General features: G+C 38.3%; 1 protein-coding gene across 1 annotated transcript; it reads left to right on the top strand.

The window, feature by feature from the left end:
- Window positions 1-13,829: 13,829 nt before the first annotated feature.
- On the top strand, window positions 13,830-61,582 carry LOC124143388 (transcription factor LBX1-like). The gene is made up of 2 exons (XM_046512351.2): window positions 13,830-14,539; window positions 60,363-61,582. The coding sequence occupies exons 1-2, from the start codon at window positions 14,161-14,163 to the stop codon at window positions 60,857-60,859; spliced, it is 876 nt and encodes a 291-aa protein (XP_046368307.1). The 5' UTR covers window positions 13,830-14,160; the 3' UTR covers window positions 60,860-61,582.
- The last annotated feature ends 10,507 nt before the right edge of the window (window positions 61,583-72,089 follow it).

Raw genomic sequence — 72,089 nt, 5'->3', positions numbered from 1 at the left:
ACGCCACACTCAGCAATATTCAAGCTATATGACGGCGGTCTGTAAATAATCGAGTCTGGACCAGACAATCCAGTGATTGACATCATGAGCATCGATCCACGCAATTGGGATCGATGACATGCATCAACCAAGTCAGCGAGCCTGACCACCCGATCCCGTTAGTCGCCTTTTACGACAATCATAGTCGCCTTTCATGGCAAGCATGGGTTGCTGAAGACCTTTCCTTCACCGGATCTTCACGGGTCCAAAGATTAGGGAGGGGTGTGGGGAGATAATGCTTGAAAAAAGCTTCAAAACTGACTGCTACCAAAAATCATTTTTTCAGGTTTAGGCTCATAGTTTTGATTTAAAAAACATGTAGTTTTTCAGCTGCATCTGAAAACATCTCTAGTCTCCTTACAAACACACACATATACATCCCCCCCCCCCCCCCCACACACACACACACACACCCACACACATACACAGTCATCACCATATTATATATCCATATCATTTAGACCATATGGTCTGTCAACATATAATATGTAACAGAATATAATTTGCAGTATGTCAATAAAAATATTGTCAGTTCAGTTCTTTGACTTGAGAGATCGGATGAAGCAACATGTGTTACCGGTACATTTATTAAGTCCATATTGGTGATCAAGATTACATATTGCCTCGAATAACTACAAAGTAACTCACAGGTGATAGGAACGTGTCATTGCAAGTTCACCAAGGTAAGATTTTGTGTATTGTATTTCCTGATGTGCTGCTAGTTTTAGAAACAATCCTGATCAAAAGGTGGATGAAGCAAAATAAAAAATGACTTTTGAAATACTTATTTTGTTCGTCACAACGTAATCTTAATCTATTGCCACGTGATCATTGAAAGTTGAGCAGGTCTTGTCTTGCATTGAACCTATTGTATTGTATGTGTATGTATTGTTGTGAATATATGAGTTTGTAGAGCGAGACACACAGAGACGGAGACAGAGAGTGAGTGTGTATGGTTTTACGCCGCTTTTGAGAGAGATAGAGGGAGAGAGAGAGAGAGAGAGAGAGAGAGAGAGAGAGAGAGAGAGTGAGAGTGAGAGACAGACAGACAGACAGACAGAAAAAAGGCTCAGAAAAACATCGGCCACCAAATTCATCAGTAATATCGAAGTATCGACTACATTTGTCACTCTCTCAAATAAACAAAGACATCACACGAATTCTGCTTTCGTAATCTGTTTTCATGAAAAAACGTTCTTAAAGTTTGATGTGCAAGCTATATTCACAGTTAAATATAATTTAAAACGACCGAGGCAACATCGAGATCCACCAGGTCTCTCGGGCACTCACAACCGACGTGGAATTAATGATTCAAATTACTTGATGAGAAACTAGTAACGATTCCAGCCCACAATTTCCGTACAATATAATAATCGTATCTTTTGATCACTTATCCTTTTTATTACAATTTATAAGCACCGCATTGCAATGTACTAAATGTTGTAAACTGTTAATTTCATGCACATTGCGTTAATTTAAAAACTGACAGTTATGCACATCCGTCAATCGTGGCTTGAAATTTACATCAAAGTAAACACTTCATTTTCTAATTAAGCGTTGGAGGTATGTATTCCAGCAATGCGAATTATGCACGACGTTAATTACGTCTATAATTAAGTAGGCCTAACATATCATCCGTCTGTTGGTGGGGGCCTTGAAAGGGACAAGTGGCTGCCATTTTGTGCGCATGCGCGCTTGTACAGCTTCCTGATCAATCAAGATGATTGACAGGTCACAAATGATAACCATGTCTATTTCACATGTGAGTTGTGAGGAAGATTAGTGTTGTGTGCGGTAGACAGATACCCGGACACGGACCAATCCGGATTCCTCTCGATACCAGACAGACCAAATTAGCTGTGACAGTCCCGTTTATCATGAAGTTTCCTTTGCCTGATCCGGACTTCCTTCTTGGGACGAAGTCGGCACCAAGCAAGCCCGTTTTAGACATATTCCACTGAAGATGAATTTCAGGATATTCTTGCATTTCATATTTCGATTCCAACCATTTTAATCCGGAAGGATGGGTTTTCGGATATACAGGGCCTGAGTAACAAGGGTTTGAGCACGAACTCTCCAGGCCCCGTTCCACAAAGTAATCTCCGCTACGACTGTCGTTAGTCTATGTTAAAGTATGGGAATTACGAATGTAATAATATACTACTACCATCTTTTATATATAAATTCTCCACACGGTAAGATTAAGAGGCCCATTTTCTGATGTCTCCCACCCAACATTATCCCAAACCCCAACTAAAAACATTAGGGTTTGTAAGTGAGTGAGGTGGGTTTCACGCCGTTTTTAACAGTATTCCAGTTATATCACGGCGTGTCAGCTTGATGTGGGAGGAAAACCCGAAGTGATGCAGGTCTCAGACGTTTACCACTTTGGTGAAACCCACGAGCACGGGTATGGTGCTGACAAACCTAGAAACATAATCGTGGCGAACCGGGATTCGAACCCACAATCATAGGTTTCTGGCGTGCCCAAGGGACGCAACTCTGCACAGCGAATCGCGGCGCCTTAGACGACTTGACCACCCGTGCCCCCTATAAACATTATAACTATTGAGCTCGACACCAACACTCATTTCTCACCACCCCATGCATTGATACTATACCTCATCCCCCATCCTTACCTACGCTCTATACTCCTATCTGCACTGTATGGGGCGGTGGGGTAGCCTACTGGTTAAAGCGTTCGCTCTTCTCGCCGAAGACCCGGGTTCGATTCCCAAAATGGGTGTGTCCCCCTCCGTGATATTGCTAAAGCCGGCGTAAAACCATACTCACTCACTCTCCGCTCTGCACAGTTTTCATCGTCAAGCCATCCATCCTTCCTCTATAACACACGCCCTCTCCAATTACACAGGCATTTCACTGCATAATTTCAACATACGCTAAACTACACGGGATAATTTCATTCTATTCTCCTTATCTAGAGTGACAATATTATGATGTACAAGGGGAGAATGTATCTCCTTTGTGAAATAGGGTGATATGGCTATCTCATTTCTCTGTAATTTGTTCTGGCTAACGATATATTAACGACACTGACATTCCCGAATAATGGCCCTTCGTGAGGTATAGATCACTGTTTCGATCAAAAATAGCGTAATTGTGACTTCACCTTACTTGAAAAGAGATTTTAATACATTCATCATCAACAAACATGTCGTATTTATTGAGTGGTGGTTTCCAAAGCGAGATGTTTCTGACTTCAAGTACATACATATACTGGTATTGTGATCATCATTCCGATACCACCTGTCGTAGATCGTTATTCACGATGTTGATAATGTTGAATATTTGGTGGAATAAACTACTGTTTTCTGATGTCTTTCCAATCCCCTTTGTACTTTGTCCCTTCATTCTGTAAACGCTAGATGTATATTTTCAACCTGGCCATCTACCCACCCACCCCGTTACATCTGTGTAGCCATCTTCCCAAGGCCCAGCTTCACAAAGCGGTCTTAGTAGCGACACGTTATCACTCTAACAACGATAATCCACTCTCTCCGTCTGCTTCGGATCCTCATCCGTTCTCTATCAAACACAAACGTTCCGTCTACTCCTCGCTCTCTGTACCATACACGCATATTCCGTCTATTCCTCACTGGATCCCTCTATACCAAACACACACGTTCCGTCTACTAGCTGGATCCCTCTCTCTACCAAACACACAGTTTTCGTCTACCCCACCCTGGTTGCCCTCTCTCTACCAAACACGCACATTCCGTCTATTCCTTACTGGACCCCTCTCTACCAAACACACACATTCCGACTACTCCCCACTGGATTCCTCTCTACCAAACACACACACACACACACACACACACACACACACACACACACACACACACACACACACACACACACACACATTCCGTCTACCTCTCGCTGTTCCCTCTCTCAACCAAACACACGGCTCGTCTACTCCTCGCCCTCTCTACCAAACATAGACGTTCCGTCTACTCCTCGATCTCTCTACCAACTACACACACCTCGACTATTCCTCGTTCGGTTTATCTCGCTGTCCGCCCCCTCTTTCCCCTTCGTCCACCCACATACCCACGTCTATCACTCTACCGTTCCACTGAATAAGCAAATTTTTTGTCTATACTCTACATTCTTGTTTTATCCCCAGCTATTCCTCCTGTTGCTAACACACGCCGTCTCGATCTTTCTCTCGATCTCTCCCTCGTAATATTAGTGTTACTCACACACTGACCCTATTCCTAAGTATATTCCTCTTCTACCCCCTCCCTCCCAACCACCCACCCCAAACACACACCTCAATCTATTAACCTGTACCCAGTGACCACCCCCTCTCTCCCCTCCTCTCTCCAAATCACAAATTGAATAGCTTCATTAACAAACTTAGACGCTCACTCGTACATTACAGTCAGTTATGGCTACAAATTACCCAGAAAGTGTTACAATTGGAGAAAATATTTTTCACGTTTACATCTCATTCCATGCCCATTTACTAAAAAGCACGCAGAACAATAGTCGTAAAATAATGTGGGGAAAATACATCTAACCAGGTTAGGAATAAATAAATCACATCACTGTAAATGATGTCTGGGTTCTAAATAAGATTATTTTACTATGGTTGGGTAAATGGTTGGCGGGTTCCCATGGTATTGACTCTTATGAGCTGCGTTGGGGGACGGGCTTTCAAAGAAAAATAATGTGTTGATTGAATAAAACTTTACGTGGAGACAGCCGTGAGACGGATTGATCAACTCAGCTTTGAAATGCGTTCACAAAAACTGCGAGAGAATTTGATTTTAGTCCCCAGTGAAAAAAAACCGCCGACGTGTGAGAATGGCGCTTCCAGGTCTGCCTGTATACGTAGCAGGCAACAATGTCCAACAAAACATGTCTGTCGTCAAAATTGAGAGGAAATATCGTCATTTTTAAAAAAATAGTATCGTACGTACGGCATAAATCAGAAATATGAAATCTACATTTGGGAAGTTTGATCAAATCTCGTTTTCAGAGGGTCATGTTTGGCCCAGTCGTCTAGGGAGCCGCAATTCGCTGTGCAGAGTTGCGTCCCTTGGGCACGCCAGAAACCTTTTATTGTGGGTTCAAATCCCGGTTTGCCCCGATAATGTTTCTAGGTTTGTCAACCCCATACCCGTGCTCGTGGGTTTCACCGAAGTGGTAAACGTCTGAGTCGGTTTGAGTCGGGCTTTCCGCCCACATTAAGATGACACGCCGTGATGTAACAGGAATACTGTTTTAAGCGGCGCTAACCCCTACTCACTCACTCGTTTTCAGAGCCTCGCTAATCCAGACATCACAATCTGGATAAACGAATGAGTGAGATTGTGTTTAACGCTGGGTTTAATCGTATTTCTGTCGCATCACGGCTGGTCAATGTCGCAGGTTTCAATGGCACGCGTCCAGATAATCCAAATATTTTAGTTCAGGCGAATCTAATAAATTCATTAAACATGCACAAGGAAAAATTTCAACTCGTTCACAGCGTCCTCCAAACATGGACAAGCGAAACCAGTGACTAAACACATTAGTGATGATGCAGCATCACTGGTAATCGCTCAGCAATATTCCAGCTATATGACAGCGGTCTGTAAATAATTGGGTCTGGGCAAGACAATCCAGTGATTGACATCATGAGCATCGATCTACGCAGTTGGGATACGATGACATGCATCAACCAAGTCAGCAAGACTGACCATCCGATCCCGTTAGTCGCCTCTTACAGCAAGCATGGGTTAGACCAATTCTAACCCGGATTTTCACGGGTTCCTTACGATAATCTGGATACTAAACTTTTTCTTATGTGCAATAAATAATTATTGTCAATATTAATATTTATAAGAAAACACATTTTGTAATGTTTATAAACTGCCATGCAAAAATATACACATATGTTTGATGATGGCTAAAAAAGAAATGGTTATTCGATGGTGGTGTATTATATACAGTGGTGTATTTGATCATTTCGGACCTTAAGTTTACAGTGTTTCGGGGGACTGTTTTCAGCCTAGTAACTTTTTGATAACTTTCATAATATATTGGTCGAATACGATTTACAAGTGTATACTTTTTTGGGCAGTGAATGAACATATAACGAAAATGATTAAATATATATTCACTTGCTTCAAAGATAAGATTAGCCAATACAATTTATGGCTTTTTTTTCAAAAGAAGCCATCTGCCCGTTTTAACTGGTAAGTGATTAGGTGTTCAAGGGGGTTCAATTTAGAAACACTCAGAAAGGAATTCCTTTGAGATACATATTGAATATGTCCCTTGAAATTAGGTGCCAACACGACTAAACTGGGCCTTTAAATCAAATTGTTATGCAACTGACGGTATGTGGAGGATTTTAAATCAAAGCCACGAACCTTCATAAGCCTACCTAACATAAACATCCAGCTGCACCTGGTGTTTCAAGGGCTGCAAAGTTACAAAAACAGATTCATTTTTCTTTGGTGCTCTTAAAAGGTTTCAGGGCGCTCCAAGTCGCCTCGTGCCTGATCAGAGTTGACAGTTTGAAGCAATCGATCGTATTACAAATGATACAAACGGGATTGTCAAATAGTTTCACTTTAAGAAGACGGATTAAGTAGCACGTGGAAAACATGGGGATAGATGACAGTCATGTCTGGGATGTTATCCTTTCTCCGCTAGGGGTCGCTTTGCATCGTGGCGCATTCCCCTGTCCAGTTCTTGATCCTCAAGCCCGGCAGTCGGGCGGGGTGACAGATCTGATTATGCTAAATACCTCTTGAACTTCTGCGAAATAGACCCAGGGATATTTACTCGCCGAAAGTGTGAAAGCTTGCCATTGTGAGAAAGCAATACCATGAACACCGTCATGGCTGCCCCATGGTTCCCGATGCTCTCAAGTCACTTACAATCTGCGCGCGCAATCAATCAGAGTCGAGCAGACGATCCCGTGGACTGCTGTTTACACTTCAAATTCTCTCCCAAGGGTACATGCAGAAACCCAACCTCCACTGGCGAGGGTTGTTGGGTATTCTCAGATGATACTCTTCGTGATGGGCAATCCAATTTCTCCTCAGTCTCGCTTCACAAAAAGCAGACGACCACTGCCATGCCTTCCTGTCCTGACAAGCTCGTCCGTACTTTAAACGTATAATCGGGACTTAATCGAGTTACGATCGTCTCAATCGACGGCTCGGGCTTTTTACAGCTTTCAAAACTGTATCGCTGAATAGAAATGACTCCGAGTGATAGCTCTTTCTTTTCGCCAGGGACCGGACCGGCGTAGTGTTTCCCGCGTGTTTGGTGGCATTAACCGCCACGACATGGTAAAACCGAAAAAAGAGATACTTACGTTCGTTGTTGTATTTGTTATTTTTAAAGTTTCTCTCATACTTGTCGCATAAAACTAGGAAGAAAATGCTATCACGACAATTGACGGATTGGTTGCCAATGTGATTGCTACGTGAGGGCTTGTCGTAAGAACGTGTAAAATTGAAATCGAGTCTTGATTGTGTGTGAACGTACCCCGAGTCTTGTTCGGATCATTCTATCAGCTGAGCCAGACAAAATAACTTACATTGGGCACGGGTGGCCCAGTCGTCCAAGGACTCGCAATTTGCTGTTCAGAGTTGCGTCCCTTGGGCATACCAGAAACCTGTGTTCGTGGGTTCGAATCCTGGTTCGCCCTGATTATGTTTCTAGGTTAGTCAGCACCACACCCGTGCTCGTGGGTTTCACCAAAGTGATATACGTTTGAGACCTGCATCTTTTCTGGCTTTCCTCCTACGTTAAGCTGACTCTCCGTGATATAACTGGAATTAAGTTAAGTGGCGTTAAACCCAACCCTTCACTTACACAATAAGTATACAAGTTATATCGCCGTTATGATAAAGCCAGACTATTTCTGACTGATGCGTTGAACAACAAACAAACAACCTTCGCGGTGACCACAAGTCTGTCTCAGTCCCTGAACCATATTATTTTTCCTTCCGCCCTTCCCGTACTGTAATGCTGAAGTCCTAAATAAAGCAAGTCTAGATTTTCCACATGTTCTGAATCTCCCATCTCACTGGGGCTCCTTTTCAGTTTATCTGTAGTTGTTCGTTTCTATAAAAATTTATCTGTAGTTGTTCGTTTCTATAAAAATTATAAATTTTCAGAGACTTAACGTTAGTCTAGGTGACCACTTGCGCTTTCTCGAAACCAAGCGCCCCTTTACGCAAAGAGGTCGTAGAGTTACGACTGTTGTAAGAGTATGTCAACTTAATTTAGTTTAAGTGTTTGATGAGATATGGCAATAATGATAATAGTATCGCTTTGGGAAACGAGGCCCAAGCTCAGTTTCGCAAAGCAATTGTAGCGCCACTACCGCCGTAATCACCAGAGTTGAACAAACGACTTACGACAGTACTAAGATCGCTTTGTGAAAGATGGCCTCTGTCAATGCCTTTATGCGATGTACGTATATAACGCCAACACTAGAGAATAATCACTCTCGGTTATCTGTCGAAACAGATTTCATTGGACATAAAAGGCAAAATAGTGATGCCATTTATACAAATGGATCACTGAAAGTCACTGATGACACTAGGTTACCAAATGGAAAGCAAGCTCTGGCGGTAGCACCCGCCACTCAAACAATTGGTATAAAAAATAATTGTTTGTTGCCGCACCCAACAATACTTCCGCCAATTAACGGCGGTCATTCTGTTTAATGCGACGTTCACCTCAATGATATGTCGCCATATGTCTGAAATAGTATTGAGGCGACGTTAAATACTCACTCACTCACTGTATATTCCGCGATGAGCCATAAAACGCCCAATGACACTGCTATAGCCCCATGTGCTAAATACTGAATGAGCTGTGTTAACAAATCAGCTGGTCAGCTGTGGGTACACACTTCGACCATTTCCATCCTTGGTAATACACGGGAAGCGTAGTATTAACTGAAATATGGGAACAGACACTACTAGTCTAGCGTGGATCCGTGTTTGGCCACAATTCTACTTCTAAACAACATATTACTTTTTATGACGCCACATTTGAGTAAAAAGTTCTCTGCATCGTAAAATCTCTTGATTATAGAAATATATTATATTTTCCTGTTGACTTGTCTGCACTACATGTATTTTATTGCGTCTTTGTTTTCCAACACCTGTTTAATCATATCATCAATTGTTTTTGCCAATGGACTTACTAATCTCATTAGCCCGTCAACATCCGTTCAATAATACATGATTAAATCGTTAAACTATCTTAGAGTAGAAACACTTTGTACAAATATTTCAAAACGCAGTAAAAACTAAATTTGAAAAATAAACTGTTGATAATTCATTTAACTTTTCACGCTGTTGACAGCCACTCCTTTTTAGCAAGTAACGACGGAAATTACCGAATGTTTTACTTCACAGATGTCATCGGGTACCTTCGGCATTTTCCTCTATCTATATTTTTAATGTCATCCACATGCTCCCCTCACAACAAATGTCATTGGGTACCATTCCGTATTTTTTTTATCCAGTCCATATTTTAATTGTCACCCACGTGCTCAAGATGCTTGCTGTCAGGGCCAATAATACAAACAGTTTATAAGAAAAGTTGTAATCTTTTTACGGAATGAGGAATGATGGGCCTGCTACCGATTACCTGCCTGTTTTCTGTGATAGGACAAACTCTCGCGGCTTTTGACAAAATACTCACAGAGCGTAAAATCGCCTGCCGAGTTCGTTTCAGCTGCTATTGGTCGGGAAACGGAAAAAGCACCACATTTACCATCGCTTACGAAAGTTTGTTTTTATTTGTGTTTTAAACTGATAGAGCTAGACACATGTCACGACATTTGACATATGGCGTATCCGGTTATTATCTTTTCTGTTACAACCCACAGCTTTACATTGACTCTTGTTAGATGGGTATTTCTCCCCCTTTATATACACCACATCAGGTCCATGGCTGGTCACTGTTCTGGCTTATTCTGCCCGTTTCATTTGGTTTCATAGAAATGTAATCAGATTTAGATAAGTCAATCCAAACCCATCTTCCCGAGGCAAGATAGTTAGCTGACTTTTAAAGTCCAGTTTCCACTGGACTTTTATAGTCAGTTAACTCTCTTGCCTCGGGAAGATGATTCAAACCATATTTCTAAAGAAACTGAATCCGTTTAAATGTTTAGACGTATGGACACTTTTAATTTTTGTCGAACCAGGTGTGATTAAAACGTGGATTATGCAGAAATTGCATGTCAACAGTGAGGTATGCAATGATCCATTGATACTCTACTAAATTGCAGTCTTTGAAATTAGATATATTAATTATTTTTGTTAAATTGTCAAATATACAATAGAAAGGAACTGAAAAAATCTATACTTGTCACAGTATTGTAGACTTGCTTGGGATATCCGATATTTATTTTCTTGGGTCTGCATGAGGGACTCCACTGGTCGCAGCGTTTTGCTATTTTCAAAACACGGAGAAAACACTTCTGTCGTATGTTGGTTGGTTTGTTGTTTAACGCCGCACTCAGCAATATTCCAGCTATATGACGGCGGTCTGTAAATAGATGTAATTGAGTCTGGACCAGACAATCCAGTGATTGATATCATGAGCATCGACCCACGCGATTGGGATCGATGACGTGCATCAACCAAGACAGCAAGCCTGATCAGTGGATCCCGTTCTGTCGTATGTAACTCCATTACCTGTGATTGGGAGTAGCGGTAGATGGGACCGACCGAGTGAGTGAGTTGGGTTTAATGCCGGATTTCCTAACAGGGAGTGAATAAGTAGCCGTATCCTGCGTCAACAGGAAGTGGAAATAGGTTATTAGTTATAACGGAAATGGGGCATGTTGTTTTACATCGCAATCAGCAACCTCCGAGGTACATCCCTGCCGCCTGTAAATAATCGAGTCTGGTCAATGAAAGGCTGGAAACGACACCCTCTCGGTACAATGACATACATGTATCCAGGTCGCACACTGTAACCTCTCGTTCCACATTGTAGTCGGTTCTGTCAACAAATTAGCTACCGCCTCCTTGGTCTAGTGGATAGAGCGCCGGCCAGGAGAGCGGAAGGTCGGTGGTTCGATTCCCGGCTGCGTCATACCAACGGACGTTAAAAGATGGTACTTTTTGTTACCCTACCTGGCAAGGGCTGGTCTGCTCGGTGTTTGAGTTAGATATTCATGTTAACCTGTGGCATGGTATCTCAGTGGGCTAGCACTCTAAAACTGGCATTAGTCCGGACAAACACACGCACGCACGCACGCACGCACGCACGCACGCACGCACCCCATTTCGCCTCACCTTACCTGAACTCACCTTTTTCCGATAAGCAGAGGGAAAATTGGGAACTCGGCGGGTTGGACGAAGGGACGAATGGGCTCACAGGCAAACCAAATTTTGATATGCTTTCGGAGTACATGCTGAACGAGCGATGGGAATCAAACAATTTTCTAACAGGACAAGCGATTACACATGTCACTGTGCTAGAGCGTTCTTGTTAGGAGGAGGGGCTGTTTATGCTGGGTAGCCTAGTGGTTAAAGCGTTCATCCGTCACCCCAAAGCACGGGCTCGATTCCCCACATGGGTACAATATGTGAAGCCCATTTCTGACATCCCCCGCCGATACGTTATTGGAATATTGCTGTGTAAAACCGAACTCAATCACTCACTGTTATGAAGAACTATAATATTGCGTCCTTAAAATGTTTGTCCCCATATAAGAATTGCGATAATAATTAAATAATTATTTTCACTGCACCATATATTCTTAACACACTCCTCATTATGCAAATGAGAGGGATTACGCAACAACACGTGTTGCGGGATTATGCGAGAGCGAGAATACGCAGAGAGGTAATTGCTACATGTTGAATGAATTACTATAGAATAAATTTGGAAAATAATTCTGTCTTCCTCATATCTCCGACAAATAAATCATTCACACTAGCGGAGGGATCCAGCGGCTATTAGGGGATGTTAAGAAGTCCCTGAGATGCGGACTGAAATGTTACACCCGATACAGCAGGCGAAGAAATATTTTCATATCATCTACAATATTTATGGCATGATAATTCTGTTAGCTAGGAAACATTGAGCGGGGGGATCCTGTTTTCCTCTTTGATGTTCAAGTGTCGGGGATGTTTAGAGTGCTTTGCCAAAAAATATATGATGTCTTTCTAGAAAGTCGCTGATTAAAGTAGCTAGCCTCTCTAGCCGCGGAGATAGGAAGAGACGAGCTACCCAAGGGCGGTAATTCATCATAATCCTAGTCGACGAACTTTGCCCCAAAGCGGAATCTTGATGATAATCGGTGTCGTGAGTGAAACCACATGCATACGTAAACGCGTGGACTCGGTCCACTCTGCTGAACATCATCTTGTTGTTTATGTTGAAGAGCAGCCAATTTTCGCTCAGAAGAATCATCCATTTGGTTTTAAGTATCAACGCTGCATGCAGATAATATATATGCATATATCTGTCAAAGCGGCAAAAAATTAGCAGAGTTATTATTCATCTTTTGTTAATAGAACGTAACTTGATTGATGCGTTATGTAAACTTGAAAGAAATCCTTTTATTAGATGGGCAATATATTTGCCAGAATGAGAATCATATCAGCACTGGTGTTCAACTAGAGCGTTTAAAGGTACTCGGAAACAGAATTTGATGTTTACCCTTTTATCATATTTAAAACATTGACCGTTGATTGTAAGAGATTTATTTCCGAGGAAACAAACTCGCAAGCATAAAGAATTTGGTATTGAAGTCTTTTTCGGCTTATTAATTTATTGATTTTATACTAAAAATAATTTGAAATTGACGCAATAATTTTTTATTCGTTGTCTTTTTTAGACTTCCTGTCAACCACTGTTCTGGGTGGTTGTAAAACTGCTAATGAGGCCATCTGTCAATGTTTTCATTTCGTTATATGAGTACGCCCTTAGATAGAAATGAAATGGTACTGATTCCGTAAGGGTTAATTGACCGTTCTTGGTTTTTCTGAAAAAAATATTACAGGCCGAATATTTTGATTAAAAATGTAAAAACACTACAAAGTACCAGGGTAATATACTCATGACGTGTATTTCAATATTGTAATATATCCAAATGAATATTTGAGAAAATATTTACATGTAAACGTAAGGATAAAGTTCAAAATTAAATATCCTAAATATGTAAACAATTTTTAAAATATATGTTTTGGAATGTGATAACGCAAGGTTGACGTCATACCTGCATGTACGTTTTCGACGCCAAAGGTATGTCACGTTAATAAAAACGTTATTTATATTATGTTAATGGTAAGACACGTGTGCACCTCATCTGATGCGAGTAATGTATTTAGTCTGACCATATGCTATCAATATCATTTTCATCATACAAATAATGTTCTAATGAGAGGTCAATTTAGTCAATTAACTGTTTATACACCTGACCTCACGTCTAAGAAAATTACTGCCCCCAAGTCGCGATCAAATCCGCGTTGGTCAATTGTTGAAGGTAAGCGAGCCAGTGACGTTGGCTAATTAAACTTGGGTGTTTCGCGTGGCGGGTCAGTGGTTACCTCTGCAATAAATTTATTCTCGCGGTTCCGTTAATTAATCATCCCCCCAAAACTGATGTCAGTGATTGGTATAGATATCCCAGAACAGCTTCCATGCGCGTATACCAAACGTGGAGACTCGCGAGGCAATTATTCGTCGCGCAAAGCATGCCGGGACGCGTTGATTGACAGTTAACGACAGCAAGCTCCTCCCCCCGGGGGCAATGAGGGATAATGTGGCCAACACTCCGCCTCTAGATCGGGCGAATCCCATTCACATACGATAAGAGAATCGTGTCCTCATTCGAAGCAAGGCTTAAAGACAGATATTGTGTTTTCTGTTTACAACGGAAAGACGTTGAGCGATACGGGCCGAGTTGACTGCTTTTCATACTTTGACGAAGCGAGATTACAAAAATTAGGATCCAACGCATGTTGCGGAAAGTACGGATTTTATGTGAAGTTTTTGAAAAGAATACTCCAACATTTGAGCATGACCTCTTTGCTTGAGTGCATGTTGTGAAACAGCGGAGGTTTGTTCCATCACCCAAAAACATCCGTCCGTCTGTCTGTGTGTCTGAAGACTATGTCGACGTCGAGTGGTGTGTCTGATTCGGAGGACAGTGGTCGAGAACAATACGAACCTATACATAGACTTGCTATGATTCGAGTTCAGCCCCCAAGGAACCCAAACAAACCATTTACGTCATTTAGCATCAAAGACATTCTCGGGTCCTCCACACCCCACTCTGTCCGCACGTGTACCGTAAATGGGGCAAAAATCGTGCGGCCATGGGACAGTGGTGTCAGTCACGACAGTGACAACTCCAGCGACGGTGAGGAAGAAATTAATGTTGATGATGACGACCCCCCAGCCTCCGTCAAATCCATCGTCTCCCCTTTAGACGCCCTCATGGAAATGGCCAATAAGACGTTTCAGGGCTTAGAAACACCCGAATCTGCAGGTGAGATTTGACTGTGAAATTTGTTTCTTCAGATCCATTCTATTTTCACTTATGGGACTGGTAGAATATTTACCGGAAATTCCCGAAATTCATAAGCACAATATGCCGATTTATGATTCTAGTATTTTCCCCTGGATTCGCGTGATCTTTTGTGCTATATCTAAAAAGAGAGAACAAACAAATGTGTTAATAATTTCCTGTTAGATTTATCAAAGAGAAAAATATTGATTCAATTGTCGCTGTAAAAACATAAGAAATATTTACCATTACGTTTAAACAAAAACATCATTCAAAAATCGGTATCATTTGTCGTAAATCTGTAATACACTGTACAAATAATACAATATTATTTTTAGGATAAAATCACATGCTTGTTATAAAAACTAATACATTCTTCTATGAGAACAGAATCCAGATGTTCCTATCAGTACATGAACATTTCCAATAAAATTGTTGCTATAATCCAAACACATCACTTGTCGTTATAAGTGTTCAAATCGTATTGTAAACCGACATGGAAACAATTACAAATGAGACTGAGATCTACAAAAAAACAAAGTTAAAAATGACAACTAGCCACCGTGGTATAAAACTGACAAGATTGGTGAACTGAATATGAAATAGGCATCACACTTCAACAATATGCAAGCAGTGGTTCCCAGTGTGTCCATTGCTCCGTAAATCATGCTGTCATTTTAATGCTATTTGCCACGATGTCAATTTCCATGATGAATCTCACTGAAATTTCATCAAGTTTCTCATCACTTATCTTGTCAATCAAAGCTGAAATAAATCAAATTCTAAAATGGCTTGAAATGTATTTGCTGCAATTAATATGTAACCGTTCATGTTTTGACAATGCTGTCAAACCTTGAAAGAGCACTTTCCTCAAATTGACATGCCTTCGATTGGAGATAAACGAAATGCGTCAATTTCCATAAATGTACATTACACATAGGATAAACAAACACTGAAATGTACAAATAGATAAATACATATAGCTACGATAATTATGGATTGATGTTAATGTTTCCAATCCAGTGATCGTCAATTATCATATACATGCATAGGCTGTAGAGTGAATAGAAACTCTAAAAAAATATTTTTTCCTGATACACCTTTACTGGTGTCAATATATTGACATTGGTTTATACATAATTAGTTTTGTGAACGTAATGACAAAAAGAATGAGTAAAAATCGATGGGTTCGATAAATTAAATGACAATACTGACAGTGCATTGTACACCACACTGTCAAAAGATTACCCAAGGGCTTATTATAAATAATTATTGAATCTAGAAAAATATAACATATGCATAACGTGCATTTAGATATTTTGAAGTCAATAGAACCCATTGGCTGTAAAAACAAACAAATCAACAAAAACAGTAATATAAAATAAACGCCGCTTTGACTGACACTTGAAATCGAAACCGTACTTCTCAGGAGGTGCATGCAAACATTTGTCACATTTTCGCAATATATTTTCATAGTACCACACACAAGTGCATAACATTTTACGATGATAGGTTTTGTAATTTAAACTTATGGTTTTATTGCTATTTTAAACACGTGTACGCCAATAATTCTGACAAGTGACAGTGCGTGAATAAACATGGTTGGTATTATTGCAATGTTAAACATTCCTGTCGACGAATGAATATGAAATTTACACAGTTTTGACAGAACAAAGGTGGCAAGAGATATTGTCACAGCAAAACGCCATGATATAAGTTACAGAGTGACCATGTACGTTTTAACATGCTTTAATTGACACATGTTAGCATGACCAGCACGGAATGTTCGTACATACTATGAAATTGACAACCAGAAACGAGTCATATTGTGAATGCGTTTTGGCACTGTCGTTTATTTGTCTAGATTGGGATGTGTAGTGAGTTATGTTTTGTGGAAAATCACTAACTGAAAAATAACATGCTCTGTGGTCCCCCAAAGATGAATTATTTTGGTGATTTCTTCTTGGTGGAATATACTAAACCTTCAACATACTCAAAGTCTGTAGCATCTTGAACAGTTTTCTATTAAAATACTTTTTTATATTAAACTCCTGCTGTGCAGTGTAATCAGTTTATAAAAGATATTAACTTTAGATGAGCTTCTATGTAATGCAGTGTTATTGTATAAAAAAAATAAAACATATTTAGTTTTCATTTAAAAAACAATATTAATAAAGTAATGAATGAAAACTTTGGCGTATTTATGAGCACAGGTGCACCCCCTCGTGTTTTGAATAAAGTCATTTCGTAATTGCTTTTGGCATGTGTTGTTACTAAGGAGACCGAGACATGTAAATAATAATCATACCACTACATGTTGTTTGTTAATCATATTCACGGACATTTTGTTCTATGGTCATAATTTACAAAAATGTAACCAATATTTTTTCCCACTTCGCCAAAATATGGCATTAATTCTTTCGTTAGGAGTGTTAGATTAATAAAATAGTCACATTTCCAACGACCACAGTGTCGGTGTGAACGTATGTCGCTCGCTAAGACAATGCATGAAACTGTAGAAGCTCCCTGTCAGTGTTGTTACATATGCGACATGTCGTTCCTGTTCCACCTCTCTGTCACCGTGAGTGACGATGCGCTGTACGGAGCTCTCCGTGTTTTAAAAGCCAACCGGTTCACACTCGAGTCTTTGATGTCCGCTTGTTGGGATGACAGCCCTTGTCTCGAGGATAAAGACTATGTCACATTTGATTGTCCGAGGTTGGTATCATCAGCCGGACTCCTCCGTCCGTGGCCGAACTGGACAGTTATGACCATAGGGATTGATGTATTGAGTACAGTCTGGGAAGAAGTCCAGAGAGAAGCATACGCTGAACTCATAACTCACAATATTCAGGTTTCCATATTGTCGGAGCAGATGGTATTGTTCGAATTGTTGAGGATACGCATAAAACAAACACAAGAAGAAAAATATGACATGAAGAGAAACGTTGATTTCAGGAAAGTACGAAAGTAACAAAACACATTTTCATACAGTTGAAGAACAGTATTTTTAGATAAAATTGGTGTATCTATGTTTTCGTATCATGAATGTGGACTCGGGTCTTTTTGTTTGGTGGTTTAAGTTCTTTATAAAATACAAATATACAATTGACCCAAAACACCATCCTAACACTATAGGATAATTGATTGAGTTTTATGTTTATTCAGACGATACTGCTTGTCTTAGTAATGCTTCCTTATCACGAGGGTTATACCAGTCAACTCAATTTTTCCAGATAAGGTTCACCAAACAATGATATTAAAAACAAATTATTAATAACCGGGAAACTGGTTATTTCTTTATAAGTTTCATGGCTAAGAAAGTGTATAAAGTATATTTTTTTTCATAATAGCCATCCTGTGAAATAGAACATGTGTCACCACGCCTTTAATCTATAATTACAATAGAAATGATGAATAAGTTCTAAGTCCGTATTCCAATTGTTCCTTGTATCATGTCGCCAGTACCTTCCATTATACCATTTATTCTTTCTGTGGTATATCCACCCCACAATTACTAAGGCAATAAAGTCGTAATGAGTGACTGTGGTATATTTCAAGAGTTTATAATGACATCCTTAGAGCTTCCTTACATTATGGGGCTTACCTTTACATCTCAGCCCACTGAAATGCCTCTCAAGAACAACACCCGGTTATAATGCGGACAATGACACGATTCCTTTAAGAAGGATTGAAATAGATAAGTCGGCTTCTTGTAAATATCACTGGCTATGAAATATGCTTTGAAGTGTGATAATTTATGGATATTTCATTTCAGGCCAATAACTGACTTTTTATGTTGAATTGGGTTATGAAAATGATAGAGATTGACTTGGGAAGTTGACTTTGTGAAATAATCTTACGTGGAGATTTACACATAATCAGGTGGGTGTGGGAATCGTTCCCTTCTAACATACAATATGATTCTCTATTTTGAATGAATTATAGTTAGTTTTTGACAGGTGTTTATGATGATTTTACACAGTCTTTACATCGTACTAGAAAAACAAATCGTACAGCTACTAAAACGTGTTATCAAATATTAAGGTATATTTTAGGTATGCATTTTTACATTCAGACAATTTCCTGATTGTACATCTCTTTGTACAGATATACTTACATAACATATTCACTATGTTGTCTAACTAGCTATGTTGTCACCAAATCTAATTATAATAATTTATGAACGAATACTGTTTGAATATGTATATTTATATTATTTTATCACATGTACACATCAACCAGTTATACTCAAATTTAAACTCCAAATTTTAAAATATATCCATCACATGATAACATAATTATTATTCATATCATATTCGAAATACACATCTCTTTATTGTGCCTGAAGTTTCCAACACAAAAGATGCATTCAATGATGCTTTGTAACTGGACTGAAATAGCTCTCCAATAATGATTCGTCCTAAACTAAAGGTTATCAATAACTTTGTAACTTGTACTTTAAAAAAAAAGAAAATAAGGGTACATACTATCATATAGCTTTGTCGTTCAGCTATCGTGAACTCGTCTTCAAGATTTCGCTTGATGTGTTATTCTCATGTAGTTGATAGTGATTCATGAACACATGTGTGGGTATGATAGGGAAGATGCTACTGAGATTTATTATGATTATGGAAAGTGTTTTGATTCTTTTTTTTATTACAATTAGCCTTTGATCTTATTGAGGTGCTTCTTCCATATTTGTATCAGTAGAAATGTATCCAAGAGACTTCGAATGTCATTTCTTACTTAATTTGAATCATATTCCATTTTCTGTGTCGATTTCTTAGAAATATGTGCCACGTGTATCAATGAGCTGTCCAGTTCTCGTCCGCTAGACACCACTCGAGTTTATTGCTGCCATCTTCTTCACATCAGTGGTCATAATGGTCAGTTATGACCACTCGAGTAGCCAGACAACAGTGGTCACTGTGTTGCCAAGTGGGCAGTTGGCTAATTGGAGTGATATAATCTGATATCCCCCTCTCTTGTGGTCCGGCCAAGATGGCCGTTTACTCCACGGGGCCATCTTTGACACTTGAAGCTGATTTACAATTTCACGGCTATTTGCAGTAATTTGTGGCTTCCGAGCATCTAGACTGCCCGCTGAGTACCAAATCGCTTTTACAATCGACATTTGTTGATGGCACTGTGTAAACGACTGTAGGAAACGGATTAGACTGTTTGTCTATCATCTTCATGATATGTACATATGTCAATTTCAACATGTGAAATGTACACGCTGTCGTTATCATAGATGAAAGAGAACATCTACAGCTATGTATAATTAATAGCGTTATAAATGTACAGCTGATATTTCAAATATACAACGAATGAATACATTCAAATAAAAATAACACGATCATACAAACTTCGTTTATTAAGTCAATTTAAACACGGAAATATTTGAAGTGAATATACGGCATCAATATTTACATTAATACGTTTGTTTTTACATCCAATGTTACAATGTGGAACCTGTTCACGTTCATGTTAAATCAAAGCTGTTAATCATATGTGCTTCTCAGAATATGCAGCAAATGTATTCCAAGCTATGTTAGTTAATTCTACTGTTGAAAGAAACATCGTGAATACGTCAATCAGCTGCTGTACAATCAACAATGAAGGAGAAGTGTTTCAATAGTTACAGATACTTTATTTACAAGTTAAGTCGTTAATTGCATCTTTTTTGTCATTTTTTAAAGGCTTCTCTGATCTTTTCTCTGATGTTGTTCTTATCCTGTCCCATCACCGTTATTCGTTTCTTTAGATTTCGCTTACTGGTTGTGTTAAAAACCCGGAATGCCACAATTAGAGCGAATGGCGCATTTTTCGCGGAGGTTTTCTGAATAACAATGTTAAAATGATGAGCCCTTATCTCCGAAGCTTGGCAAAAGAGGCGAAAAAAATGAGTATAACCGTGAAAAGAAGTTCTTTATTTATAACAAGGCGGTCAAAACCAGTGATGGGGAACCTTATTATTGTTAGCATTATCTGAATTAACATATTTTTGTCATAACTAGACGTCATTTTGTGAGCTAACGCGTTGGTTTATGATCATGATGTCCATATTTCAAAGCCTGATAATTGGCACTTTTGAGTCGAAAAAAGAGTGAGAACCTTTTACTGGGAATTCCAGTACCAAGCATGTTAAATAGAGACAGAGCTCTTTCACAGTTCAAAATTAGGAATCGTATTTTGTAATGAACTAAGGTCTTGGAGGAACTGAAAAAAATCGGCTCCAGAAAACCATTGCAAAAGCCCACAAGGCTGAGATGGCACTTCTTCGAAGATATAACCCATGGTATTTGATATGTTATAAATGATACTGTCAATTTGTCAATTTACCTCATCATCTAAATTTCAAATCAAATTAATTTGTGTCAAAAGCATTATTGTTCAGTCAGGACCTTCCCGATAACACGGTTGTGTCTTGAAGGTCCTTATACTGACAATGTAAATTATGTTTTAAGTGTTAAAGTTTTCCCATACCTCTTCTTATGGATATTGGTGTAATCTTCGATCTCATTTGAAACAATAATATGTCTGGTTTAGAAAATAAAATTTGCCTTATGATATCATAAAGTCGCGATTCTATGACCAATCCTAATATCAATTTAAATTGAGATAACAACCCACGTTTGAGTTTAATCATTATAACTCTGCAGTGATTTACTAATGTCTTTCTAAATTGCCCGGGGGTATTTTACATGTAAATCTAAAAATCATGTCTGGAAGCTACTAAGCATTTGCTTGGACGTATCAGTCTTCTTGATATAAGTGAATGATATGTGTCCACGTATATTTCATGTACATTTCTCAGTTAATGAAATTGATATATTACTTTTAATTACATACATTCACACAGTGCTTATAGATTACTCTTGATTGATGACACGTGGCTTGGGTATTGGATTGCATAATAAATCAGAGATATGCAATCGTTATTAATAAGTCACGTGTGTAGAATGAAATCAACATTCTTCCTGTCATGATGCATTTCAGTGGAATGTGCAACGCGTATCCGTTGTTAATACCAATCAATATCTACTTAGCGTCTCTTGTCATGTGAGCTAACGACAATCCCTCTTTGGAATTTAGATCGAGTTGCATATCGAACTGACGTGTAGGAGTGGGCCATGAAATAACTGTGATTGTGTCGAAACCGATGACCATATCCTCTTAGAGTGTAAATTTTACAATGACAAGATTTCCATTTTCATCCAATGTTGATATTCAATCTAAGGAGATCTTTGTGATGTTTACTAAATTTATATCAACGTCAGAGTCTTACATTGTTAATATACTTTCTTGCACTCTATATGAAATGTTTAGCAGGCGCCAGTACTTTTCGCGAACACCTGGTGTCATCACTGATTTTCAGTGATCCATTCATATATTTTTCACCACCACTTTGCCTTTTAAGCCCAATGGAATCTGTTTCGTCGGATAATCAAGACTGGTTATTAGCTGTCGTTGTATAAGTCGTATTATTGTATCCTTATTTTAATACATGTTGATATTTTATTCTATGTTTGCTTCTAGCATCTCTATACAAGCCTAGGTACAAAATTTTAGGTATTTTATCGTCAGTGTAAATGAACGTGGTATCATTACTATGTGATAGTGATTCATAAACACATGCTCATGATATGGTCGGAATTGTACAATCGACTCTGCTTTATGCAGACATTTCTATTGGATATGGAAAGGGTTTTTTCGCTTTATTTCATAACCTTATTAAGGCTGGATCATAGGACAATTTGTATCTAAATGTTATATTATTGTTGCCTATTATTTGACACTGAAGTAAACAAATTATGTTTGTCTGTCAATAATTGTTTCTTGTATGGGTGCCTAAAAAACGAGAGCCAGTTGTTGTTTTGTCACATTTGGATGGGGATATACTTACGTAACCCACAATGAATACCTGTACATGTACGATATTTTCTCGTGAAGGTTTCATATGTAGAAAACAGGAGATTTATTAATTATAAAAGTATTCATTTCTGATTGTCACCTTTTTCATAAATCAACAAACTATTGAATATATTGAGAGCTGAAAACATATTTAGCTTCCTCAGAATAAGACACTGGTCCCAGTTCGTCATTTACTTTAAACGATATTAACAGAAAATATACATCACATTGTCGGAACAAAGACATATGCACGCTTTCAAATTACATTTCATCCCGTGGTTTTCGGATTTCCTTTGTTATGTATTTATGTAATTTTAATTTTATTGACAACCAAGTGAACATAAAAATGTATTTCTTCTTAAAGTAAAAATATTCGAAAACATAATTCATGGAGACTATATTTGAAGCAAACTGTCTACTTGGAGTTCAGACGGTGACATTTTACAACAGTGATTGTTTTTGAAACCATAATGTCACTTTGAATAAGATATTTTAACATTTATGAAAGAATGTAATTTTCAAACATTTTTTCTTACAAGAATACATATCTCTGGCACACAACATATATTAAATGAACCAAAGAACGGAGGTTTAAAGTCATGTTTTCTAATGTGAACAAACCAGAAACGTTTACTTACGAGTTCAATTAGCTTCAAAACAATCAATCTTTGAAGCTGCTTCTTACGAAACTAATTTTCAATTTCCTAAAGTCGGTAAGAAACATGTTTCCTATCTAATATGTCATTGGGTTTTTGTGTGTTTTAATTTTTATGAAAAAACCTGTTCATTTTGGAAGCCCCCGTTCCTAAAACCCGATGAGGCGTTAGGGACTGTATCAAAAACTAATCCACTACCATTGTCAGTTGCGTTTAGCCACAAGCGGTGTTTGTTAATTTTTCTGAGGCGTGAGTGACGGTGACTATGCGATCAATCACCTTGTGAAATTGATTAGGTAATTAATTGTGACCCGACATGTGTTATGTACACATGTCTATTTCAGAGTAAACACAAAACGACAGAGAGGAAACCGATTAACACTCAGTTTTCGTTCAAGAACAAGAGATATATAAGTTTCTTCCATGAAATTGACATGTCTGTTTACAATATTCAAGGATTGACATTTTTTTCCAACAGGTAGGGATACCAGTAAATACTCTTCAGTACGTGCTTCATCCTTTTGATATTTGAAGTAGACACTTGTTTCAAGAATATAATCGTCGTCTGTGATTGAAAGTACGAACCATACCTGATACTGACAACAGTTTTCTTACGCGTTACATTGAAATTCACGAAAACATTGCCCCCCAAAAGACATATTTTAGAATAATTGTTTATTTTATTCTATACTGTTATCGAATTGTGTTTTATGCATACACATATTAAACAACAACAGGGAATATTCAGTCGATTGCATTTGTGTTGTCCCAGTTTTTGAGAACAATAAAATGAATTAAATCGACTAGTCATGGCAATGAAAAGAACATAAAGTTTTGTTGTAGTGTCCAAAGTTTATAAAAGCAATAATTTAGAATAATTGTCAAAATGAAACTAACAACGACACTAACATGAAAATTGGAAATAGTGTTGATGCCAGAAGTGGGTGTTGGATACAGTTGAAATCTACAATGTTTTGCCAATAATTTACCACGTTTTGTCTAACAAGGAAGCGTGATTCTAGTAATGTTATTAACCTGTGCTTCATAGACTATTGACTTTGACATATAGTACCAATCCCTGTTAATGTTCCCGTGTAAATGCAATTCAATAATTGCTATTGGCAAGTGTATACATAATAGATATCCTTGTCAGTTTCAACTTCCATCGAATAAGATAATTATCTCGCGAGGTAAAATATTATTTCGAGTTTTTCGAAACCTTTGTCAATTTTTACACGATTGCAAAACTGTAATGTTTTATCAGTGGAGTCGTGTAGTTATTATTTATTATATAATTTCATAATATAATTTTTAGTTTAATGTTATATATTTCAGAAGCGGGTTTAAGTTCAATTTAAATGAAACGAAAGGAATAACGACTGTTTGGAATAATAATACATTTGTTTTAAAATTATTGTAATTTTTGTAAACTCATTTTAACCCGTTTATGAAGAGAAATAATAATCAACAATATCGTCGAAGTTTATTTAAAATTTCATGCAAACTATGTCGTGTTTTTACTTATCAATATGGTTAACACCAACAGGTCAAGCGACGTTAAACAGTTTTCATTTATTATGAACTATAATCCTAAACTTATCATTGATATTTCATTCATTTTTTTAAGATGTGGTAATTTATTATTCCAATATTATCACATGTAATTCCCTAAATTAACGGGAAAAGCTATTGCAGACTTCTTTGTGTCATTTTATGATATGCGTAACTACATTGTCGTTCAATAAATCCTTTGATCGTGTCAGTAACATTTATCATGTCTATTACAGCCAATTACTGATCGATGTAGGGTAAACATAACAATTCAGCTTGTAAATTTCACGTACCCATAATGTTATTGAAGTATGATTGATAGGCTTTGTATCTGTCAATAACCAGTCAATTTCCGTCAATCAAAATATTAATCTCATATCTTTTCTTTTATCTAATCATATATTTATCATATTTTGATCAATTGGGTGCGCAAAATTAACGTTTGTACGAATTGTTTGGGAATCACGATCAAAACTTGTTTTCATATTTTGATTTATGTAATTGGCAGGTGAAATTTGTCCATATCACTCAATTTCAATGCCAGGCCACTCCATAAATATCATCTAAACGGGACGCTACTATATGCGTCCATTTCGAAATAAACGTCTATTTTCACAACACAGTTGTCAATTTTCCAACCATTGTTTATTGCATTTTAATAGATATAGCTCCTGTATTTCATCTGAATTTCACCCATTTCAGTTATCAAATTAATTCGGTACTATATGTCAAATAAAAACAGTTAATTTCCAAAATTAATACCCACACATGTATATATAGCTCTTTTCACATGACAATAATCAATGGTTGAAAATTTCAAATAATCAAACATTGAACTAAACTACCAGGCAAAGGAAAGTCTACACTCATGTTTGATGACGGTTTAAAATGAAACAAACAAGAAATGGTTACTCGATGGTGAGGTATTTGATACGGGTATCATGGTTGTGTTTTGAACGTACGTTTGCAGTGTTTCGGCGACTTTTTTAGGCCAAGTAACGCTTTGATAACGTTTGTAATTTTTGTCTTATCCAATCTTCAATATGCTTTCTTGTGGCCGGCAGTTTATATATCAAGTGTATGTCACAGTCCTTATAGATCTGACTTGTTTACTTCATAATAATTAGAACATGCATTCTGATATAGTCGGAATCGTACAGTGGCCACTGCTCTTATCTGTCTTAAGGTTATTGAAAGGATTTTGTTGCTTATATTGATAAATAAGTTAGCAGCAAATGTTTACATTATTATATGTATATTCCATATTGATAACTTTTCCATTGATAAGACAACTATTTAACACATTTAAAAGTTTTTTTCCAGAGCACACAATTACACATTATTTACATATATTGTGACTTTCACAAGTGCAGTATGAATGTATCTGTTTGTTATCAAACATTTTCAGCTCTGCCTCTCTAATCGTATCGTAGTTATAAGTCATAGACTCGTTATACTCTCATATAACAAACGTATACATACATATTATACACCGACATTTTCATAAGCGCGTGTGTGCGTGCGTGCGTGCGTCCGTGCGTGCATGCGTGCGTCAGTGTCTGTCTCTCTGTGTCTGTGTGATAGTATCTAACGTATTTTTTAGATCCGCATTGTTTGTTCGTTTTAAACGGTTTCCATTTTCTTATACTAAAATAGGTCTCTCAACAAATATCGTTGTTAAAGTTCATTCTTCGAACAGGTAAGTCTACAGTTCATAGGAGATATATTGTGAAGTATATTCCCAGGTGCTAGGTTGTACATGTTTATTTATTCTACCCATGACGGTTCAGACAGCGATTTCATCAAGCAATATATGTATTGATAGTTTGAAATTATATTTACATTTCTGTTGAAATATATAAAATTTTATGCCAGGTAAACTTCTGTATCGCAACGTTAATAATTAATCAAATTTGTGTTAGAATCAACAAGCACATATATGTCACGACTTGTAAGAGATGACGTCATTTGCTAGTACAAGTATCAATTAGCCGGATCCAAAGTCACCATTCATGATACTTTTTGCCGATGAGGCCGCTTAATGTGCAGCTGTATCCTTGACTCATTGCCAATTAATTAACTCCCAATTAGTGCTTGTCACATGTGTGATTGTTTTGATTAACATCTCACCGCGTCATCAAGCCTGCATGCATGTCACAATGACGTTATCTACATGACGTAATCACCAACAACAGACTGTTAGCGCCAGATCGAATAATTCCCAAGGGAGGTAATTCTACCCTACATGCTTTATCGTCATAGAAGGGACTGCCATTTATCACCAGCCCTGTTAAAATTTTATCCGATTTAGAAAAAGATCTCAATGTTTAAACGGACCATGTTGGTAATGGTTGTTGTTTTTTAAATTATAATTTTGTCTTTAATTCCTCGTCTTTCATTACATGTTACCATTTTTCATATCCAATATGTGGTCTTCATTTTTTTCCTGTTTACGAAAATATATATATTGAGCCTATTGGTGACGTTGTCACCATCTCAAAGAGATGACAAACTAAAGTGAGTATTATCAACAGCTGTTGTGAAATATACACTTAACAGTCACATTCTCGTGCAAAGCCAGGTATTAACCGCTAGTACCTGTCAATCAAGAAGGCGACGTGTCACACTCTATGTATTCAGCGCTTTTAAATTATACATCGTATGACAAGCTAGATGTATCGAATCAACACATATTCATCTTCGATAAAGTAATCAAAAATATTTAACTGTGACGTAACCGAATTTCTTCAGGCGCCAAATGTTTTAGTTGTTTTCGTTCGTGGTTTTCACATCAGATTCAAAGTTAATTTAAATTGAATTTGACACGCGTTCTCAAAAACACATTTCATTAAAACAGTTCTGTTATCTCTTTCCGTTGAATTTGCGAATTATCGAATGAGTTATATGTTTCGGATTTTCTTATTCATAATATTTCTTGATTTATTTTTCAGGCTTTGGTGTTTCTGGCTATTTTGAATGTCATAGAGATTTGAAAAAGTAAACATATTTCGAAACTTATTCGAGTTTTCTAAAGCTTGACAGCGGTAACGTGATTATTTCCCCTAACAAGATTACTTGATGTCATGAGGTAGAAAGGTTTAAACTAATTTGAAGTGATGGTTTTGCATTTCTTTTACTGTAAAAGAAGAATTTTACTAAATTTGACAGCTAAATTTGGCGATAACCAAAACTTTTTAAAGAAATATGTCTAGCCCGATAAATAATTAACTTTCAACATACGTTTTGTGTCGTATATTATTGATCGACTGGCAACATTTCGCATCAACGAGTGTTTTCGCTATAAAAACACGTAGAGCGGCTTTGAATATTTCAAAGTGACACATTTTACTTTAAAAATAAACGTAGAAAAAAGCGGTTCTTTGATCAAAAGTAAATGCGTCAGCCAAGTTTGTAAATACTAATAATTTGGAATGTACATTGCAAAGTTAACGTTGGATATCAAGATGGCGGCCTGCTGGTCACGTAGAACGTCTAAAGCAGTACTGGTGTCTGTCAATCTCGTAACAGGGGAAATTAAATTCAGGAAATCTGAAATAAATACCAATGGAAGAACGAAATCTGTTTTAAAGCCATCACATGTTTTATTTTGTTTAAATAAGACAGCAGTTAGTTCATATCTTGTGCAAACATAATCCGAGTTTCACACGGAATTCAAAACTGTCGACTCTCAAAGGAATTCTGGGAATAATGAAGCTGCGCCTGCGTGACCTTTAACCTTGTTACTGGGATTGTTCAATCTCGTAACAAGGCTAAAACCAATTGTTAATCCTTTTTTAAGGGGAAGTATCTCGAGGATTTCTCCTGTGTGAAGTGTTTGCTCCTAAGTGAGAATGACCTTACCATCTGTGATAAACCAATACGTTGTCCTGTAGTGGTGAAACCAGGCCTTCAGTGTACACCGGGAATACCCGATGATGCTCGAATTAAAGGAACACGGCACAAACGTAAACACGTAAACAAGCAAACAGCATGAAACGACAACAAACCAGGAACAAATCCCTTTTCAAGTTCAAAACGATATTCATGTTTCTTTTCGGTTACTTGGCTTTGGCGTCTTTGAGGAGGTTAGATCTCTCTGGAACATGGCCATCAACAGAAATTCCTTCTCATGGCGATTCAATTAACTCTCTTTGAACCCTTCTTCGTAACTGTTGCTGCCACTTTGGACTGATTCTGCTTGTCTTGGTGCAATTTTCAGAAATTTTGTAAATGCTTAACCCGCATAGTGGCATCTCATTTGTTCATTAGGTCTTAAAGACGTGCCATCAGCTGTCACTCGTGTTATGATGGCCAGGTATAAGTGTCTCTTTCAGTTTTTTATCACCATATGTTGTGCGTTATGGCTGTGTCACGTACATGTCAGTTCTTCAAAGAAACTGACCACGCTGATATCGTACATGAAGATGGAGGTTACCTTTGAAACAAATTCGTAAAATAATTCCCATCAACTGACATTTTTGTCAAATATATGACATGCACAATTTAACAGATTTGGTAGGGGTCAATACGATAGTGATTGCAAGTCCTAAAGTTCAACGACTTCAACGTGTTAACACAATCCGTTTCATCTCTTGGTTTGAGATTGAAATTAATTTATTCAATACGACAGGGCTTTTGTACTTACCTTACGCCATAAAATAGCATGTAAGTATTATTACAAGATTATCTTCTCTACAATTTGCGTGTCATGCGATTTATTATAATCATCAGTATTCCTAACGTAATGTAAAAGAAATATCCTATCATCAAGATAGATTTGATAGTATTTAGACTTCGTGGGGTTCTTTTTCAAATAAAACATATTCGGTGACAGAAAGATCAAAGCCTTGGTTAATATAAATCTTTCATTGACACTGGAGCAAAGTTATAATTCAAAATGTCACATAAACAAGACAAGACGGATGACTTTTATGTCATTCTTTCAAGATCTTTTGATAAAAGGTCCACGACACGTGTCTTTTTTATGTGATATTCAATTACGTGCACATATGCTAATTACCCTTTTTTAGAAGAAAAAAATATGATTCATATTAGTGATTTACAACCGACAGTTCCGTCACCTCGTTTTGGGTTCGGTTCAGTCTCCGGTTACGGTCACTACGTTTAAACTTTTCGAATCAATATCTTAACTCAACACTTTTTAAACGATCCGCGATACATGTAATGTAAAAAATGATTTGGGCGGCACACAAAAAATATCAAAAAAATTCTCGACATTTCTTGAAAATGAATAATTTCCAATAATCGATTTGCACTCCCGAATTCCACCATCCGTTGCCTTCGGAACTGGGTAAGAATTTGGACGAGAGAACAGCAACTGGGAACAGATGGTATTGCTATTCTTATTCAATTTGCTAAGTACACCAAAGCTCGGGACACTGAGGGAGCTTAATGAGCGTTCAACTCACAATGACGGATTTACCGCGTGTGAGAAGCCTTAAAGCAGTATGGCGCATTTTGCAGCTCCCATATCCTGTTTAGTATAGCAAAGTAAATTCGCACTGGTACGCTAGTTAAAACTGTTCGGCTGGAACAGCAAAATCAACTTAGCGAATTATATCAATCCCGTAAGGCTTGTCTGGCAGTGTAAATCTGTGTTTGTAAAGTCATTCAGTGGAAGTAACACTTTGGTTCCGTAATGTTTGTTTGTTTGTTTAACACCGCACTCAGCAATATTCCAGCTATATGGCGGCGGTCTGTAAATAATCGAGTCTGGACCAGACAAGCCAGTGATTGATATCATGAGCATCGATCCACGCAATTGGGATACGATGGCATGCATCAACCAAGTCAGCGAGCCTGACCACCCGATCCCGTTAGTCGCCTCTTTCGACAAGCATAGTCGCCTTATATGTATTCATAAAACGGTTCTGTTGACACACTTTATACTGGACATGGGTAGATGGTGATTTCCTTCTTTATGATTCTTACAGTTGGTTGGCGACCAGTTATACGGTTGATAACTTTATTCCGTTGCAAATTATTTACATTTTAAATTTAGTTTTAAAATCATTTGATTAACAAAAAACAGAATTTGACAAAAATGAGGATGAGGTGAGGGTACAGTTAAGGATGGCGTGAGTTATTGAAAGAATATTAATGCATTGTTCTCAATGAAATTATTATTGTTTGGATATGAAGTGCGAATATTATGTGCATTGTGAAGTAGACACTGAACAACTTGCAATTACAGCAGCGATGATTGACAAAACACTATTGTAAATACACACGTAAGCAGATCCTTTGTGCAAGTCATGGCAAATAAGAGCATTCACCGAAATAAATGATAACACTTTAATATATGAGTGAAGGAATCCTTTGGTTGCTGCTATGTATAATAAAACATGAAAATAGTGGTATATTAGTTCAGTATTTACACTTGTATACAAACGTATTCGAATGTTTATTATTTCGCTTTTGCAGTTTTGCGTATTATGAAAGTCTTCAGTGATAGATAATATCAGGAATGTTTCTGTTGCGAAAACGTCGTCGCAATTACATCGTGAATTGGTTCATTTATGTTCAGAATTGTTAATTTCGTTACCAAGAATCATTCATAAGTGCATTATATAGTTGTCAAACAACATCATTTATGTCAACGTACGCTAACAGAGACACAAAGCTAGGAAAAACACAATAATAGTCGATATCATGGATATGAAACGCTGTTACCATTTTGGGATAGTCTTTGAATAGTATTTGATTAATAACTGAAATACAACTACTGATGTAAGATAAAACAATACCGCCATTCCTCGCCAACATATAAATAATTTTACGTTTCATATCGAGCAGCTTATTATCATTTCATATTCAACAACTTATTCACATTTCATATTCGATAGATAATGTCCATTTCATATTCAGTGAGTAATGTGCACGTCATATTCAATAGATAATGTACATTTCATATTCAACAGCAAATTAACATTTCAAGTTCAACATCTTCTTTACATTTCCATATTACCTGATGATATATTTAATGGCTTATTAACATTTCGTATTCAACGTAAAATTATACATTTCATAACACAACAGCTTATTTACAGCTTATTGGGGCATGGATCCAGCAGTATCGCTGCAGTGAGGCTCCAGGGTGAGTTAAGGATGGGTTGAGGGTAGAGTTAAGGATGGGTTGAGGGTAGAGTTAAGGATGGGTTGAGGGTAGAGTTAAGGATGGGTTGAGGGTAGAGTTAAGGATGGGTTGAGGGTAGAGTTAAGGATGGCGTGAGGGTAGAGTTAAGGATGGCGTGAGGGTAGAGTTAAGGATAGCGTGATGGAAGAGTTAAGGATTTGTTGAGGGTAGAGTTAAGGATGGCGTGATGGTAGAGTTAAGGATGGGTTGAGGTAGAGTTAAGGATGGGTTGAGGGTAGAGTTAAGGATGGCGTGAGGGTAGAGTTAAGGATAGCGTGATGGTAGAGTTAAGGATTTGTTGAGGGTAGAGTTAAGGATGGCGTGATGGTAGACTTAAGGATGCGGTAAGTGTAGAGTTAAGGATAGCGTGAGGGTAGAGTTAAGGATGGGTTGAGGGTAGAATTGAGGATGCGGTGAGGGTAGAGTTAAGGATAGCGTGATGGTAGAGTTAAGGATGGGTTGATGGTAGAGTTAAGGATGGCGTGAGGGTAGAGTTAAGGATAGTGTGATGGTAGAGCTGAGGATGGGTTGAGGGTAGAGTTTTGGATGGGGTGAGTGTAAAGTTGGGATGGCGTTAGGGTAGAGCTGGGCTGGGTTGAGGGTAGAGTTAAGGATGGGTTGAACTCCTTGGAAAGGTTGACACATTTATCCAAAAAAACTCCGGCGAACTGACTGCTTGCACCAATTATCCTCCAGTACTGCTCGATACTTCATACCTTTGTCTCGTGTAATACTATTGTTCCCCATCAACGGTAGCGTTTCAGGGTAGTGTTACCGCCCCCTTTCCCCTTATCCCCGCTTACGCTGAAGTGGAACATAATTGAAGACGAGATTCCGAACGACCGTAACGCAATATATGTAAGCGACAAAACCCTTTCTATAGTCGCAAGAAATCCCTGCTAAAAGCAGAGTCGATTGTATGATTCCGACTGTATCATGAGCATGTGTTTATAAACACTATGTAATAGTGATGATACCAGTAAGGATGCACTATCAAAAAGTGATGTTACACTATCAAATAGTGATGATACACTGTCAAATAGTGATGATACACTATGAAATAGTGATGTTACACTATCAAATAGTGATGTTACACTATCAAATAGTGATGATGCACTATCAAATAGTGATGATACACTGTCAAATAGTGATGTTACACTATGCAATAGTGGAGATACACTATCAAATAGTGATGTTACACTATCAAATAGTGATGTTACACTATCAAATAGTGATGTTACACTATCAAATAGTGATGTTACACTATCAATTAGTGATGATGCACTATCAAATAGTGATGATACACTGTCAAATAGTGATGATGCACTATCAAATAGTGATGTTACACTATCAAATAGTGATGTTACACTATCAATTAGTGATGATGCACTATCAAATAGTGATGATGCACTATCAATTAGTGATGATGCACTATCAAATAGTGATGATGCACTATCAAATAGTGATGTTACACTATCAAATAGTGATGATACACTGTCAAATAGTGATGATACACTGTCAAATAGTGATGATGTAATATACCTTTCGGAAATCAAGGCAGCAAAATGTTGTTGTTTTTACCCTTAGTCACTATGTCGTGTCAAAACGAACGATGGTTTTAAGTTGGTAATGTCTTTGCAATATGTGCTAAGATACTTTTTGTTAAAAGTAATATAGTAAAATATTAGTTGTAACGTATGTTTGTTGATCCATTAATTACCATTTGGATACGAACGTGTTTCGTTGATGTGTCAATGTTGTTCCGCGAAGTAAACGTTTATGTTAAAGATGGCGTTTATAGTGGCTGGTTTTAGTCAAGTATATTAGTATACTTGGGCAAGAGTTTTTACAAATATGTTTTTAATGTATTTAAGATCGCGATTATTAATCTAAATATATATGACACACCTATCTATCACCTTTTATCATGCCTGATACCTGTGATATGTCAGCCTTTTGTGCCACAAAAACAAATGTACAGGAAATTCTTGTGCACTTTCATCTTGACAAAATATAACGGTTTTCTTTTCATAAATTCGTTTGACGTTTGTACAGAAACATAAAAAAATAGTCCAGGTAATCGTGATTTGATATTGATGCGTTAACAAGGTTAGACACCATAAGTGAAATCCACACCTAAATAAAGAGCTGTACCAAGAGGCCGGAAGTCCCAAAGAAACACTTGGCCTAAAAACGTGACAATGGAATTTCCTATTTTGCACGACACCGTTCTCAAAACAGCACGATAATGCAGGCCTTGTTTGGGGGATGAACCAGAGCTTGAAATGGTAGATGGAGGCTTCATTTAATTCGTGCTGTAGGTTAAAGTACCTAATTATATTTGAGAAAAGTGGTAGTCGACCAACTATGTACCACCTCGGGTCTACACCCAGTATCGGGCGTCCAAAATGAACATTAATTACGCATTAAAATAGTACTTATAAATAGATCTTTCGTAGAAAATGTTTGCATCTGATGATGTTGAGAATTGCCTTGCGTAGCGTCAAGGTAATTGGCAGAGTATTTCGTTTTCTTTAGTGTAAATACGGTATTTAGGGTGAGGTGTTCAATGCAAAGTACCGGAAATGTGTCTAAGATCACGCGATATCTTTGTGAGGAGTGTAGTTTCCGGAAGATTTCATTTGTTCCAAACCAAACATGTACTTTGTGAAAAAAGTCAACCCTGAACAAATGTGGGTGATGAGCATTAATGAATCCGATTGCCCTCGAAACTACCCCTGATTTACAGCAGTACAAAAACAAAATGTGTATGGGTCTTAATAGTTGTTGTTACTTTTGTAAACAAAATAACAGAGATGACAAAAATGTTTGAAGACATTCCTAGTGTATTGAAATGTAAGTCGTTTATTCTCTGAAGTTGTTGTCTTTTGGACACGCCAGCTAAATAAATTATGAACAATAATAATGAACAGCATGTGGGATATTCAGTTACGGGTAAAATATTTTCCAACTTTCGGGACCTTTTGATATGGAGAACCATTACGATGTAACACCGTCGGTCTTTGAAGTGTCTTTTTTATATTATCACGCGATATTTTCCGTGAAGTATGTTCCTGTCATACAAGACGTCATGAAAATAAGTCACACCAGACAACACACCCCGACCCACCCGACCCACCCGACAAGAAATGGGGCTAGAATACATTGTCTGCTAAAACTTACAATCTCCCTACAATTTGAATAAATAATTGGAAACATTGGTATTCTATCCTGTCAACATTTTTCAAGATATATAAACATCATTGATATTCATATTTCAAAACTGAGTCGCCCTGTCAAATAATCTTTGTGAATGACCTTACAGTCATAACTTGTGTATGATGTCTGTACATGAAACTGTGGTTTATCGGAGGTGTTCGTATCGTGCATCCATTCCTGTTAAAACACACCTTTAAACGTGTAAAAGCCGAATTGTACAAGTATGTTAATACCCTGTCTGGATCAAGAAAACATAAAAATGATAAAAATGATAAAATAAAATATCAACTGGCTATGAACCAGCTACTTTGTCAGTGCAATGCCCGTCCCGCATTATACCATTAACACAGACTGATAATGCTATCTATTCGCAATGTATCCCCTCGGGGGAGTGTTTTGCACGCTTTGGATGTTGTATATCAAATAAAGGGCAAAATAAATCTATATGACTTGAAAATGGACTTAACATCAAGCACCTTGCCTTTGATGTGTGTTAGTATCATGTTTACAGACGCAAACACGAGGCAGAGTGTAGCAGTATTTTGTAACCTGATCCGGGTTAGTCTGCCTCCCAAAGCGAGGCTCGTCCGGAGAAGCGTTGCGTTGGGCGTTGAAATATGTACCGGCGAAGTTTTATCTGAGCATTTCGCACATTTTGTGACACTTAGCATTGGTGTAAACTGGTGAAAACGTACGTACGATTCCTCAGCTGATGAAAGAAAGTGAGAAGGATCGAGGAGAGACGTACAGCGAGCCCCACACATCGCACTCAGATGCGTCCTCTGGGCATGCGCCGCCAAACCAGGCTCCGCACATAAACGATTTAACAAGCCACTGAGACGGAGTACGGTGGCGACTGTTACTACTTTTAGTATTTTGAAATGAGACTCTTTTCAGCGTCGCTCTTGTGGTAATAGGTGAAATTATTGGTGGAGAGATTTTTGTGGGGTAAATTCGTTTATTGTGACATGTGCATAATGAGTTGAAACACACTAGTGCCCCGTTCTGAGTTAGTGCACGTGGGGCACACATTACGGTCAATCATTCCGTGTGCTGGTTGAAAAGGTTGCGGCCAATGGGGATAGGGGATAGACGTTTAGACTTTGTTTGGTGTGCGGGCTTGGGGTCGTGTAGTATTTTTTGTTTTGGATTTGGGTTTGTTTTTTTATTGGAAGTGGCGACAGGGGCTGTGGGATGGTTTGTCAAACCGGTTTCTACAAAAATGCGGAACACTTATAACTCGGAAACGGGTAAGGGAATCTATATGGCAGAAGGAAATTAAAAACTTCGAAGGATCTCACGATCTGGGGGATGGGACTGTAGAATGGTTTGTACACTTCGAAGGAAGCAGGTTTAGTGATGTTGACGTTAGCTTGTAAAGGTGACGACGTAAATAAGGCAACGACAACAGTAACGACTATTATCTTTAAAAATGTTTATTACATTAAAGCATACCGAAAAAGTTACTACTACTACAACTATGGTCATATTTATTATCATTATATCTCATCATTATACATCATGACGCACATATCAGGTTCCTATCTACCCTTGCCCGCCAAATGATGTCAGTTAAGCCCGGCGCCTGAGCAAACAGCTCAAGTAAGGATTTTCGTTCCGTTTTAGTTCCTGCTCCGTATGGAAATCTCATCACCACAACCGCGGAAAATTACATCCTATAACGCTTTGAAGTTGATATCACCGCATGCCATCAGCCCTAGGTTTTTATGCCGATCCCGAAATTACAGACACCCAAAATGATCGCCGCTCATTTTTCACGCTCCTGAAAACAGTGCTATGCGATGAGCTTCTGCTAGATTTTTCATTGCTGTTTTATTAGGTCATAGTTAGCAGATAAACTGCCATCCGTGAGATCCTTCGAAACTTTTATTTCCTTCTTCCAGACAGATTCCCTCATCCCTTTCCGAGCTATAAGTGTTTCGTGTTTTTGTAAAAGCCGGTGTGTACAAATATACGCAGTGGTGGTCGTTAAAACGGAAAACGACCCAATTGACTCTTTATGCATGATTCTGGTTTTGGTTAATTTTGGGAGGTCTAAAATTGTGAAAGAATTGATATACAGTTGTGATAAAAGCATATTCGTGATGCCTTTTACTTCGATAAGTGACAGTTGAAATTTACACCCATGTGAACTATATGTATTTGAGTCATAAATCATATGTTTCAGTTTTATTTGAGTGACTGTGAGCTTGTATAAGTTATCCATGTTATCTTAATTATGCCATTCTTTGTACGTTTGTTCATGGTTTCTAGCTTTAAGATAGACTCGGAAATTTCCCCAATATTTACGTGGTTGTTCGTTTTTCCAAGATTATTTGCGCGGCTGCAGAATTACGTGGACAGTTCTTATTAGAACTACTTGGTGCTAGATCATCGCGTGATGAAGGTTTCTGTCATATTTGAGGTTTCTTTTTTTTGCAAATCTTACAACAGACAAGAAAAACAATATTATTGCTCATGGAGTGAAAACCAAGCGCTGCTTGTTGCTCGTTGCTTAATAAACTTATATATCTCTCTAATGTATTCAGCGTAATAGGGATGAGTTGAAAGGGTTGAAGAGCGTGTGTTGCTGTGAAATCTTTTTCGTTTTAATTATTGATTGGTTATTCATGATTATCTGTTCATTTTATTTATTTATTTATTTATTTATTTATTTATTTATTTATTTATTTATTTATTTATTTATTTATTTATTTATTTATTTATTTATTTATTTATTTATTATTGTTATGATAATAGTAGATTGGGCAGGGACATTTTTTTAAATCACCCTCAAAATTCATGGTCGCACACACAAACATACATAACCGTACAGAAAAAGGTCATGTATAACGATGCAAGATGTTTGTCTACTTATTCACACAACAGTTTGAATAGGCTTCAAAAGAATCAACTTTATGAAATATGATAACCTTCAACTTATTTGTGGGACGAGCTCGTCAACATGAACATATCATATTTGCAAGATCATATCAAAGGATATTGCATCTACACTTGTGTAGATGTCAACATTTATGGTATTGAGAAGCATTCCATATGAAATTGTTTACAATGCGCTGTAGTGTATTTCATCCTAATGTCTTGCCAATCTAAACTTTAATAAACTCCCACTCACTGGATTATGCCCTCGCGAGGCACATTTTATTAACAGAAACGACGAGAATTAAATCACAGGTGCGCGAGTTCGTCCCGGGACACCTGTTGACAACAAAAGAACTGCATGCCGCGGGATGTTAATTTCGATGTGCAAATCTGAATGGCACTTGTCATTAAAGAGCATATTCGGTGTAGTAGCTGCAACTGTCGACAATATAAAAGTTACATGTGCGCAGATATCATGGCACACAAAGCTTAAATTGTCCAAGCAGGGCCTTTCCTGATTTAGTTCTTCCTTTTGTGAGCTTTGACATTTATGGAGGAATGATTTAGGTTTTTACTGCCCCCGTGTTTCTTGAATATAAATGTCGCATAATGAGGGACGTTTTAGAATGTTGTCTTCGGTGTACTGTTCCGGAGGCAGGGCGCATGTTACACATGCATTATTATTGTTCTCAGTAGGCTGTTGTTAGAATATTTGGTCATGCTGGTGTTCTTCTATAGCCATTATTGATGCAATGCTTTGATTTGCAATACTAACAGGGATGAGAATAAGAACATATTCATTTTGTTATTATTCTTGCTGTTGTTATTTTCGTTGTTATTTATTGCAATGAAAATATCATAATCGTTGTTGTTGTTGTTATTATAATAATAGAAGTTTTTGTAGTGGTTGTAGCAGCGATGTTGTTTTAGTAGTAGTAGTAGTAGTAGTAGTAGTAGTAGTAGTAGTAGAAGTAGTAGTAGTGATGGTGGTTGTAGTAGTTTGTATCATCATCAGTAGTAGTAGTAGTAGTAGTAGGAGTAGTAGTAGTAGTAGTAGTAGTAGTATCAGTAGTAGTAGTAGTGATGGTGGTTGTAGTAGTTTGTATCATCATCAGTAGTAGTAGTAGTAGTAGGAGGAGGAGGAGGAGGAGGAGTAGTAGTAGTAGTAGTAGCAGCAGCAGTAGTAGTAGTAGTAGCAGCAGCAGTAGTAGTAGTAGTAGTAGTAGTAGTAGTAGTAGTAGCTTTGTACAAAGGCATCCTAATCTTTTACTTGACACCGTTAACGTACGAAACACACATCCGTCACGTGATCTGTGATGACATAAAGTAAATTACCACTTTAATCAGCTGGGAATGTACACATAATATAACCGTATACTTCATGCAAAAGATATAGTTTCCCAGGAAATATTTCAAAACTATGAAAACAGTCATTTAACAACACACATCATTTTCACCTGTCGTGCCTCGTAAATACACGTTACTTTCTTCCACTAATTGGCACTGTTGGGGCATTCTCGCATTCTCGCATTCTCGCATTCTCACTATATGTTCGCTGCTATTTAACAACTTTCTCACGTAAATGAGATTTACAACATGAAAAAGTATATGATACTTTCGGTGTAAGGTAATAGCACGTTCATCAACTAGAAGCGCAGAGGAGCCTCCCAGCATTGTCGTGATATATATCGGAGCTTAAAAAATCATAAAAAACACATAGGGTATCTTTATGGTCTTTTAGTTAGCAGATCAAAAGCTTCTGTGATACCGGTTTCGGATTTAGGGTTGGAGATTTTACCCCCAGAACCGGTTATACTATAGCAGACAGAGATAAATAGCAGAAGGGACATTAGACTCTTATTGTCGTCGTCGTCGTCATGATCATCATCATCATCATCATCATCATCATCGTCGTCGTCGTCGTCGTTGTTATTATAAGTAAAAAGTGTGTGTGTTTCACTTAACACGCGCATCAATTATTTGAATTAACTCAATATACAAAATTGGAATACATATCTCAACCTTCACACTTTTTAACTAACGAAAGTGTATACGTACTGAAATGTAGAGATTACACATAATGTGGTGATTGATTAATTAAAACAATACGAGTTATCTCTGTCGTAAAAATGCCAGTGTCATTCTGACCCGCATATCGGGTCTGGTACTGTCTCCTCCCATCTGTCGTGATAGCGGGAGGTGTCACTGATTACAGAGTAATTATCTGACTCTGTAATACAAAGCAATGAGCACCTCTGATCGAAAACTAACCGCTCCCATCGACCGACCGAAATGAGGGGACATGGCTAAACGATTAAGAAAACGAGAGTCAAATGTCAGCCATAAATTTCGTGTAACAACCCAAAACTCGCTCCTACCCCTAAACGGTAGCCAGAAATAGTCATTAGCCCGTTTTTCTAATTAGTCCGTCGCATTTGGGAAAGCAAATCGTTTTTCTCGTCATTTTCAAGATAGTCAACCATTGCAACGATGCTCGCGAGAAGTCAAACGATTCAGTTTGATTGTATAAATGGGGGGCAAGTCGTGCGCTTGTCTAATTAATGGCTATGATTACTTGGCTTTAAATGAAAATTTATATCTTCTGTCGCTTATGTTGTCTTAAGGGACACCTTGTTTGTCAGACAAGTTGTGACAAGTTGAAGATAGTATCTGCCGACTACTAATCCTCATTTACGGGGTTCGTTTGAAGCCATTGAATTGTTTTTGTATGTGCCCAACGGAAGAGTTAATTTCACTATCGTTTGCCTGAGTGAAAATGTCTCTGAAACGTTTCTTATTCAATTTTATTTTTAAGAAAACTTGTTTTTGTAATATCGTTTAAATTGCATTTCAATTCACAATTGTAAGGCGAAGTTGATAAAACTAATGCAGTCTCAAATTCAAAAGAACACATTTATGATTTATGGGATAAAAATATCGTATGGTAGTTCTCAATTGTTGCGTCGTGTAATCACGTATGAACATGCTCGTTCCGGGCTAGTCAATCATTAGACAGTGCCCCTACTTTTGCATATCGATTATCTAAGTAGCTCGTGATTAGGAAAAAACAAGCTTCTGATAGTCACGTGACATTGCACTGATTGCAACCATATAAATAGTATTTGTTAGATTGCAAGTTGTCCTATTATCGGAACTAATCGCCACTAGTCCGCCTGCAAGTCTTTAGGGTTGATTGAAAAGAAAATCTCTTATCTAAATCGACTCCTAAATCTCAGTCTGTATCACAGGGTGCGGAATAGGTCTAATTTATTGCCCCATTTTGAAACAAAACAGGGTCGCTTCCTGGCTGGGGCTGAAGAAAGTGTTCTAACGTTTGGATTAAATGTAAATTGATGCATAAATAACACCTCCCCCCCTCCCCCCCCCCCCCCCCCTCTCCCTCTCTCTCTCAATATTTCTTTTCCCCTCACTTTCTCTCCCTCTCTAAACATCTCTGTCCTCACCTCACATTCCCCCTTTCTGTCTATCATTACCTCTACCCCATCCTCTCCTCCCATCCATCCATCCATCCATCCATCCATCCATCTATCTATCTAGCCTCGTCTGAATATCAATATCCAGTTCGTGATGTGGCTGTCACGCTTTGTATAAGTGGCAAACAAGTGTATGATATATACATCAAGGGGTTCTCTGATGTCTATATATCCTGTCTGTTTATGTTCACATAAAACATAACATAAGTGGTAACGACCGGTCAGAACGTAACAAAAGTAATATTGTAGGTATTTACATAAAGCAGGACGAGCATAAATTAGATGAAACGCTGCAGCTGATTATCAAGGGTATGAGTGACAGCTATATACATATGATTGACAGCAATGTATCATACTCGTGTCTCCAGGTGTCTGATACACAAACAGGCAAAGAACACCTGGGCCTCGTTAGCGACAACGTTTTATTTTCACCTGTCAAAGTTTACCTTATCAAACATCGATGGATACCGTATTTGGAGCGAATGTCGCGGTGGGCATTTCTCTCGCAGGTAAACTCGGGACAGGTAGACATGAAAGAAGCCGACTCCGTGATTGTGCGATAAAGGAGCGCATCCCACTGTCGCAATTCATCAGGTCGATTTCACATTTGACATATGTCAACCCCAGGAGGCCCGTTAATCGCTCATAGCACAAAGATAGGAAAATATGAGAGGAAATATTTTGGCGTGTGTGTGAAATTTATGAAAGAATATGTCCCTGGCCGTTTGGATGTGATGCTTGTGAGAGTTATCTTACATGTGATGACTGATTGATTGACTGATCGATGATGTTTGTTGCACTCAATTTCACGTGACCTTAAACAATACTCAACCGTAATTCGATGGCACCGATAGTCCGAATAAATAGACACGATTTTGTACGCTCTAGTTTTTATGTATCGAAGTTCTTGAGTCACCCTGATAGAAACTGATAATTTTGTCTGAGGTTCCTGACATCCAATAACGATAGGCAGTACAGGCGGACAATAGTTATATACGTCTCTCAACTGTACAACATTTGTTCAAAATAGTTAATACATGTGAAATAAACAGAACCATTCAAAATTAAATTTTGAGGGATTTAAATCGCATGGTTAAAAGTCACATTTGATTCGACCATTCGAATAGATATCTTTTATATATAACATCGTTTGAATCCCATAGCAGCGTTTATCCAAACTTGATCTAAACTTTAAAAATATGGTCAAACAAGCACGCAATACAAATAGATTAAATCCTAAAAGGTTGCAATATGTGTATGACGATCTAAGCTTATGGTATATGCCTGCACTATTATATGCTCGTATTTATTTATTTATTTATTTATTTATTTATTTATTTATTTATTTATTTATTTATTTTCACTCACTCACTCATTGCAATAGGTCTGTTCATGAATTCATAACATAAGAGTATTTCATAATACGCGGTCTTTGTACTGCAAGACGCTCTCAGCGTTACGCCTAACATAAGAATGGGAGTTAGATGATAGAGGTAACGGTATTCCTGAGTTTGCTCAACAGAAAGCGACCCTGGCTGCTCGTAGAAGCCTGAACGTTGTTTATTTGTAGTAAACGTTCTCCTGTCGGTATGAGGCAATGTTCTATGTGTTTCATTAACCTTTTTTATTTGTACAGTCAGAGAAAATACGTTCCATCTAATCATAAACAACGTTAAGAAGAGCTCGATCTGTCACTTGAGTATAATGAATTCGCACAGCTAGTGCATGTCAATTTGAAAGGAGCGATAGTGTGTAAGTCCCGTTGTACCCATTCTTTTGCAGAATCCACCACCATCACGGCTGGGGTCACAAACAATGACTTTTGCGGACACCAGGTGTTTTCACTGATTTCCAGTGATCCATTCGTTTAATATCCACCGCTATTTTGCCTTACGCGCCCAATGATATCCGTTTGAACGGATAATCGAGACTGGTTATTTTCTGGCGTTGACCTTTACTAATTCTACATGCTATTTTGTTGAGAAACGAACTGCGCTGCTGGAGTAGGATGACACACAATCAAGTTTGTTTGTTTGTTGTTTAACGCCGCACTCAGAATTATTCCAGTTTTATGACGGCGGTATGAGAATAATCGAGTCTGGACCAGTGATTGATATCTTGAGCATCCATCTACGCGATTGGGATACGATGACATGCATCAACCAAGTCAGCGAGCCTGACCACCCGATCCCGTTAGTCGCCTCTTACGACAAGCATGGGAACTAACACACTGGCCCTAAACACCCGATCCATTTAGTCACCTCTATCCCGGAATCACAACGGGGTCCCACGACAAAGATGAAGGAGAGAAGATTTCGAAATGTCCACAAAATTCCACTAGGTGTTAGGTACCGGGCTTCTGCTTACGTCATTTTAAATTCACGTTTTGAATTTTCTAGCTGTGAAATGTAACCATAACATGCACACCTAATGAATTAAATGCTGTTTTGTTCAGATCAATTAAACCCATTTGTAGAAATTTGTAATGCTATAATTATGATGGATGACCTGGGATTGCCATGAACAAAGCTGTAGCGATATGTAAAAAATGTATTTGAAAAGAAAGTATATGATCATTTGATATATCGCCTGAAGAAGAACACACACGTGCAGCTTATATAGTTTTTGGGGTAATGAATAAATCTTCGCGAAGGTTACTCACGGTTTGTCTTGTTTACGGCCCAAGACCAAACGGCAGTTGTTGAAGAAGCTCGGCGTTTTTCCAAATTCAATATAGCAAGATGAAGATTCACTCTCTCTCTCTCTCTCTCTCTCTCTCTCTCTCTCTCTCTCTCTCCCTCTCTCTCTCTCTCTCTCTCTTCCACTCTCTCTCTCCCTCTCTCTCTCTCTCTCTCCCTCTCTCTCTCTCTCTCTCTCTCTTCCACTCTCTCTCTCCCCCTCTCTCTCTCTCTCTCTCCCTCTCTCTCTCTCTCTCCCTCTCTCTCTCTCTCTCTCTCTCTTCCACTCTCTCTCTCCCCCTCTCTCTCTCTCTCTCCCTCTCTCTCTCTCTCTCTCCCTCTCTCTCTCTCTCTCTCTCTCGCTCTTCATTTCTTTCTCTCTTCCACTCTCTTTATCTCTCTCTCTCGCTCTTCATTTCTCTCTCTTTCTCTCGCTCTTCATTTCTCTCTCTCTTTGTCACTCTCGCTCTCCATTTCTCTCTCTCTTTGTCACTCTCGCTCTTCATTTCTCTCTCTTTCTCTCTCCCATCCATTTCTCTCTCTCACTCTCTCTCTCTCTCTCTCGCTCTTCATTTCTATCTCTCTTTATCTCTTTCTCTCGCTCTTCATTTCTTTCTCTCTTCCCTCTCTCTCTTTCTATCGCTCTTCATTTCCCTCTCGCTCTTTCTCTCTCTTTCTCTCGCTCTTCATTTCTTTCTCTCTCTTCCCCTCTCTCTTTTTATCTCTCTCTCGCTCTTCATTTCTCTCTCTTTCTCTCGCTCTTCATTTCTCTGTCCTTCTCTCCCTCTCTCTCTTCATTTCTCTCTCTTTCTCTCGCTCTCGCCCTTCATTTGTCTCTCTCTCTCTCTATCTTCATTTCTTTCTCTCAATTTATAAATTATATTTAGAATAGATAGCACAACACGTATTATTAGTTTTATTCTGACATGCCCGTACATCACACCAGATCCTAATCTGTTAGACAGAGAAACAAAATTCCATATTCACATACTCACTCACATTATTGCATCAACACTCAGAGCTGGGTTCACTAAATAGTGTCTTTTCCAAATCCAACAATATGCAAATATGTATTTAGTAGCTGAATTCGTTAGGCCATTGTGCAAATATATACGAAGAAAATGTGTCAAGGCTGCAGCTTTGGGTCCTTTTCATGAATAACGTTTTGTTGCGATATTGACATGATTTATTCGGAATTAACGTGAAATCCTGTCATCTTGATCGTTCTACACGAATGTGATATCAACGTAACGGTACAGACAGTTATCTTGCCGTGGTTATCGTTAGGCGTTATCGGTAATATCGATTATGCTGTCAGTGAAATGTATGTCTTAATGGTATCGATAACGTGCAGCTATACGATCTCTGGTGAACGATATCGATTTCAGTATAGCTCAGTTGGTAATGAAACAGAACATTTATTTGAAGGCATTATCAACTATTTGGTGCTCTTTTGAAAGTGAATATATGTGACTGAAATCGACAACGTTTGTTTGAATGTTGATTGACTGAAGGAATACTCCACACGCAAACAGCCATAAATCTCTTCATATTATGACACGCTAATGACATAACGAGGTGATTCAAACTCTCGTTTAGATTATTATTTGCGTTTGTTTTCAAAATTTAGCGAAATGAACTTTAATCAAGATCACAAATTCTAAAAGTGTCTAGGGCTCAATTTCATTGACATTTTTAAATTCTTATTTTACATGGCATGATGAACCAAGATATCACGTAATCACAAAATGTTACGTGTAGTAAGATATTTTTAGAAATTGATATTTGGCAAAAAGAACCTTGTCTGTGCTGCAGGGGTGTCTAGTCACCCGCCTATTATGGTATACCTATAATCAAGTACCTCTACGAGGGGACTGAAAATATATAGTTCTCAGAATTCCAGGTGTCCGTTTTCTTTCATGTTTTGTAATGACCCCTCATGCACATCCAATAAAACACAAGCTTTTACACTTTTTTATAGTGATTAACCGTCGTGTGCCGAGCATTCTTTGAACATGGCGGCGAGAGCGTAACATATTCCGGGCGCCAAATCCTTTGCCTAGAGCCCCAAATCTGTATGCATATTTCATCATGACAGTTTTGAGCGTTGTGGGATGTGGGATGAAAGCTTTTTGTTAAGACATGTAGAATTTGTAGCCATGGGAAACGCCTCCGTGTGAAAAGTCAAGTAGAAGGGGCTTAAATTTTGGAGAAAAAAATAGTTTATTGTCAATAGGTTTATAGGGATTTTATGTTCCTTTGCTTGTTTCGTGGAGGCTTTTTTAAACTGTGTGATTATTCATTCGTCTAGAAGTTGTCTCGATGTCAGTGTGTGGTGTAGGTACAATAGCTCTCTTAAGGACATTTTTATTTTACATACTCAGAGACAGATACAGTGACATTCAAATTTACGTTCTGTGTAAACGGAGGACATTCACCCATATGTAATACCGATCAGGATGCTTCGAGATAATAAATGACATCTTTTTAGATGATATTTCGAGAAGAGGGACTTCGTGTTAACGAGGTTTCGAAAGATTCGTTGAATTTTTTGTTTGGAATAAGGGTATTTTCGTATCGGAATGAGGAAACAGTATATAGTGTATAACTTTTACACAGTGAAACCTCGTTAGTACGGATTCCGTTAATCTGGAAAACATATTTCGGATGATAACTACTGGGACCAATGTTTGGCTTATCCAGAAAGTGTGTTAATCCTGGTGATTTCAGTGGAACCGCAACCGTCCGGATAAACGAGGCTTTACTGTGTCTACAGTGTATCCTCGACAAGTGTTAACTATTTACATTACTAGTTAATATAATAACAGACACATCTCAAGACCAAGATAACTCTATCCCATATTGAATTTCGCACATACATTACACGGCATGAAAAACATAAATGCACTTTTTATGCGACTTTATGATTAAGATCACACAATAGTCGTATTCAGATCCATTTTGAACTTGATAAATTGCATTTAAAATGAAATAAAGTACAATCAATGCTTTCATGCGACGCGGAAAGATTTAATGCACGATACGTCAAGAATGCCTCAAACGTTCACGTGCTGTTCATTTCAAAGCACGTGCCTATGTCATATCGGTCAACGTTATTGATGTTGCAAATTATTATTCTGTCCGCCCAAATGAAAAAAAATAGCGTTAGGATTAATCAAATTTATTAAATGCCATTTTCATAATTGTAAACATTTGGGAAATTAGGTCAGCGATCCGCTTTGATTCCATGTTTGAATAATCACCCAAGAGACACTGGGACGTGTCAATTGCAAGACATCACATATATTAATAAAGAACAACACGTATTCACGGACAACCTTTGGATTCGTGTTAATATCAAATTAAAGTAAACACATGTACTTCACATGATCTAAGTGAATAAGATGTGAATGGTACAATGCAGTTATAAATCTAATTAAATCACTATAAATTATGTCGAAATTATAAGTAATATTTCGAGGCAAGTATTCAAACGACAAGTTTCTACGCTCCCTATTTTGTCAAAGACAGGTATTGTTAAACATATCTTGGAGTACATCCACAAAAACGTGTTCATTTCACGTCAATTTCAGTAACTTGTATGTCGTGTCCTGTCAGTATCAGTTTTCAAAAGCGTTCACTTTTCTGTGAAGTTTTACAAGAGAAAGACTTTCCCTCAGTCTACACTTGTTTCATGTATATGTCATCAACGTATTTTTGTTTGTTTATCTACTTTTACTTTGTTTAAAACATACATTTACTTTATAATTTGAAACCCTTTGACATTTAGTGTTGGTATTTTATGCCATGGTTGATTATGACCAACCTTTTCTGACAATAACTGACGTGTCTCACATACACATGGACATGTTCTTATAAGTAAAGAAACATGAGGTACATTAGAACCTACATGAAATGTACATTGTCTGGCTTGTATTATTTTATATCTTGGGATGTATAAATCTGAAAGTTTAATTATATGGTTTTTTATTTGTTCATGTTCATTATGTTCGCGACAGTATAATTTTCAGTGGGCCGGAGAACGAGATTAAAAATAAACTGGTTTAGGGTTCATTTATAATAATACAATATTAGGTCCCCGCCGTCTATGCTACGAGGCAATTACATGGAACGGGTGGTCATGCTTGGGGGATAGTGTGTCATCGTGTCAACGGTGCAGAATATCGATCACTCGTTTGTGTGGTCCAGACGTGACCATTTACAAGCCACCGTCATTTAACTGGAATATTCCTGGCTTTCGAAAACAAACAATGCTTTAGTATTACTATAATCTTATATGAGTGAGTGAGTGAGTGAGTATGGTTTTACGCCGCTTTTAGCAATATTCCAGCAATATCACGGCGGGGGACACCACAAATGGGCTTCACACATTATACCCATGTCGGGAATCGAACCCGGATCTTCGGCGTGACGAGCGAACGCTTTAACCACTAGGCTATCCGACCGCCCCTAATCTTATATGAAGTTCATTTGGAACGTATTTCACACAACCATGACATCACTATTCATCCGCTATGATGTTTAACGCAGAGCTACTGTGTTAAGAGTGCAGAAAATAATGTCTGTTTCATGTCAGTATCAAGTTATACATGCACAGATGTTTCTGACATGCGAGATGGCATCTTTTGATTTAACATCAGCAACAATGTAAAGCAAACGACAAATCCAGTTATGAGAAACATTCCGGTTTTATGCCATTTCTAAATTTATCATCACGGATTTCTTATTTTTGTATAAATAACGCACACATGTGCGAGGGAAGAACTATAATTGACATTATTCATTATCAAATCGACCCTTTGTCTCGCTAATGCTTGCTAGAGCTGATTGTAGACGTTTTCTTGTCGTCGTTTGTCTGTAGACATTGTTCTACCAGTGGAGTAGAACATGGCGAAACAGATTCCATTGGGCGTAAAACAGTGATGAAAATTATATGAATGGATCACTGAAAAATCAGTGATGACACCAGGTGTTTGCCAAAAGGGTAAGCATGTCCTGCGTCCTACCCGTATCACCTGCTACTCACCCAATTGCATACAAAAATATGTGTTTTGTCTTTCAATACACAGCAGTACTCCTGCCATTTGACGGCGGCACGTAAACAAACCAGACAATCAAGTGATGGGCCAGAAATCCATTCACACGATAAAGCATTTACTGATTTTGTAACTAAAAACCGCCTCCGTGGTCTAGTGGTAGAGCGTCCGCCCGGAGAGCGGAAGGTCCGGAGTTCGATCCCCGGCCGCATCATACCAAAAGACGTTAAAAGATGGTACTTGTTGTTACCCTGTCTGGCGCTCGGCATTAAGGGGCTAAAACAAGGACTGGTCGGCTCGGAGTCAGGATACTGTGTCTGAGTGGGGTATTCATGTTAAACTGCGGCATGGTTTCTCAGTGAGCAAGCACTATAAATCGGCATCAGTCCGGTCTAGTACAAGCAGCCACACACACGTGCATGCACGTCGCTATATAAGTTCAATAATCTTGGACGCGACGATAAACCCCATTTCACCCCACCTTGTAACTAAAAACGATCACATCTGGAGTGTTAAATCACACATTGAATTTTAACATGGCAAGATGACAATTCCCTTCATGCGAATCTAACGCTGTTTTGTATTAAGACATCTTGTTTTAGGCGAACATTGCATGTACTGTTAACATTTAGTCGATAATCCAAAGGATTTTCTTGTAGGATTCTATTCCAAACTCATCCCATTATACCCTTCCTATGCTTTTTTAGACCTACCTTCACACATACATGTATACCTACTTCTGGCGTGGACTACCCACATCATAAAACAGACCGTGACCCCTAATCGTACAGGTGTATCTTAAGGGGTATATTTTCAACAAATAGCACCCGGTTATCGTTGTGAAATCTTATTACCCCACACAGTGTTAGAAATAACGCCGAATTCTATGCTCGTAAATTTTAAGAATCACATCGCGTTTTAAAAGATGCCTTTTTGGAGCTATTAAAGTTTCTACCACCTGACAAGTATTCGGTGTCGTTGGGCCATCAGTGAGTTGTATCCAATTTTATTTCTCAGATGTGTTTTTATGTAAACTGACATTCAAATACGTGTGAAATTTGCTATTAAGTAGTTAAGGCCAATTAAGCGTGAAAAAACGAAACGACATGAATGATGCTTTTTCGAAAGTGCCATCAAAGTGTACAGAAACCGTTTATATGGTAGATATTTGTGCTTAATACCAAGACTTGTCTCCATCGTCGTGTGTTTTATCTTGTCTGTACCATATCTGTACCACGTATGTACTTCTTCTGTACCATGTCTGTACCTTAGCTGTAACATGTATGTATTGTGTCTGTACCATGTGTGTATCATGTCTGTACAGTCTGTATAGTCTGTACCTTAGCTGTACATGTCTGAATTGTGTCTGTACAATGTCTGTTCTATGTCTGTGTTGTATCTATACCATCTCTGTACAGTGTCTGGACTGCTGCTGCACCATGCGTCCTCCGCTGTGGGTGGTTTTTAACGCTATGTTGTAGACACCTATCTATATAATTACTGCTCAGCCGCAACCGTTTCTTAAGTTTCAGTCCCCCAGGTTTCTAAGTGACAAGGTACTTTAGTAGAGACGACTAACTACACCATTTAGACGTGGCTGGCGCCGCATGCGTTGACGTGTTCAAAATAAACGTGTGCTCGACAACGGGGTTCAAAAGGATTCGTTTCTCTTGTGGCGAAAAGAACCGTTGTCCTCGTATCAACCTAATTTGCATTCGCTGAAAGACTGAAGTCATGGGCATGGTGTACATTTCAAGTTTTATATCAGGGGGCAGGTGTATTATATATGTGTATACTTTGTGATGTATCGTTTTAGAAGGGTATTCGCTGTAAATAAAACAATCACCCAAACTTATCATCTTTTAAGAGACAGATAAAAACATTCCTTAGATAGGCTTTCCCATGAACTGTTTTTTTTCCCACTCGGACACTATTGTGCGCATGTTGGAGCTATTGTTATTATTATTATTAATAATAATAATAGCACAACTAGGCTGGTTAGGCACCATCATCATCATCATCATCATGATTCTTCCTTCTCAATTGTTTGGTTTCAGGAGTGTTTGAGTGGGATTATTAGTTTTGGAATTTATGCGCCAGACATGCTGCTGGTGACATTTAAAGACACATTTGTCATACCAAACAATTATCAAGTAAATATTGCTGGGTTTAATCCGCGAAGTTCTATTTAAGTATCATTTATAGGAGGAATTAATAACATCACCCCATCATCAATCAGCTGCAGGCTACAATTAACTTCATAATGAATCTCCAGTATCAACCATTAATAAATACAGCCAAAGGTGATTTCCTTGTCGTACCCCTGCGAGTAAAGGCGAAACCACGTTTACGGTAACATTTTTGTTTCTAGAATAAGATATACTTATGTGAACTCATGGATGTAAAGAAGCATAAAGATAATTGCTTCCGGTAAGACCACATCAATCGACTCTTTCCTGGAAAATATCCGGACAGTTGGCACACAGTAGCGTTCTATTTAAAACAGATCGAAATACATAGGAATTAAGAAAATTATCAGCTCCCCAATGTTTTTGTCCCACTTCTAATAAGTAAATCTCCATCATGGAACGCATACATCCATGGCCTCTACAAACAAGCCCTAATGGACAATTTGTGATTATGTGTGTGTGTGTGTGTGTGTGTGTGTGTGTGTGTGAGAGAGAGAGAGAGAGAGAGAGACAGACAGACAGACAGACAGACAGACAGAGAGAGAGAGAGATAAGAGTAAATTATGTTTCAGACTTTTGAAAAAAAATAATTATCCACCACAAAATTTACACACACCTCACACACCCCAGAATATCATATGGACGGCCCCTAGGGTATTCCAGGATGAACTGAAACTGCTCAGTAACCGAAACCACCGTTCCCACTTGTCCAGTTTGCTAGTTGAGTGACAGTCTAGTGATTGTATTCGTAACAGGGATTGCGCCCAATTAGCAAGTGGTAGACACTTAATATCCTTACAACAAAACAGGTACTTGCGGATGTCTAAACCATGTCATACAAAGCTCTGCTAACAATATATTTAATTTTCATCTACTCTTTTGCCTCAGAAGGAGCTTTTATGCCTAAATTGAGATGTCTATTGCCCTAGGCAAAATTGTCTGGCTCCAGATTTGTGTACGGGATGTAGTGGTAGTGAAATGTACACTTGTTAATTTCAGTATGATGGAGTTGATTTCATATTTCTTAAAAGGAAGGTTTAAGGGCTTTTTAAATGTTGCGATTCACGTATAGGGCGGTACAGGTCTAATCTCACTACCTATCCGCATTCATTCACACCTATTCACACACAAGAGCATGAGAAGAGTTTGCGTGTTCGTCTCTCTTTCAATAATTCAAGCAATGTTCGCGTCGTACTCGAGCTTGTTTGGTAATATCTTGTAGGGACTGTTAATAAGACGGATGTGTCCCACACCCTTCAGTGTATCCGTCACTGTACACTGATCACCCACTGTGCACGTATCCCTCATTGTATTGTACATAATATTTACACCCAAACAGAAATATGAACCGTAAAAATTCCAATGACAAATGATAAAAAACCAGACCAGTTCAACGTCTTCTTTTATTGATTTCCATGGTTAATATACAAGACAGCAGATGACAACTACAATAATACATTTGTATATAATTGTCTTGCTTGATTTAATGATAATTTTGAAGAAAGACACTGTAAAATGTAACATTCAACAAAATCATAGCATATGTTCAAACAAGCACATCATTTAAAGTGTTATAGTATAAATCGGATCTGACCTTCAGTAATGCATGTAAAACCACACTGTCTTAATATTTTCAATCTTAAAAATGTAGCGACGATGATTGTTTTCACTATCCGCTCCCTAGTAAGGTATGAATAGGTCACAGCAGATAATATTTGTACCACGCTCATGAGAATCTACACTGACATCTTTTTTTCTTTTAAGATAAATAAATCGTCTAGATGTGAAAAATAACTATCTCAGAAAAAAATGATTCTCTGAATTCAGACCATTAAAATCATTTTATGAAATTGAGTTTCATGATGTTTATATATCAATATGCAAGAGCACTAGTTTTCGTATTTACATGTTTTGTCACCTACTGTTCTGAAAGATTGTAAAATGTCAGCCAGATCACGGACTTGTGAAACTTGTAGGTTTATATAGGTTTGTGGCCAGATTTGAGCTGAATGAAGAGTTTAAAGTGTATGAACAGTAGAATACCAAATGCTATACACGTGACATATTATGGACTATATGTAAGCTAATTTGATATTGATGGGTGTGCATTAATCCATTGTTACGTCAAGTAAATGTCTTTCTTAAATTGAATATTTCTACATTTCAAATCCGTACCGGGGAGAGAAGGAACGGTGATGCTCGGCTATTAATTCAGATCTGATTCGCGGGTTCTCCCTTGACGACCATCATTAGAGCAACGTTGTGCGTCAACGACAGCACCTCCAAGCGGCGTTTGCCTGTTACAGTTATAACGATATGATTAATGATATACGGTTCTGATGTCATAACACGCAGTCTAACAAGCATCGTGATTTACATAATAGTTAATCAGCAAACGTTTTGTGACCTCGTGGTGCAAGTCGTCAAACTCCGCCGCACCGCTGTCGCGACATGCGAATCCTTAATGATGCGGATAAGGGACACCTTGGCGAGATGACAAAATGGCTGCCGAGTCTACTTAGGCCACTGATTTACAATTCTTGGGCTTTCGTGAGATTTCGCCGCGGCTCTTGTCAAGATCTCTTATCTGATTGATCAAGAAATGATCCAAAAGGGCAACCACTTTGATATCAATCCAATCTATCGTCACCGAAGGTATCTGTCACCGAGGAAGCCATCTTGGAATTGGCACACTGGTCTTAATATCATCGCTATGGTGAAGGGCTAGATATAAGATTGTTCATTGAGCGGTAATTCGGACATTAATTAAACTTATTTCGTTATCACGGATCTTTACTTTGAAATGTTCTTCCGATATTTAACTAGCGCTGGTTAACTATATCTCACAAAATATCAGTTTATCAGACCCTTGTCAGTATTCGCTGTCATACTATTATAACGGCATTAAAACAGTTTTCTGGATCATTTGTTAATTACAATTAATTATTAAGGAACGCTACATTATGCATAAGTATTATATCCAAATATTTTGACCCACCAGTGACAAAAACGATGTGCAATTCCCTATTTTGACTTGTACCAAATGTCACCGTGTTTCTTCAGGTGAACGATTGACTTGCCTTTTCATGTGTTTGTGACCGATGCACCGCTGGGGCAGGATACTATAACCTTTCCGCGAAACTCTTGAATTATCACTTTTTAATAGTGATTCATAAACACATGCTCGTGTAGTCGGAATAGTACAATGGATTCTGCTTTTAGCAGAGATTTCATATGAATATGGAAAGAGTTTTGTCGCTGTTATATAAACCATATCCAAGAGACTTCAACGACTTCATAAAATCGATTATTAACAAGAACAACATGGGGATGATGTGACGTCTATTCGTATTTAGTTTGTTTTCTTCGTATGACTAAAAGCCACGTCGTAGTAACGTCAGTCTTTTCTGCTCAATGAACATGAGTTCGAAATTGATTGTGCGAATTAGTGGGTGATAGTGCAAGCAGACGTTGGGGATCCGCAATTTCAGAAACAAGTGCTTACAGACAATATTTTACGAAGGGTATCCAATTACATAAATCTCAAATTAAATAAATTAATAATTCCAAACCCACATTCTCCCAAAATATAAACCAAAACTAAGTTTGTAAGGAACTGCTGTTTTCTGAGAATATAACAACCTACCGTTCATTCAATCATGCGAGGGGCGATGGGTAGCCGAGTGGTTAAAGCGTTCGCTCGTCACGCCGAAGACCCGGGTTCGATACCCCACGTGGGTACAATTTGTGAAGCCCATTAATTGTGTCCCCCGCCGAGATATTGCTTGAATATTGCTAAAAGTGGCGTTAAATCATAAACACTCACTCATGAGAACAATGTTATCCAGTGTTAATGAGTGTAGTTTGATCCCAGTGCTGCTGTACTTTGCCGCGCAACTCGCAGAGCCTGTGTTGGTCTGCCTCATCGCGAGCCTGTGATCAATCATCCACGGACTGTCTGCAGTTACACGGCCCCAAATTATGGTTAGAGTGATAGAATACCTAACAAACGTCCTTCCAAATCGCTCATTTTTCTTGACGAATTAACTGTATCAAAGGATTTCACTATTAAAGTGTCCTCGTTCTTTCTCTCTCCAGCTATGTCCCCTATCAATCATCGGGAGGCATTTTGTCTGGTGTGTATTTGTGGGGGACATTTTGTCTGAAATTAGTCTGTTTCTTTCGCTTCCATATTTCCTTCATAGGCCAGGACAAGCTGGTTTACCGAGTTCTGACAAGAAAGATCATATTATGAATGCGCATAACGTGAAAAGATGTTCTTCGAGGTTTTATCATATGAATTGTTCCCCATTTTTTCATGACGGAAACTGGTACTTGGCTCTATATCCACACAGGAACACCATATTGATATAGGACAGGACACAGTTTCGCGAACACCTGGTGTCATCACTGTAGCTATACAGTAGGTGTAGGGTCAAAATTTGGATCAATATTTTGTCCCATGCTTCACCTCTCAGGTTTTGATCCCACGAACGACCGGATTTCATTAAATGATCCGTATACTGCTGTTGATGTCATACGCTTGACGGAACAATAGTTCAACGATTACGTTTCTAGGTTTGTCAACACCATGCCCTTGCTCGTGGGTTTCACCAAAGTGGTAAACGGCTGAGACCTGCACCACTTCGGGCTTTCCTCCCACATTAAGCTGACATGCCGTGATATAATTGAACTATTGTTTCAAAGCGGCGTTAAACCTAACTCACTCACTCATGCTGTTTGGCACCTTAAAGGCGTTCGAGTAGTAATTTTATCGCTTCAGTTTCTCCTTGGAGTCAGTGACCAAGATACGAACATGGATACCTCTGAGGTATTAACGAATACCCCAAAGGTAATGACGTATTATTATAGAATAGTTTTATTTGTCTTAAATAGACTTATGTAGTATAAGCTGCAGTACAACTTCACTCCAACTATTAGTCAGGTTGACCTTCGCATCATTGTCTAATCCCCGGGTTTTCCAAATGGACCAATCTGCTTCTCAGCCTTATCTTGTAAGTTTCAAATCAAGACATACCATCAACAAATCCTTCTTTTAATAAAACACTGTACGTTGCCCTTGTTATGTCGTTTAATGCTTTGCCAAGCTGTTAATTGCGTGACCTTTGACACATTAAAGGTCAAGGGGGCGTGACCGGACTAGTCTCTTTGTACTGAGGCAATCCACTCGGAGCCTTCGTGAGCCGCCCGCAATCTTCCTCACTCTGGCGTCTTAAATTATCTTCCTTTGGTGCTATAACGACCAAAGCCATGCTATAATTTTCAGGGGCTTTACATGAATGAAACATACAATATCTCGAGTATTTAAAGGCCCCATCCCTCAGAACTACACATAATATATTCGAGCACATTTCAAGGAGAGTTCACACAGATACTTTCACTAGTCAATGATTGTTCATACAATGATAGTTTAAGCTCATTATAGTTCATACAATGATAGTTCATGCTCATTATAGTTTATACAATGCTAGTTTGTGGACATTATAGTTCGTACAATGCTAGTTGGGGCTCATTATAGTTCACACGATAGTTCATGGACATAATAGTTCGTACAATGATAGTCAATGTTCATTATAGTTCACACGATAGTTCATGGACATTATAGTTCATACAATGATAGTCCATGTTCATTATAGTTCATACAATGCTAGATCATGGACATTATGGTTCATACAATGCTAGTTCATGCTCATTATAGCATATTCATAAAATGATAAACCATATTGTTATAAATATTCATAAATCGTGATTGTCTTGAGGTATATCAATCTACCTGAATCAGTTCTTGGCCAGACGCTTCAATAACGCCCTTGATGCGTCAGTTAACGGGCGATTAACTTGTACCATCATCTGAATAATCTTCGATGTTTCGCTTCACGTAAACAATCCCTGCCAGAGGTTTATCCCTGTTATGAATGATCAGCATGACGAGGCTCAATAACACACGGTGCATTTTAACTTCTTTTGCGCATCATTTGCATACATGTAGGATCAGTTTTCATGCATCCCGGTAACAGATGCACATCAAAACCATATAAAACATTCAGCATCTATCATTCAACGTTACTGCAATCGCTCTGTATATCATTAAAGGTATCACATAACCGCAAACACACCAATAAATTAATGTAATCAGATTAAACCTACTTTTGGTTTGATTCAATCTGGGGATGGCGTACAGAGAGCTAGGGAGCATATTGTGACCACGCGACTCCCAGTTTTATGGGACGAGGATTTGACACAAGGAACAGAACAGAACAGAACAGAACTTTATTACGCTCAGGCCGAGATCCTCGGCATATGAGGTACAAAATGACAGCAAAATACACATTATAATAGCGGATATGTGGTTAGCCGGAAGATTTTACAATTTGCATTACATATTTACAGAATTTACTAAGGTTTTTTAATACAGATATCTCTTTACAAGTGAAAAGTCTTTGAAATTTAATCATATTAGGTCTTTTAGAATATGTAGGTGGGATATACAAAATTCTTTCTTTAGTAAAATATGGACATTTAAAAATATAGTGAAATTCATCTCCAATATCATCAATAAAACACAGTTTACATTTTCTTTCACAAAAAGGTATCCTATTCCATCTTCCTTTTTCAATTGGTAAGTGGTGGCATGAAGTACGAAATAAAAGTAGAGGGATAGCTTTATTTAGGGGTAGGGACGTCAGATAATTTTCTAATTCAAATTGTGGGATCAAGAGAACTTCAGTTGCAGGATCAGATTGTTGGCTTCTGTTGGTGCTGTCTGGAATTGGGTGTAGTTTTACCATATTGTTCCACCATTGTAATCTTTCATACAGACCCTGAAACAAATACATCAAATGCAAGTCTATAGTAGTGGGCAAATCTAAATTACAACAGAAGAAAGTATCCTGGCTCCTTTTTATTATTTTTATTAAGATAATTTAACAAAGGATTTTTTGTATTCCACTGTTGCAGATGTTTGCGTTGTTGCTTTTTAGTGGTGTGTTGTTTAATTAATCATTGGATTAATATAACTATGATCTAGCGATTAGTTTGTGCGCATGGATTACGGTAAAGCCAATTATCATTAGTCATCATTTATAAATGTTCTTGGTATTGCAGTTGTGTTGTTTATTGTTTGAAACACACAATGTCAATTGTTTTTACAAGGCAGTGTGATATTCATGTTTTGAAACAAAAAGTCAGTCAGTATGCGTTGAAGAGGTCAGCAATGTTAACATGGAAATATCATAGCGAAAAGGAGGTGTACTTTTAAAAAAACAGAGCCATGTGACAACAACAGCGGGCGTAGATCTTTAAACATCCTCGGGGCTCGTGTACGGACACTCTCCCCTCAGACAAGGTCATAAACCTATCCTTTCTTTGCGAAATCTCGTACAGCTACGTAAACTCTCGCCGTCCGCGTCACTCTGACAGCAACTGCCTGTGGCGGTCTACTTTCCTTTGATGTTACCGCCCGAACCATTGGTTTCGCATATTTACTGCGCATGCCTGCCTGTCTTGCGCATAAAAGTCAAACGAAATAGTCGTATACAGATAGTTCACACTTAGCTATATTGTCACGTGATCTCTTGAAATGATTTTCCAGAATGAGCGTTTTTGGTAAGGGGAGTAGTTTTGATCTTGAAAGAAACAACCTCACCTCGAATGATTTAAATTGATGGAATTGCGTTCTAAATGACAACCGGGCCTTTTAAATTATTTATCTATCCTGTGTTGCGACAGTTGGTGCACTATTTTTATTACATTATCAAATGACAGATTCATACCGGAAGTGTGCAACTATCGTCCATCTTGACAAAAAATGATACGTTCCTAATGACACTGTATTACACGATCCGAGGTGAATGTTTAAAAAATCTAAAATAAATGTTTATTTTTTAGCCCCGTACCAATCGACATGCGGAAACAATTCTTTGTTGTGACACGTCCGATTTCGTGTTAATTTTTCACCGAGCAAGTTAAACCGGTCAACCCCAAAATAAAGAATCCCATTTGCATAATAACACAAGTCCCTGGGGATACCAGGGGTATTGGTTTCCTCAGACAGATGCTGGGGGATAAACCCATGTCATTTCAGGAGGAATTAATTAACACTATTGCCAGACAAGTATAGGGTGTAGAAACTAAAAGCTCTAATTAGTAGTGGTAAGACAATTTTCGCTGCTCACGAAGCGTCCCCTAACGGGCAGCTGTCTAAATGCGCGCGCATCTCTGGAGAAATAAACTTTCTTAATCAAGATAGGTTTAAGGTGTCGCCGCTATTCGCGTTAACAGCAGGTTCCTTAATAATACGGACGTATCAGTCATGAAAATTGAAGCCTTTAATATTTGGTTATATTCCCTTGTCTCTGCCCCATCCACGGCTAATTACACCACTCAGCGTAGCTTCTGTTTACGCGTGCCTGAAGATACAATGTTACGGTATCAAGTACCGGTCTATAAGATTAATTAAAATGCCCAGATTGTTTGGCTGTAACGTAGTGATACGGTAGTCGCTAATTAGAGATGTCTAAAAATTGGTGTTATTTCCTGTTTAAGTCTGTCAATTTTGCTCCTTGAAATTTATCAATGAAACTTGGTATATGAAATAGGTATTTGTCATAGACAATTTTAAGCAGTTTAAATGTAATTAAGGAGAAGGCATAATTCGCTGTCTTAGTAATCACTTGAGGTAACTAATGCTGTCTGAACACAATAACGCATAATGATGCACATGCGTTTGTTAAACTGATATGACTTCATCTTGATCATCGGCATTAACTTAATAATAGTTTGTGAACATGGTGGTCGAATTTTTGCCTGTTGTGCCGAAGACCCGAGTTCGAGTCCAAATATGGGTTTTTAGGAGCTGTAGTTACCACTGGTGTTCCCCGCCATGATATTTCTGAATTATTGACAATGACCATGTCAATTCACAGTCACTTATCAAAATATTTTTAAAAAAAAAAATCTAACTCTAAATTTCACTTTTTCAGATGCCAAACGGAGAGAGCAGGCGGCGTTATTTGGAAAACACCAACCCCCGAAAAAGCGCCGAAAATCTCGTACTGCTTTTACGAATCAACAAATATATGAACTTGAAAAGCGTTTTCTGTATCAAAAGTATCTTACACCGGCGGACAGAGATGAAATCGCTCAATCCTTAGGACTTACGAACGCTCAGGTTATCACGTGGTTTCAAAACAGACGAGCTAAGCTCAAACGTGATTTGGAAGAATTAAAAAACGATGTAACAGCGGCGAAGAAAGTGACCATATTAGGTAAACTTAACCCCACAATAACAGAACTTGAATATATCAAATCTCAAACAAACGGACTGAACAAGTTAGACATGCATTCAAGGTGCCATCGACGGGATCACCAGACATCATCGAGCCCTGAACACTCTCCTGTTAATAGTCCTTCAAAATCGAGTGAGGACCCAATGGAGGAGGACCAAGCAGACGATTCACCTGCGGAGCAGACGACGTGAAAATATAAATGCGCGTGGTTACCATGGATACCACGTTTGGATAGGACTATCGCTGAGAAATATAGCGCCCTCTTCAGCTACAGAATGATGGATTCTGACAATGTAACACATTCGAAACGTCTACTGCTGCTAGCTTTACATGTGTATTAATGGAGTCAGTATTGTTAGTTTCGTATTCATTGACCAGATTGTTGCATCATCACACACGATTCTCCACCTTCATCTTAAGACAGACACTGTCATTAAATTGCTTGGAGTACTTCCATTATAATTTGTGCAATATAGTGCTCGCATGAACGGCAGTGCCTTCTGTTTAAGGAGTTTAAACGAAGAAAAAACTGTTTTTGTCAACGTGACAATCATGACAAAATGAGTTCTGAAGACCACAGTATGTACTGCGCATGACCGGACACTGTCATCACGCATCAAATCATACTTGTTGAAATGTACTGACAGACATTTCATTAAATGTTGTCCATATCAAAGGTCCCAAGACATACTAAAGGTGTTAATATACTATGACTGCATGCTTTAGCATGTGTGAATATATTGTATAAATGTTCAATTGTAAATTGACTTTAAAGTAATCTGTGGAGTTTTTCTTCGTGGATCTCCGTCTTCTGTGATCTGTGAACTATTTAACATGCATGTGAGCGAGACACAGATGTCATTAATATAATGTATAATGATTACTCTTTGATTTATTATAAGTCAATACTTGAAACCAGCCATCTGTTCTTTTTTCACACTTTTAGGGCGGATCAAGACACAGAGGATGAGGGTCCGTTCAACAAAGCGATCGTAGTGCTGAGACGATCGTAACTCCCACACTTTAACGGAGACTTGTTGCAACACTACAGTTGTAACCTAAGATCGCTTTGTGGAACGGGCCCCTGTTCATTTCAGCGTCTCTGTTCTGAAACAATCATACAATTAATTAGATGCTAAGAAAATATACGAAAGCATTACTTCTAACCTGGAAATATGCCACCCAATTTTGGATATTGAACATGAGATGGAACGCACTGTTACAAACGCGCGCACGCACACACACACGCACACGCACACATTAACAATAACACCAACACATAATATTAATAACACATGAATCCATATATTCTCGATGTACATCTTAAGATCTGCCTTACACAGTGACTTGTCCATTCTAGTGTCAACAAAACTGCAATCTCGTTAAAATCTGATCTTTGTTTCTCACTACCGCTAAACAAAGATCTGAGGACATCCCATTACGGGTCACGTCAGAACGACCTATCGCGAACTTTGACCGACCAGTGAAATGACCAACAAGAATTCGACATTAGCCAATCAGAAAGCGGTTTTCTCGAGCTTTACGGAACTTGGTTCAAACTGGCGACTTCCATTTCAGACTACACTTGAAAAATTGTGAAATGTCTACTATATGGTATATAAACTTCACACTTGCTATGCAAAGTGTCTTCCGTTCAAATGTTTATTTCACTGAAGCGAGAGATAGACCATGATTTTGACGGAATCAGGCGTACAAGCCGTATCTGTCGTTCGGAATACCCCGTGTTAACCTTTTCGAGGTTGCATGATTAGAAAACGAATTCCTACTTTACCTGGAAAGCGACGCTCTGATTTGTCGGATGAAAGGTCATTCTGACGTTACTCTATATGGGATGTCCTCAGATCTTTTGTTTAGCGGTAGCGAGAACTAAGATCTGATTTTAATTTGATTGACAATACTGGATCGTTAATGCGTTACCTGGATCCTCTCATCTCGCGATCGTTCTTTCGTACTTATGGTTGCCTCAATCACGATTGGTTCGTCAACATAATACCCTTCTCAAAGCTTTCACAAACATGTACACGCCTACGACCTATATCACATAAGAGGGCACGCCGCAATTCCTTGTGCAGAATTGCGTCCCTTGGGCACGCTAGAAACCTATTATCATGGGTTCGAATCCTGGTTCGCCCCGATCATGTTTCTAGATTTGTCCATACCCGTGCTCATGGTTTTCACCAAGTGGTAAACGTCTAAGACCTGTATCACTTCGGGATTTTCTTCCACATCAAGCTGACGCAGTGATATAACAGGAATAGTGCCTAAAACAGAGTTAAACCAACTCACTCACTACCCACATAAGTCTTTTCCCCAACTTTAAATTGATACCCCCTGAATAACATCTGAAGTACTGTTTAATAATCTGTTTAAATTGCAGTAATTAAACTTAATTCCATTTTCACAACACAGCATTGCGGGTTCTGTTGTCATGGAAGAAAATGACTTCCTACATTGTATAACAACAATGTAGGATGTCAAAGAAAACATCTTCGGATACCAACTTCAGGTTTATTGCATATAGTGACGTGTCGATGTAGATTCTTTCACCGTTATCAAACTGGAGTGACTGCAACCAAATGAAGAGGGTATACATGATATGTTGTGATAAGCAGCAGATTAACATAAACAACAGGGAAAGTAGCACACAAATGGTTGGATAATGTAGATGTACACTAAGAATAACAAATAGCACGAAGGTAATGTATCCAGATAAGGATTAAAAAGTTGAAACTGGCTGATGGGGTACTAAGTACAGAGAGTCTATTGCTTGATTACATCTTCATAGGCAGACGGGATGTAATACCCTTCATCTCTGTTGATCACAGGCGTATTTTAATGGCTTTTAAAACTTCTTTGATAGGCATTTAGAAGTTGGAGTACTAAGTAAGGATAGAATTTATGGATGAACAACTTCTTTATTACAATTAAGAGCGACGTTTCGGTGTAGGTTCTAACACCGTTATCAAGCAAGTGATTTACAGAGTGTAGTAGGCAAGTATATATACAAGTAGGAGGCAATGTGAACTTTTAAAAGTTTTCTTTTTGTGAACTCAAACACCAGATTTGATCAAAACTGGCTCATGACAAAATATTAGAAAAACGTATCCTGACAACTTCTGCAATATGTATATTAACACATTATTTTCCTGTCCAAAACATGCAAGTGTTCATCATGGAAGACAATCTATTTCTCATTCTTACCTGAACACATCTGATAACTTCGATTCCATAATGATTTTTCTAGAGGGTCTTGCTCAATTTCTTTTGTTACTCTTGTTTTGTTTGTTTGTTGTGTAACGCCGCACTCAGCAACAATCCAGCTGTATGACGGCGGCTGTAAATAATCGAGTCTGGACCAGACAACCCAGTGATTGACATCAAGAGGATCGATCTACGCAATTGGGATATGATGACATGCATCAACCAATTCAGCGAGCCTGACCACCCGATCCCGTTAGTCGCCCCTTACGACAAGCGTGGGTTGCTGAAGACTAATTCTAACCCGGATCTTCACGGGTCAGTAGTCTGTTACTGGTGGCCCTCTGACACGAATGTATCCAAAGTGTTATTATTTTTCGGATTAACCAGTTTTTATAAGATTATCCAAAACAGGGTTATTTGCAAGTCTCATTCTAACACATGAGTGCTATTGTACCTATACCTTTTGAGGTGATAATGCAATAAGTCTCCTAAATGGGATAAAAAGCAAAATCAAAATATTTCACTGAATGACTTTTCGCACAGCCAGTACGACAACTGTAACGGCGTTCTAAGCATTATGAACTGACATACAATCAAGACAGAAGCAAGTACAGAATGCGGCTGTTTATCATAAGGTGACAAGAGGTTATGTTTCGTTAATTTGAAGGTGCTGATTTCGTGACAAATTGCAACGTAAAAAAGACAGTTAATTACTAATGACAAGATGTACAATTAGTCAAGGTGGCTGGAGTGCAATCTACAAGGCTAGACGTCAATCATACCCACAACGATCTACTGGTGCACGCAAACAGAAGCGGGCGGTATGCAAAAAACACTGGAAGAAATGTTGTCCCTTGCATACCATCGATACAACTGTCTGATACATTTCAGAGATGCTTATGAAAAGTTCATCCTCTTCTGTAGTGCACAGAAGCCATATATTATACAATGAAAGTTTCTTATTTCACGTTTATTCATGAGGTAAAATATTAAAGTTAATATATAAGTGCACAATGGCAATATAATATTCGTTTCTTAAAGCACGTGAATTCATTAGGTTAAATATCAGAGTTAATATCAGAGTTAATGTATAAGTACACAAGGGCCATATAATATTCCTTTCTTATATCACGTGGATTCATAACGTAAACTATCAGAGTTAATATCAGAGTTAATGTGTAAGTGGACAATGGTCATATAATATTCGTTTCTTATATCACGGGGATTCATTAGGTAAAATATCGGAGTTAATGTATATGAAGTACACAAGGGCTATGTAATATTCGTTTCGTATATATAGGTAATATACCAGAGTTAGGATATAAATAATTTCATACATTGAAGTTTACACTGTTTCTTTCATGCCGATTGGCTGAAGGGGTAGTCACGTGATCTGATATTTGGAGTTATCACACCTGTGAACGGACAAAAAAAAGTTCACACGATGTGAATTTTTTTGTGTGAAATTGATCGTGTGAACCTGTGCCGGAACTACTTTCCGGGTGTTTACGATCAACTCGTTTTTCTATTTCTTTTTTAATACCTGCATTTATCTGCAATATAATTTAATATTTTTTGCCTGGTCTTGTAACATTTAATCTGACTTATAAATAAATGCTTTGGTTCTGGTGATTGATGTTGTCTAGCTGCTAAATGAAACAAAATGGAATGTCCTTGCGATGATTTGGATATGGAATGGCTATCTTTCAATACTAATAACGCAAGTGAAGAAAATTAATTCTGTAAAATTACTGAGGTGAAAGAAATTGATTTATGGGGCGATATTGCTTTGATGCCTTGTTTTCGGAAATGACAGGAATCTAGCACCAATGAAAACAATGTCGTACCCTGCTCAGATGTGGCCGCTGACAGACCAGACGCGACAGCTCCAGATCAATCCCGATTTAACTAAAATCCGATTTACGAACGTATCGGGGGAAAAATCTAAGATTTTGAATAACCATAAAACATAAAAAGGTAAGGAAAGAAACTTAAATTTTAAAAACAAAAAAAAACTTGCCTACCTGTTTTATCGATTGGTCATCGGAGTCGACAAAATATCCGTAGACAGAATTAGAAATCTACTATTCCGGTTCCTGAGTTGGCCGACCTTCTGAGGAGTGACGGGGCACAGTAATGAAGCTGGCATCAGGTCATACAGTAGGTCCATCTCAGGTGACAAGAAACACCAGCTAAGCAAAGTATTACAGCACACGCGACAAATCCCAAATTCCAAATAAAACACACCCTGACGTTGACAAGTTTCAGAGCACTCGGTTCAACCCCCACCAGTCCATTCCGCATCGTCCGAATTGGTTAACGATTATCCAAACACAAGCAACACATTCATAAATCGGTGATATTCCCAATTTGCTAGTGCCATGAGAGGGTTCTCGCGTCGTGGTGTTTTCAATAACTGCTCCATGAACGTCATTTTCAACAGCAGTAAGTATAAATTTCACCCTCATGCTCCCGTTCGACTCGAAATACACCTCTTTACAAACTTATCTCGGAGGTTAAGACAGTTTAACCAGCCCTTTTAAATCGATCACACTTCAATGAACTCATCCAAACTGACGTTCAATTCTTAAGTACACAAGGGCCATATAATATTCGTTTCTTATATCACGTTGATTCATTAGGTAAAATATCAGAGTTAATTTATGAAGTGCACAATGACCATATAATATACGTTTTTTTTAATCACGTGAATTCATGAGTGCACTTTCCATTGGGCAATTTCAGCAGTTCTGAATATCCCACTTTCCTACGATTTATCTTCATATATATATATCATCACATATAAGTAAATTATACCTTAACGAATTACACATCACTTTACTTTTGATTTTAACAGGACCATGTTTCTTAATCTTCAAATTCAAAGTCGCTCGCAATAACCCATGACATCGGGTACATAGTCAAACACCGTTTTGTCGAAGCTGAAGAGACCTACGTGAATTCTTCGAGTTATCCGCTGCTAAACATGACCGTAAATTATCAATAAAGAAGGAATAGGCAGGGACCATGCATTTACTTCGAGACAACCATAAATTCGACACATCAAAGCTCGACACAACGATGTTTGGTTTAAGCAAGACGTCATCCTCATTTTTCTTGAATTGTATGAAATGCAATCTGGGATTTTGACTGTTTGACCTCTCTGTTGACCTCGTTGGTTTTACGCCGCTTTTAGCAATATTCCAGCAATATCACGGCGGGGGACACCAGAAATTGGCTTCACACATTGTACCCATGTCGGGAATCGAACCCGGGTCTTCGGCGTGACGAGCGAACGCTTTAACCACTAGATTACCCCACCGCCCCTCTTGTGACAGAGAACGACTGTGGATATCAGTAAGGTGTTGACATTTCTACAGGTCACATTTTTTGTTTCTGGTCATTGTGTTGCCTTGTGTTTTCATGGTATTTATGAGGTGCAAGGATATTGTATCATCATATTTCGTCGTAGGCAGTCATAATTACGAACAAGCACATCGTTAACAGAAAAATACACGGTTACATGGACATGTGTGGAAATTGAGAGCCTCTTTACCGTTTACACTGAGATGTACAACCCAAATAATATTCTAATTTCAGTGTCGCCAACAACGTTATGTGTATCTTCAATGCACTTGCATTTCTAAAATTGTCGTCATGGCAACCATTCTTATATGCATTGGACCCTAATGAACCCGTACTAACTATTAATGTTAGAAATGTCCTTATAATAAAATAATTCAAGAGATATCATTTCATGGACTTCCGGTCAATTGTATTACCTCATGGTTTATTTGGGTTTTTTTGTTGCATAACGCGCAGTCATCAATTTAACCTATATGACGACAGCCTATAGATAAGTGAGTTCTGACCAGAGAAAAAGTGACTGATAGTATGAGGAACGTCACACGCTTTCAGGGATCATAAGTCGCAATAAACCTTGCCTGACCACCCCATCCATCTGGTCACCTCGTGCGATAGGATGCTTGGGATCTTTTCTCACCTAGAATATCCGCGGGTTCGAGGCGTATGAATGATCTCTCGTTGAGGTTTTTAGAAAATTGTCGCTTTTATTTTCTTCTTACATATCTGATTTATATACTTTCATCAAGTCTCCTTCGAAATATGGAAGAACATGAAATAAGCTCTACTACTATCCTTCTGTGAGTGTTGGCTCCAGTTTCAAATTTGCTTTGATTAATTTTCCTGAGATTGCTTTGGATGTTTTGGCTCATCAAGGATAGCCTGGGTTAATCTATACGATTAATGTAATATACATTACAATGACAAATTGGGAAGATGTTCTTTGTGTTTGGGGTGAGTGAGTGAGTGAGTATGGTTTTTACGCCGCTTTTAGCAATATTCCAGCAATATCACGGCGGGGGACACCACACAAGGGCTTTACACATTGTTCCCATGTCGGGAATCGAACCCGGGTCTTCGGCGTGACGAGCGTACGCTTTAACCACCAGGCTACCCGACCGCCAATTTGTGTTTGGAAAAAAACGGCTTTTCGAATCCTAGGTGTGGAATGGTTGGACCATTTTAAATGAATCAAATTCAGTATATATTCCACTAATACGTAATGTCGAAAATAAAGGATATTTCATACTGATGATATATTGACTATTGTCATTTTCAAAGCCAGTGACGCAATGCGTAAGAACATGACGAGATATAATGTAATAAAATAACTTCTAATTGTCCCCAGTTCCATTCCACGCAATATAGTGCATCGACGACTGTTTCTTCTACACCCAAGAAAACCTCCGTGTGACATGCTGATAACTGTTTATTGCAGCGTCGTGACAGTGTGATGACCTCTGACAGCAGAGTCCTGGGTGTCGCTGGAGACCAAATGACATCAGCATCATCAGAAAAATTGACATCCAAGCCCGCTTTCACACTTTAACAACGGATATCAAGGATTCTGTAAAGCTTAGACTCGTTATGCCTCTCGTAGGGGCATGGTTGGCAAGTCGTCTAAAACGCCGTAATTCGTAAGTCCCTTACGAATGTCAGGATCCTGTGGTCGTGGGTTCGAATCCCAGATTCCCTTTGATTATGACCCTCGGCTCGCTCACTTACTGTACCCTTTATAGTGAATGATATGTAGGTTTTTACATACATTTTGGTTAAATGGGAAATGTGTGGTAGTCTGGTAGTTAAAGCGTTGGTTTCGTCACGCCGATAACCTCGTACAACAACCCTTCACCTACGATGTTTACAAGGGAGCACATTTCATGAATGACTGACTATCTTTGTACTTAATATATGAAATGCATTGTCCTTTTAGTTTGTGTATGAATTATTCTTTAGCCATTTTCACTATATTGTACTTGTGGATATGTGAATCATTTGATTCTCGTTACTTTATCTGGCCAATGTAATGTTTGAGATTAATTGTCATCAAGAAGTATGGTTGGATGTTAACAAGAATACTTGGTAAATGTTAACAATGACACAGAGTGAATGTTAACAATGACAAGGGTTAACTGTCAACAAGGACACTGGGTGTATGTTAACAAAGACACTTGTTAATGTCAACAAGGGTAATGGTTGAATGTTAACAAGGACACTGGGTGAATGTTATCAAGGACACTGCGTGAATGTTACCGAGGAGACTGTTGAATTTTAACAAGGAGATGAATTTTAACAAGGACACTTGGTGAATGTGAAGGACATGTAAAACTGTACAATCAACAGTGACAAATGAAGGGTAAACTTTTCTTATAACAAGAAGTAATACATTAAAGCAATTTACACTAACTGCAATTAACCGTTTAATCCAATCAGGAATTTCAAGGAAAGTCAAAGACTATTGGAAACATGGGAGCATAGATCTATCGAGGTTCTATCGACGAAGAAGAGGAACATATCAAATACAGTAGAAACCCCGGCTTCAGGACTAATAATATTTGGTACAACTATTTATAATTCAAGTAGCATTATTAATTACGTCGGTTCATAAATCCTGGAATATGTGTTCGTGACGATTTAAATATTAAAAAAACGGTATTGTCTGGATTAAAAGGGAGTTCGCTGTATATAAAATTCCTTGATGAATTCTAACAAAAAGTTAATTTTGAGAGCAAACTCTACATTTGAATCTACCCAGATGATGAGATCAGATGATCAGACATATTCGCGAACACCTGGTGTCATCACTATTTGATAGCGATTTATAAATACATGTTCAATATATACTGGGAATCATATACTCGACTCTGCGTTTGGCTGCGAGTTCTTACGGATATGGAAAGGAAAGTGGTTTGTTGCTTTTTTTATATAATAATCGTAATCCATATTATTTGAGCTCTGACGAGTAGAAATAAATGGACAGGAGTACCCGAGTTTGAAAACCCACGTGCTCGAGTACTCGATTTCAACTGTAGAAATGTGTTGCCATGCGATGACCGGAACAAAGGGAGGTAAATCAGTCATTGGTTGCTGATGTCAACATTCATACGAATGTGTTTGTGAAACAAGACAAATAACTCGACTTTTTTTGTTTGAGGAGAGACTCAGTTGTCTCTCGGTTTAAATTAGTGTCGCATCTGTTAGCAAGTCGTCTGTTTATTCATAATAACTTTAAAACAAGTCAAACTGCTGACGTGTTTGGAAGTTTAGTGTTAATATTGGCTCCCGTGTGGGATCATGATGGCAGCAAGGCCGACATTAGGTATGTCATAAGCTATGTTCGCAATGAAAAAGGTTCAAGGACATGGAACCGGGAGAAATATTTACCTACACTAGGAAGACATATTATGATGTTGATAAATTTGAGAGAAGGACTTCAACAGCTTTAGCCTTTGTAGGCGAGTGGTCGCGTTTAAAGAATATGATATGTATTTAAAAGTCAAAGCCAGGGACTAATCAGTCTTTCTTTTACAACTAAGCAGATTCCATTTCGCGTACATGACAAAATAGCGGTATTATATTAATGGATCAATAAAAATCAGTTAAGGGTAAAAGGGTAAAATCGCGAAAAGGGTAAATCATGACCTGCCCTCCCGGTAGCACCCAACACTCACATTTTTCATAAAGTGAGTGAGTGAGTATGGTTTTACCCCGCTTTTTAGCAATATTCCAGCAACATCGCGGCGGGGGACATCAGAAATTGGCTTCACACATTTTTCATAAAAGAGTATGTGTTTGTTCCGTGACACCACACAGCATTACTCCTGCCATGCATGCAACTACTACCCTGCTACATACCTAAAACACTGACAAATTCAACCATAGTGACTGGCTAACCAATGCAATTTATGCCCAAATGTGACATTTGCATAAATCTATTTCCAGCCTGTCGATAACGGCCATCAACATCAACTGCCTATGTCTCGTCATTGAATAGCATGGGTGTTTTGCAATGTACGTTTCCATCGTAATACTTACATTGCAATTCTTGTAATTGCAAGTGTGTGTAACATCACAAAAAATAGCGACAGCTTTGATTTTGATTTTTTTGAAAAGCTCGAGCGAACGTCCACTGTAAACACGAATCAAAGTTGTTGTTTTTAGGGTACACGTGTCATAGTTTTACTGTTCCTTCTCATTAATAATAAAGCTGAATGATTACTGATGACGTCTGATCACGATAACAGAATGAAATACAGTAAACTACGGTTATAACGAACTCAAAGGGACTACTATCTTTAGTTCGTTATAACCGTAGTTCGTTATAAGCATATATACAGCATAACCACAGCAAAAAGTCGGGACTAAAAAGTAAGTTCATTATATCCGTCAGTTCGTTATAAGCGTGTTCGTTATAACCGTAGTTTACTGTATTAAGCATGTCTGTTTGGTTTGGTACGGTGTCATTAAACAAGTAATTAACAAGGCAACACCCGGTAATATGACACACAATCGACACTTGTCTCTTTCTGAGCACCTTATAGGTCAATGTGACGTGGAGCTACTTCTCTTTCAGTGCCTGTTTGAAGAATGAAGATGTAAATGAAGCATTGTGGTGGGTGGGTGGGTGGGTTGGGTTTAACGCTGCTTTTAACAGTATTCCAGTTCTATCGCGGCGTGTCAGCTTAATGTGGGAGGAAAGCCCGAAGTGATGCAGGTCTCAGACGTTTACCACTTCGGTGAAACCCACGAGCACGGGTATGGTGCTGACAAACCTAGAAACATAATAGGGGCGAACCGGGATTCGAACCCACAATCATAGGTTTCTGGCGTGCCCAA

This window comes from Haliotis rufescens, unplaced genomic scaffold (genome assembly GCF_023055435.1).
Source record: "Haliotis rufescens isolate VD_foot unplaced genomic scaffold, xgHalRufe1.0.p SCAF_12, whole genome shotgun sequence".
Taxonomy (NCBI): Eukaryota; Metazoa; Mollusca; class Gastropoda; order Lepetellida; family Haliotidae; genus Haliotis; species Haliotis rufescens.
Note: the sequence above shows the minus strand (reverse complement) of the source record. Positions and strands in the feature narration are given on the sequence as shown.

What these genes read in the sequence shown, in the direction of transcription:
- LOC124143388 (XM_046512351.2), top strand. Translation starts at nt 14,161, where the DNA reads ATGTCGACGTCGAGTGGTGTGTCTGATTCGGAGGACAGTGGTCGAGAA. An exon ending in AGAAACACCCGAATCTGCAG is followed by an intron (nt 14,540 to 60,362) that starts GTGAGATTTGAC and finishes TCACTTTTTCAG; the next exon opens with ATGCCAAACGGAGAGAGCAG.